Source organism: Cryptomeria japonica, chromosome 2 (genome assembly GCF_030272615.1).
Source record: "Cryptomeria japonica chromosome 2, Sugi_1.0, whole genome shotgun sequence".
Lineage (NCBI taxonomy): Eukaryota > Viridiplantae > Streptophyta > Pinopsida > Cupressales > Cupressaceae > Cryptomeria > Cryptomeria japonica.
Window position 1 is genome coordinate 17,171,349 of NC_081406.1, and position 72,089 is coordinate 17,243,437.

Below are 72,089 nucleotides of genomic sequence, written 5' to 3' on the forward strand. Positions count from 1 at the left end.
TTTGGTTATATATTCTGAAGTATAAGCTACCAAGGTTGAATCTGTTGAATATATTGAACAAGTTAAGTTTGTATGATTCACCCGCCCCTCTCATCTTATTAACTAGTGGCATCAGAGCTTTACAGATTACAATGAAACCTTTGCACCAGTAGCTAGAATTGAGGTAGTCAGATTATTCTTGGCTTTTGCAGCACACAAGAACTACAAAGTATATCAAATGGATATTAAATGTGCATTTCTGAATGGAGATCTTGAAGAAGAAGTTTATATTGAGCAACCTGATGGATTTTCTTTAACATCTAACAAAGACATGGTTTGCAGGTTAAGGAAAGCTTTGTATGGGTTGAAGAAAGCTCTAAGAGCTTGGTATGCTAGATTGGATAAATATCTTTTGAAGATTGGTTTTTCTAAAGGTAATGCTAACAACAACTTATACTATAAAGTGACTAATGATGACATCTTGGTTAGAGAAGTTTTTGTCGATGATATAATCTTTGGAGGAGAAGATGGATTATGTAAAGACTTTTCTATTGAAATGCAACAAGAATTTGAAATGTCTATGATTGGAGAGATAAAATTCTTTATAGGATTGCAGATTTCGCGGACTGATAAAGCTATATTCTTGAGTCAATCTAAGTAATTGAAGGAGTTACTAATGAAATTTGTGATGGAGAACTCTAAACCGGTAAGCACACTTATGACTACAAATGACAAATTATCACTAAGGGATGAATATACACCTATTAATCTGACTAGGTACAAATCTACGATAGGAGGTCTATTGTATTTGACACAAACAAGACCTGATATTATGAATGCAGTATGTATTGTTTCAAGATTTCAGAGTAATCCTAAAGAAAATCATGAATCAACAGTAAAAAGAATTTTCTGGTACTTACAAGGCACTACAAATCTTGGCCTATAGTATCCTAGAGATGAAAACTTTGAATTAAGTGCATACACAGATGCAAATTGGGTAGGAGATGTAGATGACACAAAAAACACCACCGGTAGAGCATTTTTTCTTGGAAGCAGATTAATTTCTTGGTTAAGTAAGAAACAAAGTTGCACATCCTTATCAATAGTTGAATCAAAATATGTTGCAGTAGCAACCAACTGTACATAGGTATTATGGCTTAAGCAAATGTTGAAGGACATAAAGGTAAAATGCAAAGAGCCTATAACTATCTATTGTGATAATACAACAACAATTGATATATTTAAGAATCTGGTACTACATTCTAAAACTAAACATGTCTCTAATGAATTGAATTTTCTGAAAGATAATATTGAAGCAAAAGAAATCAAACTGGTTTATATGAATACTAAAGAATAGATTGCGGATATTTTCACTAAGCCTTTGCCTAAGGAAACTTTTGAATATCTTAGAGATCAGCTTGGGGTCATACCCCCACCGGTAGAGACTTAGACAGGTGATGTTTGTCATCAACTGATAGAATTAACAGGGAAATCTTTCACTCTGGCTTTGATGAGGAGAGATACTTCTCAGGGGGAGTAGTTGGTATACTGAATAAGTTGGTATTTTGTATTTGAACCTAGTTTTTGTATTACTTTGGCATTTGATGTCAAAGGGGGAGAGATTGATATGGAAAAACATATGTTACTCCTAGGAGGAGAGACTTTATCCCTTGGGGAGAGATTATTATTTTGGGAGAGATTGATTACTCTTTGTACCTGAATTTTGATTTCTGGTTTTGATCTCTTTTGGGAGATTGTTGGTTTTTGGTATTTGGCATTTTTGTTTTTCCATCTTGTGTTGCCATCAATGCCAAAGGGGGAGATTGTTGGTATTTTGGATATGTTGATATGGTTTTGTCATTGATGTCAACACTTATCAACTCTGGCACTTGGAGAATTGGCAATGTTCACTGGCAAGCTAGTGACTTTATCAGTCACCGACAGGATATATTGTTCACCAGCACTTGGAATGACATGGAAAACACTTGGTTATGTCGAAGACATCATTTGGACACTTTGTCTTGGAGATTTGTTCATTGGTGTATTCATGTTTGCATATTTGTTGTTACCAACAAATAGGTCCAAGATAAGCACCGACAGGCTTATCTATTCCAGATCAGCATGACACGCTATGGAGATGAATTATTAATGTTGTAAATGCATTAAGTCGACATGTTGAATCAGATATTGCATCAGTTATTGTTTTACTTTTAAATTGTTTTTATTGTAATATCTTTTGTAAATCCGACCTATACATTTTGGTCCTAGGCTTAAGTATATATGTAAGATCTTATTTGTAAGATTGATATGCGATTGGGAAAAAGATTTGTAATAATGTATATGTGAGAATAAGTAGAGCAATACATACAAACATCATTTGAAAGTTGAAGGAAGGTTTTTGTGAAGACATATCAGAACTGAACTGGTACTGAATCTAGCATATGAAGATGCTATTTTGAGAAGTACATCATTATTTGATTTAACCATCCAATTGTAGTTAGTGTGACTCCCATTTGTGTTTGAGCAGTGAGCTCTAGGCGCTTGGCCTTTTTGCATGTGCAAACCCCCTATTGTATATACATACTATCTGCAATAGTATTGTACATTAGGAAATAGGAAATCATCGCAAACGAATATATCAAAATATTAATCATTAGCTCAATCACAAAAGCTCATTGCAATGATCTATCCTAAAACACATTCAATAGAGACATGAAAACAAAGCATACAAAACTAATGATTGTGCAAACCAGATGCAGACTTGAATGCTCCTTCATGCGGCTCCATTGTTCTTATTTCCTCTTCAAATGGTTTGGTTGTGGATCTCACCTACAAGTGCACATACATAATTGAAAGCAAGATTGACATTGATTATTGATCAAGAGTACTAGAAGCGTAAATTCGATAGTCTGATTACCAATTAAGAATCAAGGGGTTTGATTGAAGAAAATCATCCAATTTATAGACAAATTGGAGAGATGACAAGATTAGCATGATTCAATTCAAATGGAAATTGCAAATCAATATGACAAATTATGACAAATTATGCACTTTCTATGCAAAATTTGTTGATTGATAATTTATGACAAATTATGACAACTTCTATGTCAAAATTGATTGATTGTCAATTATGACAAATTTATGACAAATTGACATGTCATTTCCATGAATTTAGGAGAGAAATAGGAGGAAAATGAAATTAGGAATTTAGAAAATAGGAAATTGATGAAAATTAGAAATTAGGTAAATTAATTAATAATTTGTCATTTATTAATTAATTCACAAAAGAGGAATAATTAGCCAATTAAATGAACATTTAATTGTAATGAGAAGGCTTAGGATAAATAAGTAATTTATTCATCCTAAAGGAAGAAAATGATAAGCAAGGTTAAATGATGAAATCACGAAACCCTAAAGAGATGAATTAGCAATGCAAGAACGACAATTAGGTCTTGACAAAGGATAGTTGATATCGATTCGATCATGATTTTGAATTGATAAATGACCAGTGTTGATAAATGATTTGATTGAGATTGGTTGACAAAAATTAATGACAAATTGACCAAATTGACATGATTGAAAAGGACAAGGATCGATGATAAATCGATCGCAATATGACAAGATTGACAAGGACAAAGATCAACCAAAATCATGACTGAAGGTTGTTGCTGACAAGACCAAATTCGAAGGCGAGATGATAGAAGAATGACTCGATGCTCGCAAATGATAAAAACCAAGTGCATGACATAGGAGAAATGTTAATGCGATGCAAAAACCTAAAATGAGGCAATGCGTAAATGTTAAAGTATGACCCTGCAAGCGTTGACCATTTTTAGGTGTCTACATTTTGCCCCTCTTTGAGACAATGCGATTTTAAGCGTTGTTTCAAAGAACAATAATGAAAATGCCTCGGACGCTGACAATGACATATGAAAATGCCCCAAACAATAACAATGATATATGCATGCCCCCTCAAGGAATTGGCCGGAAACATGCAGAAAAGAGGCCAATTGATCGATAAAAATGATAGAAAAGGATAGGTTCGAACGGACTGCCAAGACTGACGGAAGAAATGTTAGTGAGAAGAAATTAGACAGAGGACAGTGAGAGATGAAGAAAAACTTGCTTTCAGTAATGCACTTTGTAGGTGAGAACCTTTATTTTAATGTAGCAAAATGGATGCTTAGCATCATGGCATGGAAGGTCAGAGCTGAAATGCAACCCTTTTTGCGAAAGACAGACATATCATAGACAAACAACAATCACAATCAAAAAAGAAAAGGATCAAGATCCATCCCGATCACTCTAAATCACTCAGGGACATCATCGAGCAACATAGGAACATGATTGAAGCCAAAGATAAATCAGTAAAAAGATAAGATGCACAAATTCCAACAAATCAAACAAACATCTTGATCTTCATTGTCAAAAGTTGAAAGTGCTGATAGGATGATCATGCTGTCTGGTTTCAAGACATGTGGTACCCCGTCTAAGACAGGACACAGTCTGGTTTCGAGTATACCACACCCTGTATAAGACCCATGATAGTAGAGACAAGGACAAATGATTTTGAGGTTGATTGATATGACAATTTTTGATCAGTTTGAATGTTTGAGTGAAAAAGTTCATCTGTTTAAGCGTGATTTCATTAAAGCGCAGCGTTGGATTGATTGTCATTGGATGTATGCTCAGTGATTTGTTGATGCTCAAAGTGGATTTATTTTTATTGCAAAATGTTTGTTTTTGTATTTTTGTTTTGCTTTTTGAGTTTTACAAAAAAAATTTGTGTTCATTTTTTCAGGACTTTATTTGATTTTTTTTTGTTTTTATTTCAGGACATTTTTCGATTTTTTTTTATTTTTTCAGGACATTTTTTTATTTTTTTAAATTTTTTTAGGACATTTTTCAAATTTTTATGATTATTTCAAGACATTTTATGATTTTTATGATTTTGCCCCTAGTGTCTAGCAAGGCAAGGAATATGACAGGTGAATAAATAGGCTTTCTGAAATGATGGTGGATAGAGGGAAGACAAAGGCCTTTTATTATGGAGACAATGCGGATGCAATTTTCAAGGGCTATTGCACGATAGGATAAGAGACTGGATATGACAATGTAAAGCAGTGACATGTCAAGAGGCTTTTGAAACTATGTTTTGCATTTCGCGTCCTTATGTCAAATCAAGATCAAGGAATGAAAAAGAGTGTATGGATAGTGATAAGATATGGATAGGATAAGCAAGACCAAGAATGGATAAGGGACATGGACTGAAGGTCGGGATAGGACATGGGATAGTGGCGGAAAGTTGCAATAAGCTAGGGAATATGGATGAAAGGTTGTAATAAGCAAATGGATAAAGACCAAAAGCTATGATGGACTAAAAGCTGCAAACAAGATGCATGATGCTCATGAAGATTGTCAGCCTTGTCAAGATCAAAGGTGGAAAGGGAAACTGGACATGAGGGACAATAGGATATGAAGGGTAATGACATGGTATGATAGGATAGTGAAGGGCAATAGGATATGATAGGATAAAACCTGCCCCCAAGTGTGGTGTGCAAGAAGTTCATAGATTATGCATGACGCCTGTTTGCCAGGTTTTCATCACGGTACTTGCCCAAGGTGCCTGTTTGCCAGGTTTTCACCAGTGGACGAAATATTTTTGCTTTACTTTTTTTTCTTTTTTTCTTTTTTTGTCTTTTTTTTTTTTTGTATTTTGACTTTTTCAATAGAAGATGGACACATGATAGGGGATGGAAGAAGGACTCAAGCGTCTTTTTTTTTGGATAGTAGCCTTGAAAAAAATGGACCATGACCTTTAAAAAGTATGCTCAAAGACGTTGGTAGGATAAGGACATGGAAAATAAGATGAAACTAAGGCAAGGATTTATGCAAAGGATTGGATCAAAGGGATCGAAGGATGGAAAATATGCATTGGCTAATGGATAGGGTATTGGAAGAATTGGGCTTGAGCAGATGGAAATGAAGGCAAGATCGACATTGGCACACACCTTGAGGGGTGATGGACTGATGGAGGAAAGACATATTTTGGATATTGAGATTTTGATGGAGGAATAGCTTGGGATTTTGGGACATAAGGGCCCAAAATGGATGAAGGAGGTGATGGAGAAATAGACTTGGAAGGTTTGGATGGAGGAATAGCAATTTTGGATGCCAATTTTGATGTTTCTTTAGGATTTTGTGCTTCAAGGAGCCGTTTAGGGATCCACATGGTTTTTGATTTTTCATGCTTTTGTGGTTCCTTGGAGTGCATTGCTTGCACAAGAGATTTAGGAACCCATATATATTTTGACTTTGCTTTATTTTGCTCAGTGGGCCTCTGTGGCCTTTTGGATATATTTTTTTCTTTATAGATCATTTTGTTCTTTGCTTTGACATGTCGATTATATTGGACATGTTGATCCTTGAATACATGTGGATTGCTAGACTTATGACTTTTATACTTGGCATCCAAATTGCTTGGAGGGGGAAAGGAATGCATGGATGGATATGAATGAAGTGGAGTTCTTTTGGATGATTGGAAGGTTCTCAAAGATGTGTGCCTTTGCTGACCTTGCATAGAGGACAAAGGGATATAAGGACCTAAGATGGATGGAAGGTATGATGGGGAAGGGATATGTTTTGATTTTGAAGGAGGGATACCAACGTCTTGAGAGTGAGTTGTGTAGACATGACCCTTAACATTTTCTTTGACATGAAGGGATTCTTGCTTATGGAGATCTACTCCTTTGCCTTTATGAATATCTTGACTTGTAGGATACTCTTTTCTTTGGGAAGAAGATGCGAGTCCATTATGAGGTGGATATGATATGAGAGAAATAATGAGATCTTGAAGCGGATCGGATTGCACCAAAGTAGAAGAACCCATTATGCATGTCGAGGGTTCATGAACATCTTGCACTGACACATTAGAATCATGAGGGGGATTAGGATCATGAGGGGGACTAGGATTGTGTAGTGGACATGGTTCAATGATAGGCTCTTCAAGAGATGGAATGGGAGAAATAATGGGATCATCAAAAGAAATGCGATCTTGGGGTGTATATGGAGCATTAAGACAAGGAGATGGAGGAACAAGTGGATCTTGTGGAGGATCTGAATGAATAATTTGATCTTGACAAGGAGGAAGATCATTGGATTCCTCTTTAAAGGTGCTTTGCTCTTGACTTTTAATGGGATCATCATAAAGGATGGAAGGGATATCTTGATCTTTCTTAGGAAGTGGAATGTCAGTGGGATTTGAAAGGACATTGTGTTCATGAAAGGGAAGGGAATCGTTTGGGATTTGATGGACTGGGATATCTTGATCTTGCCCGGGGAATGGAGTGTCAATAGGATTTTGGATAGGATGGACAAGAATAGGGGAATCATTGTGAGTGTCTAGGGAAATGGGATCCTGGTCAACAATTGGATGGGATGATAAGGTTTCAGGATCTTGATCTTGATCTATTTTAGGACTCATTTCTTCATGCTCTGAATTGTCCTCTTGACATGGGGTTAGACTTTGGATATGCATGGAGGATTCTGACAAGGAATTAATGATTTGGCATGAAGGGGATGCACTTTGAACATTTATGATGGATTCTGGCAAGGAATCAATGCTTGAACATGAGGAAGAGGGACTTCGAATGGGGTCCTCTAAGATAGGTAATGGAAATAAAGTGCATGGTGGCATTGGGTCTTGTATTTCTGAAACATGACAAGGATGTGCATCATGAATTGGATTATCTTGGCAATCAATTATGGATAGCTCTTGGATAATTTCATCCTTGGGTGTATTGTTTGATGAGGACAATATGGAAGGTTCTTGTGAAACTTCTAAAGGTGTAGGGATAGATGCCACTGGAGAGTCAATTTGTTTATGGGGGGATGAGGCATTGCTAGACATAAGTGTATTATCTTGATCTTCTTCAAAGAACTCACTTGGTCGTTTCCTTAAGATCATTGCAATAAAGCCACCTTTCTTTCGAGGTTTTGACATGATTGGACCTGGAATTTGAACTTGTTTTTGATTTGATGTCATGTTTTGATTTTGAACTAGATGTTGATCAGATTGGTTGGACATGTTCAAAATTTGGCTTGGTGTGGGCTGCAACCATTGTTTTTGAATGTTTGGTTGGAGTTGTTGATATTCCACCATTGGTTGAACCATTTGTGGACATTGTATAGTTGGTTGGACATATTGTTGAAATTGGCCCATTGGTTGTGTTGGTTGTATATGTTGAACCATTGGTTGTATTGGTTGAAAATCTGATTGATAGTAAACACCTTCTTGTTCTTGTTGTGAAGGCACATAATGTTGTTGTCTCTTTTCTTGAAATTGTTTCATCATCTCTATTTGGGAGAGGAGAGCTAGTATGTCTGAGCGTTCAAGAAGAGATCTTACATCAATTGGCTCAATATTTGGATTTCGACCTGGAAGTTTTCGAAACATTTTGGACATTTGTGATCTATTCTTCGCAATGTTTTTCACTCTTTGTTCCAAAATCTCATTTTCTTGAGCTAGTTTCTCCTCTAGTTTTTGTATTTGGACATTTACATCATCATGATAAGTTTGATCAATGTTGCTTTGTTGTTGGGTTGGATATAATTGTGATTGCATTGTCGGTTGATATGTCAAACTTTGTTGCATCATTGGTGCTTGGAACCTTGTTTCAATAGACATGTCACTATGCAAATGCAATATTTTTTGGAATTTTTCAAGGATAATATATGATATGCAACTAAATGCAAACTAAATAGATGAAAATGCAATCTATGGCAAGAATGCAATCTATATTTTTGGTTGTTTTTCAAGATTTTGACAAACTTCTTGGAATGCAAATCTAAAAGAGACCCTTAGGAAATTGAAATGATGTCTAGACTTCAAAGGACAAAAGGACCAAGGTGACAAAAGGACAAAATGACAAAGTCTCCCCTATATGCTTGGATACTAAGCTAGGTTTGACCAAATGACAATAATGACAAAAGGAGAAAAAGTTTGATAAGGTCTAGACTTCCTAACAATGACTTAGGGTTTATCAAAGATTTTGATTACTCAAGTATGACAAGACCTAGTTTGAGACTATATGCAAAAGGACAATTTCTATGACATGATAATGACTTAAGCTTAATGAAGAGCCTTAGGGTATGCAAATATGAATGTATGATAATGGTATGACTTTAATGCAAGAGGACACATGTAAATGGATGACCCCTATTGAAAGGAGTATGACTTAGGTGAAATCTAACCTTGGCACTTGACAATGACTTTGCAAAATGCAGCCTAGGATGAACCTAAATGTAAGTGACATAGATGTTGAGACAAGTTTTTGAACAATGTTGGATAACCATGTTTTAGGAAGATGATCTTTGAATCTTGTTGAATTTTTGTTGGATGAAATGCTCTTGTGTTTAACCTTGTTTTGAATCAATTTGCCTTGTTTTTGAAATGATATGCAATTCAACTTTTGACAAGTAAAGAAGACAAGATATTTTAACATAGACTCAAGACAATCATGCTCATTCCCACATTTCTTATGGTAGGCAAGGACATTAGGTACTTGAGAGGTAGACTCATTATGGGATTCAAGGAGAATACATAGATGCTTGACCCCACGGGCTTCCCTCCATGGCACTCACTTCTCAGGGCAGCCAAGCATCAGTCCCCATGGAAATCTCCCCATGGCGAACTTAGTATCTCTTCCAAGTATTCAAATTTGTCCTTCTCAAGCAACTAGAAGGGTTTTTGGCCTCTAAAAACAAGGTATGTAGTAAGGATTTCTGTTAAGCGTTACTCCTTGATGTCACGCAAGCGTGATTGAGACATTAAGCCCATCAAGATACCAAACAAATGTAGTCGCGCAAGCACGATTTAGACCAAGAGGCCCTCCTTAGATGTTGATATGAGAAAGAGTCCAAGGGTCATCACTTCCCAAGTAACTGCAATTCCCACGTAACACTTCCTTCAAAGCTTTCGCCCATCAGGTATTTTTTTATAGTGAGTTAGAATGCCAAGGTATTCTAGCCGTACTCACTTTGGGTCATTCCCTTCTCATGATTATCACTTGCTTGCAAAATCAAAGTGGTCGGGAAGGCAGGCCCTCTAAGGGAGACACTCAATCAAAGACATGAGCATGGTATCGAAGATCTGGATTTCTGATCACCCTAAGAAGGATGAGAGCATACTCTCCTACTCCAATGTGACACTCAACAATCAAAGCACAAACATGTTCATTCCAACCTATTTAAAAATCACTAAGTGCCTAATTAAAAATCACAAACACAAAAGTTTGGTTGTTTCTCCAAGGCAACCTGCAAAACCCAAGTTAGAGGTTTGATTTGTTATCTTTGACTATCGATTCTGCATAACACATGTTAGTAGTTTGATTTATTGTCTTTGCCATGCGTATGCCAATATTTTGCATAGATAATTAGTACCAAAATCCAAAGCACAGAAAACAGAATGCAAAAACACAACAAATTTCAAGTAAACATTGCATTTTTTACCTCTATTCTAGACTTTACATAGGCGCAGAACCCATGACACAGGCGCAGAATGTCTGACACAAGCATAGAATGTCCCCTACACAAGTGCAGAATGCTCAACACAGGCACAAGTTGTCTTACACAGGCGCAGAAGTCTCCAGAATACCCTGCACGGCCCTGTTTTTGGGTTTTTGACCTGCAAATCAACTTCAAAGCACTCAAAAACACAGTAAAGGGGTTAGATGGTTAGTGTTCACGTCGGGTTCACCAATTAATGTAGGTTAGGAAATAGGAAATCATCGCAAACAAATATATCAAAATATTAATCATTAGCTCAATCACAAAAGCTCATTGCAATGATCTATCCTAAAACACATTCAATAGAGACATGAAAACAAAGCATACAAAACTAATGATTGTGCAAACCAGATGCAGACTTGAATGCTCCTTCATGCGGCTCCATTGTTCTTATTTCCTCTTCAAATGGTTTGGTTGTGGATCTCACCTACAAGTGCACATACATAATTGAAAGCAAGATTGACATTGATTATTGATCAAGAGTACTAGAAGCGTAAATTCGATAGTTTGATTACCAATTAAGAATCAAGGGGTTTGATTGAAGAAAATCATCCAATTTATAGACAAATTGGAGGGATGACAAGATTAGCATGATTCAATTCAAATGGAAATTGCAAATCAATATGACAAATTTTGACAAATTATGCACTTTCTATGCAAAATTTGTTGATTGATAATTTATGACAAATTATGACAACTTCTATGTCAAAATTGATTGATTGTCAATTATGACAAATTTATGACAAATTGACATGTCATTTCCATGAATTTAGGAGAGAAATAGGAGGAAAATGAAATTAGGAATTTAGAAAATAGGAAATTGATGAAAATTAGAAATTAGGTAAATTAATTAATAATTTGTCATTTATTAATTAATTCACAAAAGAGGAATAATTAGCCAATTAAATGAACATTTAATTGTAATGAGAAGACTTAGGATAAATAAGTAATTTATTAATCCTAAAGGAAGAAAATGATAAGCAAGGTTAAATGATGAAATCACGAAACCCTAAAGAGATGAATTAGCAATGCAAGAACGACAATTAGGTCTTGACAAAGGATAGTTGATATCGATTCGATCATGATTTTGAATTGATAAATGACCAGTGTTGATAAATGATTTGATTGAGATTGGTTGACAAAAATTAATGACAAATTGACCAAATTGACATGATTGAAAAGGACAAGGATCGATGATAAATCGATCGCAATATGACAAGATTGACAAGGACAAAGATCGACCAAAATCATGACTGAAGGTTGTTGCTGACAAGACCAAATTCGAAGGCGAGATGATAGAAGAATGACTCAATGCTTGCAAATGATAAAAACCAAGTGCGTGACATAGGAGAAATGTTAATGCGACGCAAAAACCTAAAATGAGGCAATGCGCAAATGTTAAAGTATGACCCTGCAAGCGTTGACCATTTTTAGGTGTCTACAAGTATCATCTAATTGTGGGTAAGGTTTCCCATCATGGTTTTTCCCCTTACAGAGTTTCCACCTACAAATATTGGTGTTATGTGTTGTGGATGCTATTGTCTTTTTGTTTTATGCATTAATCTTTACCAGTACTGCAATTAGCTGATAAACTGTCTACCGACATTAAGTTTTGTTTACCGTTATTAAGCATTAAGTTTGGTTAAGTTGTTTTGGTTTAAATTTATTTGACAACTGATTCACCCCCCCCCCCTCTCAGTTGTCTCTAGGACCTAACAATAACCTCGTTGGAGGATTTGGGAATCCAAACTAATGGATCGCCTTGTTAGAGCATTTGTACAATGAATCTTGTTAGAGCTTACCCGGTTAGGGGATTTGATTATGTTGTAATGATTAGAAAACAACAAGAAAGGTTTGATCTATTCTGAGTAGCACACGAATTGCTTGATCAGATCATTCTAAGTACATTCAACACTTCTCTTCATCTTAACACTTATCGCTCTTCAATGAAAGCTTTCACTCTTTATGCATATCAGTATTCACATAAAATCTTCTTCTATATCAGTTCACTCTCTTAAATGACTCACTAAGATGTCTTTAAGTAGACATACAAATCTTATGTCGGTCATAGAAAATCAAAACACAATTTCCTAGGTGTAGTGTATCCAGACAAGTAAACATAACTCATCACAAAAATGACCGTCAAGAAAATGGTGCTGGTAACTCATCACAAAATCAGATACTAGTTAGAATAGTCAATACCAGTTGGAACAAAACATGTGAACTGTTGTCTTGGAATATTCCATTTGATCTCCATCTTCATTTTGATGCTGACTTAATGTAGCCACAGGTTATCTCTTAAGCACATACTGATTGACACAAAGTACTGGTTAGAGATAGATCTTAAACATACCAGTTAACAGTGTAAAGAAATGAAGTTACAATGGTATTCAATGTAATCATATGTGTGTGTGAGAGTGTTTCATCAATGACAACAAGTGATGAATACATTACAATCATTATAAAGCCAACAAAGTTGATCCCTCATTTTTTTGGCTACTATGAGGATGTTAAGGCATATAGGTTGTTTGATCCTGATTCCAGAGAGGTCCTATTTCAATGGGATGTTCAGTTTGATGAGCACCTTCCCACAATGGATACCCAATCTCCAGTGTCTACTCCTTTGCCTACTCCTCCCACTGCATCTATTCAAGATTATTTTGAGGATGATTCTGATGATGTTGTTGATGATCCACCATCCCCACCTCCACCTTCTCCACCTCAAATGCCCAAGTTGGTTTGCTTTATTGTTGAGGCAGTAGGATCTATGGCCGGTGATCCTTCAGATACTCATTGCACCCATTCTCATATTGTGGGTTCTACTCTTTTGAGTCATGCCATTTCTGATGATCCTCAAAAGTTTTAAGAGGCTATAGGACACCCTAAGTGGTATTGTGCTATGGAGGAGGAATATTCTTCTTCGATGAGGAATAATACTCTGGATCTTTGTCCTCTTCCTAAGGGAAGAAAGATGGTTAGGTGTCGCTGGTTGTATCACACTAAGTATGTTACTGATGGTTCAATTGATAAGTACAAAGTATGTCTTGTTGTGAAGGGTTTCTCGCAGGTTGAGGGTATTAATTACTCCAAGACATTTTCCCCTGTCGCCAAGATGAACTCTATTCGCTTTTTACGATCTCTTGCAGCTTCTAGGGGATGGCCCATTTTTTCGATGGATATGAAGAGTACTTTCTTGCATGGGGACCTACAAGAGGAAATCTATATGGAGCAACCTCAAGGATTTGTGCAGGACAGTTCTTTGGTTTATAGACTTTGACATTCCTTGTATGATCTCAAATAGGCCCCTTGGGCTTGCTATGAGAAGATGGACTCTTTCTTACTCTCCACTGGTTTCACCTACAGTCATTTCGATCACATAGTGTACATTCAACTTCTTGAGGGTGAGATCCTGATTCTTATGCTGTATGTTGATGATCTCCTCATCAAAGGTAGCTCATCCTCTATGATTCAACATATTTAGTGAGCTTTGATGGACCAGTTTGAGATGACAGATCTCGGTCTTCTGTACTATTTTCTTGGTCTTCAGGTGATTCAGTCTTCTGGTGGGATCTACATTTACCAGCAGAAGTATGCTCTTGACATGCTTTAGCACTTTGGCATGCTTGATTGCAAGCCTACTCCCACTCCTTTTTAGTCAGGGGTTGTTTTGATTACTACTTGCCCCACTCCTTCATTAGATTCTACACTTTACCAGCAATTGGTTGGCAGTTTGTTGTACCTGACACACACTCGTCCTGATCTTACCTTTGCGGTTGGCCTTGTCTCTCAATTCTCCCATGATCCCCATGAGAGTCATTGGCAAGTTGCCAAATGTATTTTGTGGTATATTCAGGGCTCTATTTCTCATGGCATTCACTACACATCAAGGGAACCTCACATTGTTGGCTACACTGACTCAGATTGGGTTGGTGATGTCACTGATAGAAAGTCTACTAGCTTTTTTTTCTATCTTGGCTCTAGTCCTATCACATGGTCTTGCAAGAAGCATACTTCTCATGCATTATCATCTACAGAGGTTGAGTACTGAGTTGCTATGCTTGCTAGTCAGGAGATCTTATGGCTTCGACAGTTGATGACTAAGTTTGTTTTTCCTTTTGATAGTCCCATTATTCTTTGGTGTGACAATCAGAGTGCTATTCATATTTCTCACAACCTGGTAGAGCATCAGCAGATGAAGAAAATTGAGCTTCACATGCATTTTATCTTCTAGTTGATTCGGGATGATTTTCTCATTCTAGAGTACATTCCCACTATCAAGCAGGTTGCATACATCTTCACGAAACCTTTTGCATCGTCGTGCTATCTTTAGTTGCACTCTATGCTTGGGGTTAAGGAAGTTGTCCTTGGGGGGTCTTTATGAGGCCTTCCTTCTTATTTCTTTCAACATGTTCTTTTATCCCTTTTTGGAGAGGAGTTTTTTTCCATTGGGTTTTCTCCTTTTTCTCTGTTTCATAGAGATTTCATTGTATTTGGGTACCTGACCAGGCCTTGTTATTGGGACCCATCTTTCCTGCTTTCAATAGTTGTTCTAGGTTTTAGCTTCTCCCTAAGTCTAGCTTAAGGGGGGTGTTAGAGTAATCAGGTCTTTACTTGATTAATTAAACAACATTTGTTTAATTATTTAAGTCCCCTTTATCTCTTTTACACTTAAGCTAACATTAGGTGCATAATAATTAATTCTTTTATTAATTATTATGTGCAAGCCTAGGTTTTCCCTTTTAGGGTTTCTTGACCTATTAGAGGTTAATTTTTTTTTCTTTGTATTATTATCACATTACACATTTTTGGTGAATATTGAGCTCTCATCTTTTTGAGCATATTTTCTGTGTATTTGTTTTTCCTTTGTTGCTTCCTTGCTTCTCCTTGTAATAGGTTTATTCAGCTTGTAGAGATCATTTGAGCTCCTGTGGTGCTGTATTTCTCAACACTCACATCTTACATGCACACACACACACACACACACACACACACACACACACATCTTATGTGTATATCTTATATATAAATAAAATGTATATCTTATATTTATATATTTATTTATATTAATAAATATATATTTTTTAATATAAATAAATATATATTATATTTATATATATTTTTATATGTATATATATATATATGTATATGTGTGTATATATAAATATACATCTTTAAAATAATATATATTTAAGTTACACCAAGTTATGGGTACCTAAGATCATGTTCCCACACCATGATGCTAGTCATAATTAATTATTTTAATTTTCATAAAAAACTTTCAGCCATAATCCTAATGGGTTGTGCAAAGAATCACATCCATTAGATTATTTTAATCTCTACTGTTGGATCTTAGGACTTCAAAGGAAAACCCTAACATATATTAAGCTGGAAAGTAACCCTATTCTCTCATTTGAACATTTTCTCAAGCTTTCTAACCCTAGCCTCCTCCATTGAAGCTATTGTTGTAGGTTTCTCAAAAGTGCTTCATCAAACAAGCTATGGAATCAAAGCTCTAATTTTTTTCTTATATTGTTTGTAGATTTGTAGGTTGGGAAGGAGTGGTGGCCATATGCATTTTGTGGGATATACAAATCTCCATTTATTTGTTTTGTGTTTGTACCAATTTTATTTTGAGATTTTTTTCCTTTCCCTCTAGTTTTCTTAGAACCCTAGATCTAATTTTTCTCTTATATTGTTGGCAGATATCTAGTTTGGGAAGGAGTGGCAGCCATATGCATTTTTTGGGAGATCAAAATCTTCATTTTATTTGTTTTGGGTTCACGCCAATTTTCTTTTGAGATATTTTTTATTTCCCTCTTGTTTCTCAAAAAAACCCTAGACCTAATGTCATTTTTTTTTTGTTTGTAGGTGCAGATTTGGAAAAAGTGGTGACCATTTGATATATGGAAAATTTATTATTTGCAAAATTTTTATTTTGATATTTATCATATTTTTAACTTTTTTAATTTGGTTTTGGGAGGGTGTGGGGAGTCAAGGCTCTACCTACAACCCCCCCGTGGGCATGATTGTGGATTACCACAACTGTGGAGGACACAACTGTGGCATCCACACCCATGAAACCCACAACTCTAGGTCTCCATAGCTGTGGAACCCATGACCTGTGGTTTCCCACAGAGTCATGGGGCTTCCATGGCCTGTGGATGCCACAACCATGGAACCCACGACTATGGGCCTCCACAGCTGTAAAACCCATGGCCTGTGGTTTTTGACAGAGCCGTGGGGTTTCCACAGCCTATGGTTTCCTTTCTAGTCAAATACATCTTGGAGATATAATCTCTAGTTAGAGACATCCCGAAAAAGCTAAAAGACATGTCACCAAAATATAAAATTAAAAGAAAACCAAGAGTTGACACCAACAAACAATGAAATCTTCAAGTTATTTGTGTTTCTTTCCACATATGTTAACATGTTTGATTTGGTCATAATATTGTCATCCTAATAAATGACAGATCATGCTCAAAACCATGTTGCTACCAAAGTATGCTGAAAGATTTGATTTGTTAAAAGCCCACTGCTACTTGTGTCTCATCTGAAACTAATTGAATCCATGAAATTGATACTTTATTGAGAATAAGAACACAAATTTATCATGGATTGGTGATGCAAAGGACTTTATTACACATTGTGCATGAAAAGAAGGAGGAACAAAAAGACGATGCTCCTCAAAACATGCAATGTTCAAGGTACCACTTCCATCACTAGATTTAGGATTTTTACCAGTTGCAGATTGGACCTGATTTATTATGGAAGGAAAGGGAAAAAAGAGAGGTTTATTTTGAATGGCTAACCAATCTTAGGTACATTAATAACAAGCCATGATGGGAATGGGTAAGTTTATTATGGGTGGATAAACTGTCAGTGGGTGCAAAGTGAAAGGATAAAATTGAATCATAAAGGAGAGAGGAGCAATGTCTCTACACATGGCACCGGTAACCCGGTTTTCACCATGGTACTTGCCCAGGGTGCCACCAAAGTGATTTTCAGCATTGGACAAATTTATTTCTTTTTAATTTTTTCCATTTCTCAAATTTTTTGTGTCACAAGGCCCCTGTTTGCCAAGTTTTCACCAAGTAATGATTTTTTTTTGTATTTTTGACATTGGGATATTATGAAGAACTATGTGTAAAACCTATGAAGGTGCATGCTATTGATAGGATTCTCCAAAGGTTCTCCATCTATTATTGAGAGCTGATATGCACATGATCCATAGACTATTGTGATGACGTAAGGACCAAGCCAATTGGGCTCGAATTTTCCTTTCTTTTCTCGGTCCTGCTGATTTTTAGGATTCTCTCTCAGTACTAAGTCACATACCTCAAATGTACGAGGCTTTACCTTATGATTGTAGCTACGACTCATTCTCTATTGATAAGCCTTAAGATGATTAAAAGCAGTTTGTCATCGCTCATAGAATAGTTCTAGTTCCTGTAAGCGTGAGACCCTATTATCTTCATCATTGATTATATCGTGCAAAGAGACTCATAAGAATCGTAGCTTGACCTCAATAGGCAAGATATCTTTGACACCATAGACAAGTGAATAAGGGGTGGCTCCAGTAGGTGTATGAACAATTGTGTGATAAGCCCAAAATGTGGGGTTAAGCTGGATCTGCCAATTTTGGCTAGCATCATTGACTGTCTTTTTGAGGATTCTGAGAATGGTTTTATTAGATGCCTCAACTTGACCATTACCTTGGGGATAGTATGGAGTGGAGAAGTTGTGTCTAATATGAGAGCAATCACAAAGTTCACGAACATCCTAATTCTTGAAGGGATGTTTGTTATCTATGATGATGATAAAAGAGGGACACCATACTGACAAATGATGTAATTGAGGATAAGTCGCAATCTATTTCCCTATGACTTGGGTGAGAGGAATGACTACAATCCATTTTGTGAAGTATTATGTGGCAGTGATAATCAATTTATGGCCATTGGAAGGAGGGTGGATTTTTCCAATGAGATCAAGTCCCCACTGACAAAAGGGCCAAGGAGTCGCGATCAGTTGAATTTCTTGAGCTAGCGCATGAATAAGGTCTCCATTAATCTGACATTGCTTGCATTTCTTGACAAACTGATATGAGTCTTTTTTCATAGTGGGCCAATAGTATCCAGTCTTGCTAAGTTTCTTGGCTCAGGTCAAACCACTAGAATGGGCACCACATATACCTTCATGAACTTCTCATAATTCAATCTGAGCTTTGTCACTTTCTAAACATCTAAGAAGAGTTCCATCTAGACCTCGACGGTAAAGGGTATCGGTTAAAATGATGTAGTGAGAATATTGGCAGATGAAAGTGTGGTGTCGATTATTGGAAATGTCAGGGGGAAGGGTATTTTTGTGAAGGTATGTAAAAATGGCACCGTACCAAGGCGAATCGGTACCAATGACACATATTATCTCGACATAAGTGATCTCATACGAGGGAACCAAAAGGTTATCCACCAAGAACTCATAGTGGATCTCGTTCTATGGTAGATAAATCAATGAAGCAATAGTAGCCATGGCATCTGCATCTTGATTATTTTCCCTTGGAATTTGCTCAAAGATTATCTCTGTGAAGTACTATTTGAAATCATCTACCATTTTCTTATAGGGCAATAATTTTTCATCTTTTGTCTTGTAGTCATCATTTGGTTGATGAATTACAAGTTGAGAGTCCCCAAAAACATGAAGTTCCTGAATCTTCCACTAAATCACAATTTGTAAACCTATTGTTAAGACCTCATATTCTGCTATGTTATTGGTGCAAGGAAATGACAACCAATATGATTTAGGAATGGAATCCCCTCGAGGTGTGATAAAGAGGATGCCAACTCCTGCTCCATGCTACGTGTATGAACCATCAAAGTATGATTGTCAAGGCTTTGTGTGTGCTACTGTCAAAATGGATTCATCCAGAAACTCTAAAGTCATAGGAGTATCATCAATCATGGGTGCATCTACTAATTGATCCGCAATAACTTGTCCTTTGATTGCTTTTCTATCGACATATTCAATGTCAAATTCATTTACAATCATAACCCATTTAGATAATGTGCCAGTGAGTGTTGCCTTATGGAGAAGATATTTTAGTGGATCTATTCTTGCAATGAGTTTAGTTTTATGAGTTAGCATGTAATGTCATAATTTCTACAAGGCAAAAACCATAACAAGACATGCACGCTCAATCGTTGTGTAGTGAATCTCATAGCCAACCATAGTATGATTGATGTAATATACTGCTCTTTCTTTAGTATCATTGTCCTGTTGTGTGAAGAGTGCCTCTAGTGCTATTTTCGTAGCTGATATGTAGAGTAATAGGGGTTTTCCTATAATTGGGGACATCAAAACTAGTGTATTTAGGAGATAATATTTGAGTATATAAAAATCCTATTGACATTTATCATCCCACTTAAGTTTGATGTTTTTGTGGAGTAGATGTTGAAAAGGATGACATTTATCTGCAAGTTGAGAAATGAATCTTTATATAGATTGGAGTCTTCCCTATAAAGACTGAAGTTGACCGATATTCTTTTGTGGTGGCATTTCTAATATAGCTCTGATTCTTTCTGGATCGACTTCAATTCCTCTCTTTGAGACAATGTATCCAAGGAGTTTCCTGAATGTTACTCCAAAGACACACTTCTTAGGATTTAATCTCTTTGTATTTTTCTAACCGATCGAAAATCACTGAAAGGATGTTCAAATGTGTTTCTCTTTCTAACGATTTATCTAGGAGGTCTTCCATATAATCTTCCATAGTACCATGCATAAGATCATAGAAAATGATAGTCATAGCTCTTTGGTATGTGGCACGTATGTTCTTTAGTCCGAAGAGCAAGACATTCCAGCAAAATTTTCCCCAAGGAAAAGTAAATGTTGTTTTATGTTGATCTTTAGGTGTGATTTTTATCTTGTTGTAGCTAGAAAATCCATCTATCAAAGATAACATTATATGACCAGCTGTAAGATCCACTATCAAGCCAATATTTGGCAACAAAAAGTCATCTTTAGGAAAAGATTTGTTGATGTCTTTGAAATCCGTACATATTTTGATGCTGCGATCTAGCTTGTTGATGGGTACTAAATTAGAGATCCACTCCAGGTAATCAATTGGTCTTATGAATCCAACATCCAAAAGCTTCTCAAGCTCTACCTTTACTAATAATGCCACTTGTGGATGCATTTTCCTTAACTTCTTTTTCATTGGCTTTGCTCTTGGTGTAACTACCAAATGGTGCATAACTAGATAAGGATCTAGTCTAGGCATATCCACATATGACCATGCAAAATTGATTTGTCATTCTGTGAAGAAACTTATGAACTTTGACCTATCTTTTTTTGTCAAGGATTGTGCTAAGAATATGTTGTGCAAAATCTCTTTTGTGACAATGTTTGTTTTGATAGTTTCCTCCACCAACATGGGTGATTTCTCTTCATATGTTGCCATCGAGAGAATATCAAGCCTTCCATCTTCTGGAACCTCAGAGAGGTTTTCACCCTCAAATACATCCTTTCTTGTTACTTTTTTAGAGTTAGACAATGCCATAGTGGGGTTTTCAGCATAAGACCCATGATTTGTTTTTATTTTTATATTTTTGCAACTAGAAGGCCCAACACCCTCACTGAAGTATGGAACGCTATTGAGTTCTATAGTGTACCTTACTTTATGGTCCCCAAGCGGAAGATCATCTCGTAGGCCCAAGTGGTCTATGAAAGAATCATCATTTCAAATATGTCTAGTTGTAAAGGTTCTTTTTGGTCTCAATCAATGAGTTGTGGGTGAACAAGGGGAAGACCATCGATGTTTTCAAAGTCGGTAGGAGTAAGGGTAAAGACACAATTGTCTTTAGGTATGTCAAGGTAGTTGTTGAGGTCATCGCTAGCACTCTCCACATTTGTCTCAATCATAAACAAATCCGAATTGACATCACTAGAAGTGCATTTAGCAACAGGAGTCCTCACTCTTTGTGATTTCGACCGAGAACCTAAAAATGGAGACTGTTTGGGATCCTCAGAAGTTTTTTCTTTGTCATCCTCTTCTTGTGATGTAGACTCTTAAGTATTTAGACCAACCTTGAATTTTCTATTGAACTCTTCTTCCTTTGTGGGTTCACCTTGTCTCTGAATGTTTCAGTAAGCTCATAATCACTAGATGATTTCTCTGAACCCCATTCCCATTCATTAAAGTCCATGGAATAGCATTTTTATTCTTGTTGGTCATTAGAATCTATGATTTGAAATGGTCTTTTAGATTTGTGAGTACCTAATCTAAAAGGTATAAAAACAAATTCTTTGGAGCGCTGATTTTTAAATGTCAATTCTAGTTGCAAAGGTTGAGTGATACCTTCTTTTCTTAAGCCAAGAGGGCTCTTACCATCATATCCAAACTTTTGCAAGAACTTGAATACTTTACCATACTTTTCACATGGTATCTTGATGTGATCTTGTGTATCCTCTTCAAGTTCTTTATAAAACATTTTGTATAAGTCCTCTTCTTCCATCTCACCCCACTTTTGGAATATAGTAGGATCCCATTTTAGTGTAATGATAATACCTTTTTAGAAGGATGTAGTCATCCATACTCTTTTGGAGAATCCATTACTTGTCTTAGGTACTGTAAAGTGGATAGTTGGGTCCTAGCGACTCCCCACCTAGGAGAGAGAAAGGAATCCACTTGGGAAGAACTTTACATTAAAAAGAGGGGTTGAATCCACTAGATCCAAATCCGAGGGAAACATGGATGTGAATTCTGAGTGGATTGTAAGTGGTTGAAGTGTGATTTACTCTCTTTTGTAAATGATAAATTTGACTTGTTGACTATGCAGAAAAGAGAGAAGAAATGAGTGAAATGAGGAGCTACTAGTTCGGGATCACGTTGTAACTTCGGATCTGAGCTAATTAGACTGACACAGATCTGCCCTACAAATTTGGAGAAAATTCATCAGGACCATGGTAGGAATGTACATGGTCCGCCACAAAATCCATGAAACAAAAAGGGTTCTTCCATCTCTGCAAATGAAGCTAAAACTTGCAATTACAACCGCGCACCTACAACCTACATAGAAAAGAGAATAAAGGGGGGTTGTGGATAGGGGTTTGCCTTAGTCAAACCTTGGTTGAGGAATCAACCTAGAAAGAAAGTAATTGCAAATGCTTGAATGTAAATAATGGAGATGTATACCTTTTAGATCTACAACTTGTTGATGATGATTTCTTTGGTTCTTGAATGTAACCACAAATGTTGTATGAAATGGCATGTAACATGATAAAACCCTAAAAGGGGCACATGATAGAAAATGAATGTTGTAATGTTGCTCCAATGGATGAATGAAGATGACTTGAATTCTTGAATGCTTGATGATGACCTTGAAATCTTATATCTTATTCTTATTCTCTCTATTTTTCCTTTCATTTTTCATCCATACTTTAATGAGGGTATTGAATTCCCTTTTATACATGCCTCAAGGATTAATTTTCAACCACCGAAGGCCGACAAAGAGGAATAAAAAACCCCAAAGACAAGAGATGCATAGGAGATCGGGCAACCCGCACATAGGACCACCCTAAGAGGTGGGGATAGGGGTACCAAACCCATGTCCTACCCTTTTTTGGGGCCTAGATAGGGTCTAGAGCAAATATAGGGCATAAAGGAGGAAGAGAGAAGGGTTGGAAATGCAAAAATAGGTCCCGATTAGGGAAGTAGATGGCATTGCCAAGGTGAGGACCCCAAATGCGGTAAAAATTATAGGGGTCACAATTTTATGATGCTACATTTAGCCCCCACTTTAGCGGGAGTATGGCTTACACCACTACTTTTGGTAAAGTAGAAGAAAAGAGAGATGAAGATGACAGATGCAGAGCAATACCACAAAGAGTATAAGACACCACTAATATTTGAGGAGCGAAAAGACCCCAATCTTAGGGTCTTAACTCATGCAAACATATGCAAGAGCACAAAAAATAACAACAAAGCATAAAAAGACACACAACAAGAACAAGATACGAGATGAAAAAATAACTAGCTAAAGAGATCTTGAGCTCAGATGTCTCAACAACTAATTAGGACACAAAGACCAATGCCATCACATAAACATGAGATGTCACATAAAAGATCAAAGATAACATCATCCATGAACTATCAATAGTAAAATTATGAGTTCATGAGAGGAAGAAGAGAGAGACCATGAATACACACTTTGGTGATCCATGAGAAGAAAGGCGAAGAAGAAAGAAACCATGGATAGCTCACCCCTAAAAATAGGTGATCCATGGAGAGAAGGACATGGAAAATATCGCCCCTATAGCTTTCCTAGGTGATCCATGTAAAGAGAGAGATTGAGAACACTTTTGGTTCCACTCAACCTCATGTGCATGTGTGCAAGTGAGGTTTGAAGTGCCTCATAGGAGTCTATGCCCGAGTATGCTACAACTTGTATAGAATGTATAGTACAAGTGTCAAGAAACGTGATATCTCTCTCTAAGAGACCATGTTCTAGTTCCAAGAATAATCACCCCGCATAAGAGAAAAATAGTGTTATCTCACTCTAAGAGACCATGCTCTAGTTCCGAGAATGACCCACTACACAAGAGAAAAGTGACGACATATTTATCTAAGAGGTTTCCCCCTAGTTGCAAGAATTTCCCACTGTACAAGACAAGAAGAAGTGAAGACATCTCTCTCTAAGAGACCATGCTCTGGTTATGAGAATGACCCACTATACAAAAAGTGATGACATCTTCCTCTAAGAGGTCTCCCTCTGGTTCCAAGAATGTCCCACTCTTCAATTCATGAGAGAAGTATGGTACAAAGGAGCAGTGTGGGTACCCCCCCCTTAAGATGTCAACATAGTTTAATGTTGATATCTTAAGGAAAGTAGAATAGGGATACCTACCTTCATCACAAAGAAGATATCCACCATGCAACAATGTCATAAATTCAAGCAAAAGAGAGGGAATACTCTTTAAGAAAGGATAAGATAGTTGAAAAGAGATATCTTGTTGTAAGTGTAAAGGTGATCCTTGGAGAAGAAGAGATCTTTTTTCAAAAAGGAATCTACCCCCAAGAGGTGTTGTCTTAGACAAATATAACATCTTCTAGAACAAGAAAATGAAAGAACAAGAATGCAATCCTTCCTCCTATTTCTAGGTGAAAGGGATTCTTGATGAGAGATGAATCACATTTAGCCCCCAGAGGGATGGTTGGATATGTCATAAATGTACATTACCAAGTGTAAAAGAGGTCGTAGTCAAGGATTAACACTTCTTGTATAAGAGAGAATCCTTAAGCCAATAACCAACAATTATGCACAAGGAATGACATCAAGTAACATAACTCACACCATCCACTTAATAGGGAAAAGTGGAGCCCTAGAGAAAGAGAGGGAAGGATCATTGCCCCCCAAGCTAATGGGACAATGAGAAGAAATTACACAATCTACTAGAGAGAGATTAAACATAAGCAAATGTAAAATGAACTTACATGAAGGCATGCAAGAAAAGACATTAGTAAATGTAAAATACACATCTCAAGAAGTGGTAATCTTTGAAAGGAAGAGAGAAAAAAAATCATACATTACCAAGGGGGATTAGTCATAAAAACATACCATTGTAAGAAATGATAATCACATATGAAAAATGCAGCCCCTAAAGGAAATAATGATACAAGGGAAAGGAGCAAAAATTATTGCTCCTCAAGTGAGGAGAACAAGGAGAAAATATTACACATGTTTTGATGGTGACTAGTTTCAAGTGACATGTTGTCAAAGTGGAAAAAAATCCTCTCAAGGAAAGGATACATACCTCCCAAGATATCATTCCATGCTAAGGGGCATATCATACTTGCGAATAATCGCAGCCATAGAAGAGGTAAGATTTCCAAGAGAATAAAGGAAAGAGAAGAAGTGCAGTACTCATTGAAGATGCCCCTCTCCAAGAAAAGAGGAAAACCAAAGAACAATTATATGCTTACATAAAAATAGCCCTATGCAAGAAAAGAGAACTAATAATGAATAATGGACCAAGATAGAGATAAATGTATAGAAAGAAGAAGAGAAATAGACTTCATGTTGCTGCCCCAAAGTATATAAAACTGAAACAATACCACCACTAATGATAAAGAGCTCCCATTAAATGGGCTAATTATGCCATAGGGTGAAGAGCAACATGAAGGAAAAAGAAGTGCTAAGGCATGATGTTTTTACGAAGAAATATAGCTAGATCTTCTGGGAGACAAATGTGTGCAAGATCATATTGTAATTGAACAAATTTATTAAATGCATAACATTTTCCAATAGAATGTGAATATAAATCATGAAAAATGCAATATTCAATACCTTTCATTTGCTTAAGAATTTTGTTTTTATTTTGAGGGGGAAAGGAAATGTTCTTGTCATATTTCAACCTCCAATAGATTCTTGCAGCTAATCTATCAGGATGGTAAATATCATCTTCCCATGAAGAAGAGGGTTTGTTAGGAGAGGAAGTTTCTTTATCCACAATTCTAATTTTGCCACTTTCTATGCCATATTTTTGAAAATTGGGGCAATCATCAGCATTATGGTCATGGGTTTGATGAAATGAACAAAAAGGATGCTTTGAAGAAGACCCGTTCTTGCGGGCTCTCTTGATTTTTTGTTTTTGAAGGTAATCTTGAAAGTTTTGAAGTCTAAGGAATTCATCCATAGAAAGAGGGGTACCACTTCCTAGGCCTCTTGTAGTAGTTTGTGTAGGAGGATTTATAGGGAAATGAATTCCATGCTCAAATTTCCCAATTCATTTTCCTTTAAAACCTTGTTTTGTAATTATATGAAAGCCGCGACTATAAGAATGTTGCAACTGACTAGATGGAGGAACAAGATCATGAATTTATTTGAAATCTGATGTGTAAGGAGGTAGAAAAGGATTTGTAGATGAAGGAGGAGTATCGTGTGGAATGATAATCTCTTTGCCTTTATCAAGCTTATCCTTTTTGGAAGATTGGGGAAGAACATCCTCATCATCTAAAAGCTCATTTTTAGTGACTTCTATGCAAGGATAAAGGTCATGGATAAAATGCATGACATCATCCTCTCTACATAGACTTTGATGTTGAAAATAGGTCCTTGGAGAATAAGGAGGATCTAAAGATGTAAGAATGTTGATGTTTTCATATTGCCCCCCTTTCTCAAGGGTATGTGTAGAAGAAGAAGATGGATCCATATTACATTCCAATGCTTGCTCTCTTGTAAGAACATCATTGGGTAAAGAATTAGATCTCATGTCTTTCACACAAGATATGCTAGGAGAGATACAAGGATTAGGGTCTTTAGGTTTAGGATCTACAAAAGCTTTAAGGTGATTAACATAGGAAATGCATGTTGTTAACAACATCATCATAATGCAACATAAATGATACACGAAATCTTTGAGATCTAATAATTTGGAAATCCTAACAACCCAATATGACCAAGTGCTATGAAGAAAGAGAAGCACCAGTAAAGGGAAGAAACTCTTATCTGACACATGATAAATATATGCAAAAATTAATGTAATCACATGTGAAAGAGAAAATAAATTCAATTTATTAATTGCCATTAAAAGTCTCTTAATTGAAATATAAATTTGCTAGAAAAGCAGATCTAAAATTAGGACCTTTTTATGAAAATTAATGTTAAGATGTGAATTTGATGAAATTTGAATTTGTGTTCGATCTTAGAGAGTGTTAAATTTGATAAAGTACGCTGATTTTATGGATTTGATTAGAAAAATATAGTCAATTCCGTGTCCCAAAATTTTGGGGAAAAGGTTGAGGACCATGGTGGGAACATACACGGTCCAACCAACTTTTTTCTAAATTTTTAGGGATGATAGAGATTATGATTTTAATGCATAATCAAAAAAATAATTGATATGGAGATGTCTAGATCGGTCAAATTTATAGTCAAAGGTTGAAAATGAAAAGATCTTAAAACTTAGGGATTTTATGATTTAACCATTGTATTTTTAGAATAAAGAGACAGATTTGAATTGCAATTTTAAAATAGAAATTAGATCTATAACAAGCAATTAAGATTTTACACCTCACAAGCTTAATTTTATCAAAATAAAAAAATAGAGTTTTTATGCAATTAACCTCTAAAATTTGCAAATAGATCAAACTTGAAAATGAAAATTTGAAATTCAAATTGCAATTAATCAGATCTAATAATGAGAAATTAGAATTAATGTGTAAGACGTCAGGTTCACCAAAATGTAAAGTGGAAAATTGGATCCTAGTGACTCCCCACCTAGGAGAGAGAAAGGAAGCCACTAGGATGATTTTCACTTGGGAAGAACTTTACATTCAAAAGAGGGGTTCAATCCACTAGATCCAAATCTGAGGGAAACAAGGATGTGAATTCTGAGTGGATTGAAAGTGGTTGAAGTGTGATTTACCCTCTTTTGTAAATGATAAAGTTGACTTGTTGACTATGTGGAAAAGAGAGAAGAAATGAGTGAAATGAGGAGCTACCAGTTTGGGATCACGTTGTAACTTTGGATTTGAGCTAATTAAACTGAAGTGGATCAGCCTTGCAAATTTGGAGAAAATTGGTCAGGACTGTGGCGGGAATGTACATGGTCTGCCACAAAATCCGCGAAATGAAAAGGGTTCTTTTGTCTCTGCAAATGAAGCCCAAACCTATAATTACAGTTGTGCACCTACAACCTACACACATAAAAGAGAGGAAAGGGGGGTTGTGGATATGGGTTTGCCTCAATCAAAGCCCGGTTGAGGAATCAACCTAGAAAGAAAGTAATTACAAACGATTGAATGTAAACAATGGAGATGTGTACCTTGTAGATCTGCAACTTGTCGATGATGATTGATTTGCTTCTTGAATATAACCACAAATGTTGTATGAAATGGCATGTAACATAACAAAACCCTAACACACATACATGCTTGCAAATGAATTTTGTAATGTTTTTCTAATCGATGAATGAAGAAGACTTGAATGCTTGTATGCTTTATGATGACCTTGAAATCTTGTATCTTCTCCTTATGCTCTCTATTTGTCCTTTCATTTTTTCATCCATCCTTGAATGAGGGTATTGAATTCCCTTTTATACATGCCTCAAGGATTAATTTTCAACCATCAAAGGCTGACAAAGAGGAATAACAAACCCCGAAGACAAGAAATGCATAGGAGATCGGACAACCCGCACATAGGACCACTCTAAGAGATGGGGATAGGGGCACCACGCCCCTATCCGAGGGGATAGGGGTACCATGCCATTGTCCTAGGGGGGACAGGGGTGCCATACCCATGTCTTGCCCTATTTTGGGGCCCAAACAGGGTCTAGAGCAGATACAAGACATAAAGGAGGAAGAGAGAAGGGTTGGAAATGCAGAAATAGGTCTCGGTTAGGGAAGGAGATGTCGATGCCAAGGTGAGGACCCCAAATGTGGTTAAAATTGCAAGGGTCACAATTTTATGATACTACACATACATAGTTTGATTTAGAGTGTACTCACCCATGCCTTTGTCTTGATATTTCCCTTTAAGCTCACCTTGTTTGGACGTTGATGGTTTTAATGATTCAGGAGCAACATATGCGGATGATAGAGTTGCTTCCCTATTGATTGGTATTATTGTTTCCAATTTTGACCATAGGTTATTGCAATATATGAATGGATTTAGGTCACCATTAATGGTCACTTCAATTCCATTGTGTGGGAACTTGATAAATTGATGATATGTAGAAGGAACAACTCTCATTTCATGGATCCTTGGGCATCCCAAGAGTATATTTTATATGAGCTCTAAATCAAGGACTTGACATACCACATCCTTTGTAACTGGCCTAACTCTGAGAGGTAAGGTGACTATGCCCTTGGATGAGCACTCTTTGTCATCATATGATTTTATGGTGATTTCATGTGTTGAATTCACAACCTTTTTAGAATATCCCAATTGTTTAATAGTGTTCAATGTCCAAATATTCAGACCCGCTTCTCAATCTATCAAGGCTCTTTTTATTCAATTTTTATAGATAAAGGCTTCAATATGTAGAGGTGCATAATGAGGTTGGATTATAGATGCATTATCGGCTTCTGTGAATGTAAGACTATGCAGAATAGAAAGGTATCCCACCATTGCTTGAAACTGGTCCACATTCAGATCAGTGGGTACAGAGGTCTCTCTCAAAGTACTATCAAGGATGGCCTTATGTGCAGGAGATATGCATAAAAGCTCAAGGATGGAAATGAGGGTGGGTGTCTTCCATAATTGATCTACAAGGTTATACTCATTCTTTATGGATGAAGAAGTGGTGGTCTTAGGTGGAACTCCTTGCAAGGTTAATTTACCTCGACGGGTTGTGACATTACATTCGAAGGTTTCATTTTTGGAAGATGAGGAAGATGGTGATGCAACCATAACCAGTAAAACCCTCAAAGAGAATCACCCAGATTATGTAGCAAGAGTAGCACAATGAAAGCAATAAGAAAATATAGCAATATTATAGAAACAAATCATATTATTGCCTCAGAACTTCCAGAAACCAACCGATTATCATCATACAATCATCATGGAACATCTAGTAGTTAACCAGTTACATGTAGGCTTCACGCCAGATAGAATCCAACCAAGACTCTAAGAATCAACCAAACCATGAAATGTGAATCTTAATCCTTATTCTCAATTCTACTTCCTCTGCCCCTACAAATGATTACATAATATCATATTTATACCCATCGAAACATATTTGGGTCAGCCTCATAAGATTAAATTTACCAATGCAAGAAAATGAAACGTGTAACTAGGTTGGCCCTAAAAATTAAAGAAATCTTTCCAGAAAATAACAACAAAGAGGTGCAGTTCAGCAGGAAGGTCCACCACATGCCAAAGAACATTAGATAAGACTCTAAATAGATCCACACACCAAGAATCACATCGGTAATAAAGGAAAACCAACTGGTAAGCACAAGAACTGTCCTAGAACCTAGAAATAGTTAATCGGGAGTGATAAATAATTGGAAAAGAACCCAAATGAACTAAAAACATGGAATTACACACATGAAGTAGCCTGGAAATTGAAAATAAGATCTGCCACAAAAAGAAAGAAACTACTAGTACTAACCAGTAAGAACACATAAAACTGCACAATGAACTAAACAAGAACAAAATTGAAATGAAATATTTTTGGTTGATGCAAGACTACTCATCGACCGGGGATGCTCTTGCATCAGACACCCTTGTTAGGAAATGATGTTCCATGAGAGGCAACTCATGAACATCTAAAAAGATTTGGGATAAAGACCCCATGCTCATTTTTAATCCAAACATCTTCTTTATCTGCCAACCTCTTCTTTAGCTCCTCCGGTGTCTCAACCGGCTTCTCTAACCCTTGAATCTCTTTGTTTCTCTTCCTTTGCTTCAAATCTGTACATTGTCTCTATTCACTGCCTTCTTTCTTTTGCAACTTTGATTTGTTTCTACCACAAGACTTCATCTTATTTGTCACCATAAGATCTCTCTCATCCAGTTCTATCTATCCATCAGGTTTATCTGTCAAATACTTCTACAAACTCATGTCACCCTTTGGTATAACCTCTACAACTGGTTCTATCAGATCTTTTTGTAAACCTTCTGGTATAACCTCTTAAACTGGTTTCTCAGTATTGCAACTTTTCTCATGACTCAGATTCTTCACCTCCTTCTCTTTCTCCTTCAAAGAAATCAATGTGAACTTCTGCCCATCTTTCTCAATAGTGACTAGGTTTCTTCTACATTCATAAATAACTCCTCTATCAAACTACCAAGGTCTTCCCAACAAGACATGACAAGCACTCATAGATACGACACCACACAAAAATTCATCTCTAAAAGTCCAAATATTGAAATTCACCAAAAATTGTTCCTTTACTTCTATCTTTTGATCATGTTGTAACCAACTCACCTCATGAGGACAAGGATGCTCAAGCCTTTTCAATCCAAGCTTCACTACCATCTCTTTAGATACCAATTTTTTAGTACTTCCACTATCTACAATAACCTTGCAACACTTACCACCTGATTTGCACATAGTCCAGAAAAGACACTTCCTCTGAGTAGATCCGAAATCCTTCTTCTAAACATAAGGGATTCTCCTTTCTCTGGTGCACAGTTAGATCTAGTACCTTTACCTTTCAGTTCCTCATTTTCCACACAACTTCTTGCCATTCTCTTCTTACATTCATAAAATCTATGTCTGGTTTCTCCACACTTGAAACATTTACCAGGAAATTCTCTATCGGTACTACCAATGCCTTTCCTTTGTATTTTTTATTACGGTTCTTTCTTCCACTTAGGTTTTGATTCATCTTCCTCAATCGGTTTCTTCATACTATCACTCATTCATCCTTTGAATTTCTCCTTCCCTCTATTTGGCTATCTTCTTCTCATCTTCTCCTCAGCCTTTAAAGCATACTGGTAAGCTTCCTCAACTGTGGAAACCCTCAACATACTCATCTCATCCTGAATGTTAAATGCAAGTCCATTTAAGTACCTCGCCACCTTTTCTCCGTCCATCTCTCTATGTCCAGATCTAATCATCACCTTGTAAAATTCCTCAGTGTATTCTTTCACATTCATGTTTCTCTATTTCAGGTTTTGCAACTTCTTGAACAATTCCAACTCATAGTCTCTTGGTATGAACTTGGCCTTCAATCTTGCAACCATCTATCTCCTCCTGTTGATCTTCAATTCACCATTCTCCACTCTATCTTTCTGCAATTTTTTCCACCATAACGAAGCATGCCCTTTCAACTTAGTCTATGTCAACCAGACTCTCTACGGTTCCTTGACATCTTCAAACTCAAAATAGTCCTCCAACTCTTCGATCCAATCAATCAGATCCTCCAGGCTTAGTGTTATAGAAAAGTTGGAAACTTCAACTTTATGAACTTTACTCACTTGCGCCACTTCTCTCAGGAATCTTTCCTCTCTTTCATCTTCTGGTCCTTCAGCTTCTTCAAGCTCTTCACTAACTTCTTTATATTCATTCTCTGATTCAGGGTTCCTCCACAAACTAGCCAAAGTGTTCCGCATTTCATTCCTTAGTTAATTCTTGAAGTCCTCCATCATTTTCTCTACCCTCCGGGGGTTTGTCCTTTTGGGTGGCATCTCCTCTTCCACTCTGGTAAATTGCCTCAACTTGACAATCTGACTACCAATTTCAATTGCCTCATCTCGATGATCTATTGAACACACATGCAACCTGCCTCCAATTGACGATCTGTCCACCCAAAGGAATGCCTCAATGTTTGCAAATAACTCTTCCACTAATCAGTTCATAACCAGCTTTGATACTACTTGATGTAGCCATAACCGGTAAAACCCTCAAAGAGAATCAACCGACTTATGCAGCAAGAGTAACACAATGAAAGCAACAAGAAAATATAGCAAGATTACATAAACATATCATATTATTACCTTGGAGCTTCCAACAACCAACCAGTTATCATCATACAATCATCATGGAACATCCAATAGTAAACTGGCTACATGCAAGCTTCAATCTAGATACAAGCCAACCAGGACTCTAAGAATCAACCGGATCACAAAATGCGAATCTCAATCCTTATTCTCAATTCTACTTCCTCTGCCCCTACAAATGATTACATAATATCATATTTATACCCACCGAAACATATCTGGGTCGGTCTCATAAGATTACATTTACTAATGCAGGAAAATGAAATGTGTAACTAGGTCAACCCTAAGAATTAAAGAAATATTTCCAGAAAATAGCAACCAAGAGGTGCCATTCAGAAGGAAGGTCAGCCACATGCCAAAGAACATCAGACAAGACCCAAAATAGATCCACACACCAAGAATCATGTCAGTAATGAAGGAAAACCAACAGGTAAGAACAAGAATTGTCCCAGAACCCATAAACAGTCATCCGAGAGCGATAATTGACTAGAAAAGAACCCAAATGAACTGAAAAAAATGGAATTAACCACATGAACCATCTTGGAAACTGAAAAATAAGATCTGCCATGGAAAGCGAGCAACTGTCAGTACCAACTAGTAAGAACACATAAAACTGCACAATGAACTAAACAAGAACATAACTAAAAGGAAATATTTTTGGTTGATACAAGATTGCTCATCAACCAGGGATGCTCTTGCATCAGATGTTCCAATGCCTTTTAAAATAACTTTAGTCATTTGGGTAGAACTTTTTGGAGTTTTGTCCTTTATAATGATAGTAGAAACATGATTGTCAATTGAAATGTGATTAATAGTAGAATCATAATCATGGGGCATCTTGGTATAATTACCTTGATTGTCTGTAGTTTTAGCTTTTCCTTTATCATATTTAGGAAATGCCTTCTTAAACATAGCATGCTCTTCATTGGAGGTGTGACCATCAACTTCTATGTCGCCTCTATCAATAAGATCTTGTATGATATTCTTAAATTTGGGACAATTTCTAGTTAGATGCCCTTTACTTTTGTGATACTCACAATATTCATCATTATTCCACCAATTTAGTTTTACTTTTGGCTCATATGGTGGGTTATTTGGCAGTGTTATGAGCTTTTTTTCCACTAACTTCTTAAATGCTATTTCAATCAGTTCTCCCAATGGAGTGTATTTTCTTCGAGCTTTTTATTGCCTTTGATTGTTCACTTGATTGTTCGTATTAGAGAAACTTGCACCAGGGAAATTTATCTTAGGTTTCACAACATTTGCATCTACTACCCCATCATTGACTATGTTCTTATTCTTGTTCCAAAAGAGGGGTTTGTCTTTCCCATTTGATTCCTCTTTGTTCTCTTTGAATATCTTAATGATACCTTGTTTGATAAGGACTTTTTTTGTTGCCATTCCTTTCTCAATGACCTCCTTGAAGGTCGACAAACAAGATTTTCTTAGCTCATATCCGATATCCTTGTTGACGTTTTGACTGAAAATTTCTACCATTTTTTTTTGGGATATCACAAGAGCATCGACTAGCAAGACCTCTTCATCATTGCAAAAATAAAGATAAAGATTCCCCATTTTTCTGTTTAGTATTGCATAAGGTAGCCACTGACACATCTATTTCAATGTTTTATGAAAAGTGTTGTATAAATGCCTCTGCTAGATCACTCCATGAATTAATTCTAGGTGGAAGTTGGGAGAACCATTCCATTGCTTGCTCACCTAATCTTTATGGAAACAATCTCATCAAGTATGTTTCTTCTCCTACTACCTCAATGAAAGCTGTAAAAAACTATCTTATCTGTGCCTTAGGATCCCCTTTGCCTTTGTACTTGTCAAACTTTGATGTCACAAAATGTTGAGGGAATGGAGGCATTGGAATGATTCTATCAAATGGGTAAGGACATATATCTTTCATTGTGTACAATATTCATGTCCGCCATTTTCTTTCGCAAATCCTTGATTTGTTGTTGCAAGTGATTCTTGGGTGGTGTCTTTTCTCTTTGAGATAGTCCCATGCTTGAGCCACCAGGCAGAGGAGGAGGGATATAATGCATGTATGGATGGTATTGATCATAACTATGTTTGTATGGAGGACGAACATAGTTATAGCTTGTATATGGACCACTTGGTATGGTGTTTTAATGAGGAGCACTGGGTCTACATTGATACATGTCACGACCATGAAGATGGGAGGTATCATAAGAGTGATCTTGAGTATTGCCTCATGCCATGATTTTGAATATTTGCTTGAGTGCAATTATATGCAGTGGTATGATCTTGGTTATCATCATGGTCATGCATAGTGGTAGTTCTTCTCCATGGGAAATGACGACTGTAGGGTTGTTCATGAGAGGTTCTATCATAACTGGCATGAGAATGAGTGTATATTTTTGGAATTTTAGGTTTTTGAAATAGGGAGGATGGTGACTCAAGCACGCGATGTTCTCTCTTATTACCACCATTATTAGGTCTTTTTTATCTTGTATTAACTTGATTTATTTCATTTGCATCATCCTCCAAAATTTATGACATATCAAAATCATGGGTAGTCTTGTTCCACTTTATGCCATAACTTGTAGGAAGTATTGTCTACCCCTTTTCATGATTTCTTGAACCAATTTATTAAAATGGGGATCCATGATAGTTTCCTCAACTTCTACAAAATCCACAAATACATTGTCATTGTCATTATCATTTCCATTGTTGTTGTCATTGTTGTCATTGTCATTGTTGTCATTGTCATTGTCTGGTATATTACTATGATTTTCAAATGGATTGTAAATTCATCTTCATCAAAATCATAGGTACTCATGTTTAAAGACCTTAAAGCTTCCTTAGCTACCCTTCTAGACCTTTGTGAACAGGTTTCAACCATGGACTAAAGTCTTAACCAAAATGAAAGGTAAGATGAAAATGAAAAGAGTATGGAAGGCCAAGAGGTGTATGAAGTGTAGATGAATCTAGGGTAAACTTGCAATGACCAAGAGTGTAATACCAAAGTATGTATGTTTTTTAGAGTAAGGTGTGGCATCCAAAGAGATGATAGATCTCTTGATGAGGTAAGCTGACCTTGACTCAAGAAGACCAAATGAAACCCTAAGATGATAGATCTTGATACGGGAATCACCTAGTGTTTTGTTGTAGTAAGTTTGCAAAGTGTGAGGAGGACAAGCAAAGTAACCTTCTGACTCAAATTTTGAAAATATGTATGAGAGCAAAGAAAGTGAAGGAAAATGATTGACTATGTGTGACCAAGATAGGTTGACTGAAGAATGAAGCCCTATAAGAAGAAGCCTTAGAAGTTTTTGAATCTGAAAACTGAAGTCCTTTTTCTCTTGGAAAATCTTTTGTAATTTCTTAGTTCTGAACACAGACGCAGTTTAAGTAAACCTAGACATGATTTTTCAGAAATAACATGTTATAGTAGACACATACATGTTTTCTGGAAATTCTAACAATGACAAATTTTGTAAAACACAAATGCAATGCTATCCGACACAAACGTGGTTTCCAACCAAAAACTTGATTAGATCTGATACAGATGTTGTTTATGAAAATGTGACAATTTCTTGCTAATATTCTACTGTAGGACACAAACCCAATTTTGTACCGCATAGACACAATTTAAGAACACAGATGCATTTTCTTATACGTTGTGCAATTTTGTCCGATTGTGAAGTCATTCAATATGACCAAATCTCAATGTTTTTGATGCTTTTCATGGCAAGAGGACACAGTAATAGTGAAGACTCAATGTTTGAAAGTGTTTTTTCCACAGGATTAAAAATGTTTTCAAATGTGAAATATAATGTGAAATGTTTTTTCCATACACTTGAAAACTTGGTAGACATAATGTTTCTTTGTTTTGCTTAAATTTTTTTGAGTTTTTTGATCATGCAAGTACAAATCCTAGGGATGGATAGGACAATAGTTGTTGAATCTCACTTGTGGGGTTACCCCAAGCTATGCAATTCAGAGTGGATACTTAGATGATTGACCCCGTTGGCTCCACCCTCAACACTCACTTCTCCAGAGAAACCAAGAACCAGTCCTCACGAAAACTCCCCATGGCTCTTTGTATCTCTACTAAGAACCATAAGAATGCGAGATGCTTCAGAGGTGTGACCTCCTGTACCAACAACTAGAAGGTTTTTGGCTTCTAACATAGAAGGTGTCTAGTAAAGGCATTCACTCAGGTCACTATAATCAATAGCGTGTTACACTCTGTTAAATGGAAACCCTCTCAGCCTATAGAGGTTACACTCTATAGAGTTTATGTTGAGTCATAACGCCATTATAGCAGCATGTAACAACCGTTGCTTACAACTTTCATCACAAACACTTTTATTTATAGTGGCTTGGAAGAGCTTGGCTTTAGCCCATTACCTTATGGGCTACTCGGGAGGCAGGCCCTCTAAAAGGTAAAATACAAAGAGCCTATTTCACAAGACACAAAAGACACTTGTTAATTTTAGAGCACCAATTGAAGTATTAAGCTAGACTAAGGAAGACAAAGAAAACAATTTTAAAATAAAATCTTTGCCTATGGTCCTACACCAAACTTGTAGTAGTTTTGAAATAATACCCCTCCTACAAGCACACAAGTTAGGTAAATTTTAAAAACAACAAAAGACTTTGAAATAGGGGCCTTCAACAAGACATTTTTCTCCTTTTTAAACAGTTGCACCACTTTGTTAGTTAGATCAAAAGAGGTTAGATCCAAAAACCAAATCTAAAAACCCTAAATGAAAGCAAAAATACAAAACTGAAAAACATAGATGCAAATGTGGAAAAAGATCACAGATGCAAAATGATAGAACATAGATGTAATTTTTAGATCTGAGACTTGCAAAACAAATAACAAAACATAGATGCATCAGAAACTTGCACAGATGCAAAAACAGAACTCACAAACGCGATTCCAGAAACCTGCAACCTACAAAAACTGACTGAAAACCTTGCAAAACAAAAACACGACAAAAGGCAACACATATGAAGAAAGAAATTAAAAACACGATTAGATGTGTCACATACACGACTACAAGATAACAAATCTATAAAAACAACATGAAATTAGAAATGCAGAAAAGAGAAGTCGCAGACATGAAAAGAAAACACAGACGCGGTTAGATCCATCGTAGACACAGAAAAATGCAGAATCATCGTAATGTCAAACCTGCAACTTTTAAAAACAAGATGTCAAAATAAAAAGGGACAAGGGTCCCACAGGGTGTGCCAAAATTAATACAATAAAAATGGATTAGTGGAAACGACAATATTGAAAGACTAATAAGGATCAACCACAAAACCCTAGCCTAACAATGAAAATGATCCACCATATACAAATGAAGATACCTAAGACCTTGCAAATAAAAAAAATAAACCAAGAGGATAAGACACAAGAAAAATAACTCCATGATCCACAAGTCATGGAGATCAATCACTACCCAATCCAACTTCGCTCATCACACTGCCAGACTAACCAGTAAGGACATATCAACTGAGCCAATACCAGAATCCACATCATTGAAAACAAATCCAAATGCCACGAAACTCGAACATGACAAAGATCACAAACACAAGGGAATAAACCCAAAACCACAACACTAAACTCTCAAACAAGGAGAAATGCCAAGATCTCAAGCAATTCCACTACAAACTACCTCAACCAGTAAGAACTACACCGGTCCTCCTACATCATATACCATTCACATGTCTAGTAGGTTTCAATCTCCATTGCTTCCTATCTCCATTGATCTTGTTTGATGTATTTTCTCTCAGATTTTATGTGTGCATAAGAGCTCAACAAAGAACGAAAATGTAGTTGATAGTGTGATTGTAAGAAGACTTGATTACATAAGAGGTTTTGAAAATTAGATGATTAGGGTAGATAATGAAGGAGAGTATCCTCTTATATGGAGAACACTGTAAGAAATGGAGGGATAAGATTAAGAGGTGTAAAGATAAATGGTCGGCTAGGATTAAAGGGTAGGTAGAGGAAATAATTAAATGATAGAGGGGGTAGGCAAGGGAAGAATTAAGAGATGAGTGACATGTGTCATTGAAGGAAAAAGATAATGAAATAATTAAATAAATAAAGATTTATTTAATTAATAGAGGAAGTGGGATCAATTAAATAAATAAAACATTTATTTAATTTAGGAAAAGGACAATTTTAAATAAATAAAATTATTTATTTAAATGAGGAAAGGATTAGAAGAGGATTAATGAATTAATTAAATAAATAAAATAATTAGTTAATTAGACAAGACAATTTTAGGTTAAGTTTTCATTTAAGCACGAAATAGTGTGAAATTCTCCCCAAAGCTTCTAGTTGGCTAGATAAGCATTCTGATAAAGTTACGTCACAAGATCATAGCTAGTTTTGAAGATATTAAATTTTCCATTTTGGAGAGGTCCAATGAAAGGTTTAAATTTGATTTTGAGGACTTTAGAGGCCCCGAAATGCCTTGAAAAGTGAGTGTAAATGATGTAGCAATTTATGAGGCAATAGAGCACTTCGCGAGCTTTTCGATGCTTCAAACGGTTCATCAATAGGACACATGGTTCACAAGTTATGGCCTCTGAAAGTTTGTACTCCTAAAATAGGAAATATAAAATACATCAGACACATAAATGAGCTGTAAAAGGGATAGACATGTCATAGGGTATCTATAAGGGAGATAAGGTCGGCTACACCTTATTTGGTGGTTTTAGCCCATGGTTTTGTAATATCATTTGACGATTTCTTGTATTGTATCTCCTATATATGAGGTGCATGAGATAGAGGTTGTGTGTAAGAGTCTTATGGCTATTGAGTTACCTTTGAATCTCTTATTAGTGGTACTCCTATGAAGAGATTTCTCTGGAAGTATATTGTAATCTATTTTTGATTAATGAATAATATATTGGTCGGCTTTTGGAGTGTGGGTTTTTTCTCTCAAAAGGGTTTTCCCCACGTAAATCACTGTGTTATGGTTTGAATTTTATTATATACATTTCTATTTTCTGTAACTATTGTGATGATTTGTAAAATTTTTTGCATTACCCTCCTCTCAAGGTTAGTGTAGGAATTTGTTCCACTACTTAACTTCCTTACAAATCACATGAACATGCAGACCGCTGCAAATGGTAATGAACCATCTACATACAATATACCAGAAACCCTTTAATCTGCATTATCTCATGTGCAGTACACAGGCTAAACCAACTCATTTGACCAAACTGCAACATTGGAATACATAGAAGAATATATTGACATCAAAGACAAGACATCAACCAATATCCAAGATCACCAAGAGTTTTCCCTTGCTTACTCAATGCTTCAAGGTCTTGGGATCCCAAAGTAGTGAAATTCATTTTTAATCTCTTCGGTACCCCAAAGACTCGGGATCCTAAAATAATGCTTAAATTTTTCTTTTGACTTTGGAACCCCAGAGCTCCGAGATTATAGAGTCCATTATTTTCTTTCAAGTAAATCTCCTAAGGCACTAATTATGTATGTTCCTTTGTCCAACTCAAAGAATTCTTATGGAAACATTAGCCATCCCTAGCAAGAAGATTTGAAGTGAAGTCAGGATTGAAAAGAACCCAGTCACAATGAATTACTAGTACCAAGGTCATATGTTGGTCTCTAAGCTCAAAAATAATGTCCAATGGAACACGGATACAAAGATAGGGAAGATTGAACTAGACACAATTAAAAAGGAGATGAACCAACAAAATCTCAAGGCAACCTATAGAAGAATCAATAGTTTTGGGCTCATGGAAGCGACAATCTTTCCTCAAGCAATACAATATCTAAAATTGATACTCACAATAGCCTAACACTATGACAAGGACACCAGAAAATGCATGGATACGAAAGGAAAAGTAGTGGTTGATCTCTCAGTTGAAATACTTGCTATGACTTTCAGTATTCCTGAATATGAAGAAGTTCTCGAAACAACCAAAGATGAAGCCATCCAAATTTTCAACCAGAATGTTGTAGACAACAGACACCACATAAATGAGGTGTGTCTTAGAAAACCAACGAAATCAAGGCTAAAAGCTACTGACAATATCCTAAGAGTTGATTTTAAGGATGCACCAATGGACCTAATCATCCTGCTTAGCCGACCCTTTGGTAAAGAAGACTACAAACATTATCATTTATGGATGTTCCAGTATATTCACACCATTCTTATAGGGAAGGAATACTTTGACTGGGTACAAATTGTGTTTGATAATATTCATGAGTAAATGTGTGATGTAATTAAAAATACAAAGCTCCTCATGACTTCATATGTAATTTGGGTGGTGGCTAGGAGAAGAATTTACCTTGGATTGAACATTAACGATAGAATAGGGGAAGCGCTAAAAGGAAAGAGAGTTTGGGAAGTTTACACATGACTACCCATCCAACAAGCCAAGAACAACATCAAAAGGATCAATGATGCCTTCATCTATGTAGTAATTTATAGATTGATAGGAGATGTGGGATATCAGTTGTCTCCTGAGGCAATGGATATGATACAAGAATGGGGAACATGGTTCATCTAGAAGAAACGCTCCACATATATCTGATTGAGTGGATTTATAGGTAATCCTCTTCTTCTCCCCCACTATTGTAGTAATAGGATTATCATTCTTGAGTATGCAAGGCTGGTTGTGGGGCTTCAATCTCTTATGACCCTAAAACATAAAACAGGGGTCACATTCCAAATTGTTCTTGAGAATTATAAATGCCACAACATACAAATGATAAAGACAACCATCCATGAGTTGCAAGATATCTCTCAAGGGATTTATGTATGCCCAACCAAGATTTGATCCATTCAGCAATCTCAAATCAATGATGCCAATATCATATGAGGGGCATGTGCCAATGCTAGAGGATTTCTAGGTAGGGATGTATGACAACTTTGAGGCTAGGAAAAGAGGACTTCATAGGTTGATGGTTGCCCAGGTAAAATAATTCAATGTGGAAACAAATATTCCTAATGAGATCAAGGATGATGGAGAAATTATCGATCCAACCTATGATGAGACAATGGTAGACAAAAGACCTCTCTCCTTGATCAGATGGTCAGAAACAAAAAAATGTGGATATTGATAATGTCTTTGAGAAGGTGGTTGAGAGAACAAGGTGGCTTGGTCTTAGGATCCATCCTAGAATTTCAAAAGAAAAGAAGAAAGGGAAGGACATGGGAATCCTTAGTAAAAAACTAACAAGGAGTACATGAGGAGAACAAGGTCCGAGTCTTAGAAGAACACTCCAATGGATCAGGAAGATTTCACACTCGCTACTGGCAAAGAATAATTGATGAAGCAACTAAATGCCAAGATGTAGTCACAACTCCTCAAGACAATGGCTGAAGATGGCATCATGACCGAGTTACTTGCCATGCCGCAAGCCTCCATTTCACCCATCATTCTTGCAATTAATACCATTCTAGGGGAAGGAACACCTCAAGCACAACATGTCGAGGAATCCATCCCTTCCACTCAAGCTCCTCCAGCAACCACTGTACCAGTGCACGAGAGGATGATTATTCACAATGTTGATTATGATTCAAAAGAAGATGATAAAACCATCTCTACTGTGGTTCATAAGAAAAAGGAGGACACAATGCAAAACCAGGCCACAACTAATCCTAGCCTAAATGAAGCAGTGTTGGAACAAGTACCTATTTCCTCTTAGAGTGAGCAACCTACTCAAGAACCAACCATTGATCCCAAATATCAATAGGAGGAAACAACCCAAACATAGGTACTTGATGTACATATAGAAACGATGGAGGTTAACAAGAAAGATGAGCAAGATGAATGGCTTGTGCTTACCCCACAGGACCAAGAGTTACCTCTTAAACAATGGGAGAGAAAAGCACAAAAAATGCAAGATGATGCAAATAAAGAATTCTTAGAGCAAGGAGTAGGTGAAAAACTACAAGAATTCACAAATAAATTATTGGCCATATGATGGAATTGATTATTTGTTGCATTGGTGTTTTGTCATTGATGTCAACACTTGCTATTATGGTTGTTTACCAGCTTCTGATAGAAGGATTAAATTGGAAGATAATCAGTTGATTGCCACCAATATGATATGGATGATGGAATAAGCTTGTATGGATGGTTCATGTGCTTCTGAAGTATGTTTTAGTAAGTTGGTATTGACTTGATGATCGGATCCTATATTATTTTCTAGTAAGCTTTCTTTATTAGTCCGGTAAGGGTTTCATCGAAAGAGCTTTATTGAAGATCTTTGATGTAATACATAAGTGGTGTTGGTGCAACTTCTAGAAGGGACTCAGGATGCTAATGGTGATTGTGTTCATGCCTCAATTGATTGATGTCATTGCTTTGGCATGTGTGGATCTAATTTAGGTCTAGTGCTATCTAGGTTATGGACTAGTTTGCATGAAACATGTTGGTGGATCCTCGGATGCGCTTCCGGGATGTTTTATTGATTGGATGATATTTTTTTGGCCTTAGGCCAACATGTGTTATGATTTTATTTCAGGATTATGTAATGGATCTATTGTATTATCATGTGTTTAGCCAACCTAATTGGTTATGTCCCAGGTTGGTATACATATATGTAAGATCTCATTGTAGATCAGGTGTGGATATATGGGAATGAGTAAGCAGCAAATAATGTAATAATAATAATTTGTGCAGAGGATTTAGTCAATCATAGGTGATCGAGTTGGGTTTATGTAAGAGGTTTTAGACCTCTAGTATTGAGCTTAACTGGAACTGCAATATGGCATGTTTGATACTATCACCAACAGTTCTTCTTTCTAGATTGTAGTCCAAATATCTTGAGGTGGTTGACATCTCTGTAGTCAGTGAGACTCCATTGTGATGAGCAGTACTCTCTAGGCAGTGTGCCTTCCTATATGTGCAGGCCCCTATTGTAATCATATACTTGTTGCAGAAGTATCATCTGACTATGGGTAGGGTATCCCACCATGGGTTTTCCTCATTGAGATTTTCCATGTACAAATCATGGTGTTATGGTTGCATGGTATTGATTCTCTGGTTTTCATTTATGCTTTTATTCTTAATCAGTTATACCAGTATAAGGTTTTAAGTGCTTTAATTAACATAATCTATTAACAACTGTTTCAACCCCCCCCTCTCAATTGTTCACCGGTTATCCTAACAATTGGTATCAGAGCCTGGTCCTCTTTTTGTAGAAGCTTAACTACTTGAGGAAGATCCTATGGCAAATAATAGTTCAACTCATGTTTTCTGGAAGGAAAACCCTAGGCTTGATAGAACAAACTATGGAGTATGGAAGATTCAACTGGAGACTCATTTAAGATGCAATGGAAAGGAAATTTTGGAAATAACTCAGAATGGTTACACTCCTCATAATCTGACATCTAATAGTCTTGCACCAGAAGACTTGGATAATAATATTGAGAATGATTGTAGAGCTAGAGAAGCCCTCTTAAGTGCCTTATCATATCAACAAATCATGGGACTGTTAGACAAATCATTAGAAAAATCTATGTGGCACAAGTTGGAGACTCTAAATGAAGGTGATCCTACTGTTAAAATTGCAAAACTTGAATGTTACCGGGTAAGATATGAAAGATTGAAGATGGAGGAAGATGAAAGAATTTTTGCATTCATGGAAAGGGTAAATGAAATTGTATTGGGAATTCAATGCTATGGTGGATCTATGAGCAAGGAAGAGATTGTTTCAAAAGTGTTAAGGGTTTTGCCACCGGCATATGATATGAAGATAACTGCAATTAATGAGCTAAGAACCATGCCTAATTCTTCTATCAATAGAGATACTCTTGTTGGGAAGATATTTTCTTTTCAGTTTGAGGAATTTGGTCCTCCTGGAGCTACAAAGATTGATACTACATTTAAGGAATCTACATCATTAACCGACAAGCAAGATTGGAAAGTGTTGTATGCAAAGGAATTGGAAGAGATTAGGAAAGAAGATGAAGAGCTTGAGGAACTTGAAGCCCTATTTCCTAGAAGGATACCTAGATTTCCATCAAGAAGTAAGTATGAAGGTAAATCTCCTTTCAAATGTTTTGCATGTAATAAGATAGGTCATTTTTCATCTAGATATCTTGAAAGGAATTCAAAATTGGAAGAAAGAGAAAGAAGATATTTTAAGCCTAACCTTGAATATCAGATCAAGCATAAGTATAGGAAATACAAAAACAAATCATGCTACTATGCTGATGAGGAAGGAGTAACTGATGACTCAGAATAAGAACTGACAAGAGATTCAACTAGTAGATCTGGCAATGGAAAAGACTACGTATTTTATGTTATGAAGGAAGATGATCCAAAACTAGTTATCAAAATTGAAGAAAAGGCCCTTGTAGAAAAAGTTGAAGACACAGATGAATGGGTAATAGACAGTGGACGTTCTCATAATATGACAGGTGATAAAGTAAAGTTTCTAACCCTACAAAAATTTGATGGTGGTCAAGTTAGATTTGGTAATAACAAGGCATGCATGATCAAAGGAAGAGGAACCATTTCATTGGATGGTAAGAAAACACTGATAATGTCTATTATATTGAAGGTCTGAAGCATAATCTTTTGAGTGTAGGATAGTTGGTAGACATAGGATTTCAATTGCAATTCAAGGATGGAAAGTGCAAAATCATTAGCAAGTCAAGATTGGAGATTCCAACCGGTACACAGACAAAAGGTAACATCTTTCATTTGAACTCTAGTGAAAAGACATGTTTGATTGCACATATTGATGAAATTTTGCTATGGCATAAGAGGTTGTGTCATGTAAATTTTGATTATATTGTAAAGATTAGTTCAACTAAGGCAGATAGAGGTTTACCTAAGATTGTGAAGCCTCATAATCCGGTATGTAAAGAATGTCAAATGGGTAAGAAAATCAAAACTTCTTTTAGAAGCATACCTGATAAATCTAATGATGTTCTTGATTTGATTCATACTGACCTATGTGATCCTGCTAATACAAGAAGCTTTCAAGGAGATAGATATTTCATGTTAATCATTGATGACTATTCTAGAAGGATGTGGGCTGCTTTTCTAAGGGAGAAATTTGAAGCCTTTGAGAAATTCAAGATCTTTAAAGCTATGGTTGAGATAGAGACATGAATAAAAATCAAGTGTTTGAGAACAAATCAAGGTGGTGAATTCACATCCGATGAGTTCAACATCTATTGTGAGAAAAATGGCACTAGGAGACAATTATTTGCACCTGAGACACCTCACCAGAATGACATTGTGGAAAGAAAGAACATAACAATTTTGGATGCAGCCAGAAGCATGATGATGGAAGCTAATTTGCCTCATATCTACTGGAGAGAAGTAGTAAGTACATCAGTTTATACATTCAACAGAGTTCATATCAAGGGAGATACTGATAAGACACCTTATGAACTATGGTTTGGTCATTCACCTACTCTTAAATATTTTAGAATCTTTGGAAGTAAGTGTTATATCAAAAGAGACAATTCCATTGGAAATTTTGACCCTAGATGTGATGAAGGAATATTTCTTGGTTATTCAACTAAAATAAAAGCTTATAGATGTTATAACAAAAGATTGCAAAGAATTGTGGAGAGTACTAATGTAAAAGTGGATAAGCAGTACAAAGATCAAGCTAAATCTTATGATAGAGAACTTGCAGTGGAAATGATCATAACTGAATTGGTAGTTCCTGTACTAGAACATAATACTAAACCAGTTACCCCGACATCATCAGAAAAATCAACTATAACTGAAGAGCAACACAAAGAACCTGAAAATCAAAAAACACCAAGGTATGTAAGACTAAATCATTCTAAAAATCAGATCATTGGAGAAAAAAACATGAGAGTTATGACAAGGAGAGGATTGGAAAATCAAGAGGTAGTTTAATTTCTTAGATTGAACCAGCATCAATAAGTGAAGCTTGTAAAGATGAATGTTGGATGAAAGCTATGGAAGATGAATTAGATCAGACAGAAAAGAACAATACTTGGACTTTAGTTCCTCGACCTAAAAATAAGAATGTTATTGGAACTAAATGAGGATGGAAAAGTTATAAGAAACAAGGCTAGACTGGTTTGTGAAGGATATTCTCAGAATGAAGGAATTGATTATGGTGAAACTTTTGTATCGGTAGGTAGAATTGAAGCTGTTAGACTATTTCTTGCTTATGCGGCCTATAAGAACTACAAGGTCTATTAGATGGATGTTAAGTGTGCATTTCTGAATGGAGAACATGAAGAGGAAGTCTTTATTGAGCAACCAAATGAATTTTTACTAACAGATGGCAAAAATATGGTTTGCAGATTAAGGAAAGCCCTATATGGATTAAAACAGGCTCCTAGAGCTTGGTATGCAAGGTTGGATAAGTATCTTTTCAAGCTTGATTATATAAAAGGTAATGCTAACAATAACCTATATTATAATATCACTAATGATGATATTCTGATTATTGAAGTACTTGTTGAAGATATCATTTTTGGAGGTGAAGAAAAATTGTGCATGGAATTTTCTCATAATATGCAGAGTGAATTTGAAATGTCTATGACTGGAGAAATAAGATTTTTTCTAGGCTTGTAGATTACTCAGACTAACAAAGGCATCTTTATTTGTCAAACTAAATATCTAAGGGAATTGTTGAAGAAATTTGGTATGGAAAATTCTAAACTGGTTAGTACTCCTATGGTTACAAGTGAAAGATTGTCACCTAAGGATGTATCCCCTTCAGTAAATTCTACAAGATATAAATCCATGATTGGTGGTTTTCTATATTTAACTCAGACTAAACCAAATATAATGAATGCAGTCAGTATTGTATCAAGATTTCAAAGTAATCCAAGAGAAAATCATGAAAGTGCAATAAAAAGGATATTCTGGTATTTGCAAGCAACACCTGAATATGGTTTATGGTACCCTAAAGATGATGAGTTTACTTTATGTGCATATACAGATGCAGATTGGGCAAGTGATGTTGATGGCTGGAAGAACACATCTGGTTGAGAATTCTTCCTTTGGAAGAAGTTGGTTTCATGAATCAACAAGAAGCAATCATGCATTTCCTTATTTGTTACTGAAGTTGAATATGTTGCAGCCGCAACCAATTGTACTCAAGTTCTATGGATGAAGTAGATGTTGAAGGATATACAAGTGATTTGTAATGATCCAGTAGTTATCAATTGTGATAACTTTGCAACTATTGACATATCAAAGAATCTGTTATTTCACTCCAAGACTAAACACATTTCAATCAAGTATAACTTTTTGAAGGAAAAGGTGGAAGCAAAAGAAGTTAGATTGGTTTATCTGAACACCAAAGAATAGATAGCAAATATCTTCACTAAACCTTTGTCTCGGGAATCATCTGAGTATTTTAGAGACAGATTGGGGGTTTCTACCCCTTCGATAGAGACTTAATTGATGTAGATGTGCATCAGTCCAGCATGCATTATCAAAGCTATCTTTTACTTTGTATTGATGAAACAATGCTACTACTCAGGGGGAGTAGTCAGCCTTGAGATTTAGAGTTTTCATATTCTGATTGATTCTTTGGCATTGTTGTCAAAGGGGGAGGAATATATGTGAAAAACCATTGCTACTTATTGATTGCACTCCTTAGAGGGATTTTGGTGGTATTTGGTCCTTTTGTTTCAGATTTGGTTCAGAACTTCATTGCTACATCATTTTATGGGAGATTGTTGGCGGTCTTCCATTGGGGGAGACGTGTTTGGCATTTTCTTGGCACTTGGATGTTTTTCACATCTAGTGTTGCCATTAATACAAAAGGGGGAGATTGTTGGCCATATGATGGAATTGATTATGTGTTGCATTGATGTTTTGTCATTGATGTCAACACTTGTTGTTATGGTTGTTTACCGGCTTCTGATAGAAGGATTGGATTGGGAACATAATCAATTGATTGCCACCAGTATGATCTGGATGATGGAATAAGTTTGTATGGATGGTTCATTTTCTTTTGAAGTATGTTTCAGTCAATTGGTATTGAATTGATGATCGGATGCCATCTTATGTTCTAGTAAGCTTTCTTTATTGGTCTGGTAAGGGTTTCACCGACAGAGCTTTATTGAAGATCTTTGATGTAATGCATAAGTGGTGTTAGTGCAGCTTCTAGAAGGGATTCAGGATGCTGATGGTGATTGTATTCATGCCTTGACTGATTGGTGTCATTGTTTTGGTGTTTTTGGATCTAATTTAGGTCCAGTGCTATCTATCTTATGCACTGTTTTGTATGAAACATGTTGGTGGATCCTCAGATGCGCTTCCGAGATGTTTTATTGACTAGATGATATTTGTTTGGCTTTACGCCGACATGTGTTATGATTTTATTTTAGGAGTATGTAATGTATCTATTGTATTATCATTTATGTGGCCGACCTAATTGGTTAGGTCTCGGGTTGGTATAAATATATGTAAGATCTCATTGTAGATCAGGTGTGGATATACAGAAATGAGCAAGGAGTGAATAATGTAATAATCATTTGTGCATAAGATTTGGTCAATCATAGGTGATCGAGTTGGGTTTATGTAAGAGGTTTTAGACCTCCAGTATTGAGCTTAACCAGAACTGTAATTTGGCATATTTGATGCTATTACCAACAGTTCTTCTTTCTGGATTGTAGTCCAAATATATTGAGGTAGTTGACATCTCTGTAGTCACTAAGACTCCATTGTGATGAGCAGTGAGCTCTAGGAAGTGTGCCCTCTTGCATGTGTAGACCCCTATTGTAATCATATACTTGCTACAAAAGTATCATCTGACTGTGGGTAGGGTTTCCCACCATGGTTTTGCCTATTTGAGATTTTTCACATACAAATCATAGTGTTATGTGTTATGGCTACATGGTATTGATTCTCTGATTTTCATTTATTCTTTAATGCTTAATTAGTTATACCAGTATAAGGTTTTAAGTGCTTTAATTTACATAAACTGTTAACAACTGATTCACCCTCCCCCTCTTAGTTGTTCAATGGTTATTCTAACAACAACAACAACAACAAATCTATGAATATGTGTTGCAAGAAAACCTAGCACAACAAGTTGCACAACCACCACTGCTCCATGAGACACACACAAAACAACAACATAAAAAACAAAAATAAGAGGATCAAGAGCTGCATGAAGGTGAGGAAGGACAAAAGCACCAGTTGGAATCCCATACAGTAGCTGCTCAAGTTACCACAAAAGGTGAGAAATTGGAATCCAACATGCCACAATGGTTAAATTTTAACTTTTAAAAGAAGAAGAAGACCATTCTCCATAGTATAACCTTGCAAGAAGCAATTGTCGAGTCCCCCAGGGGAACTAAAAGGGATAAAAATTTCAACCATCTTTCAAGGAATGACTCAGGAGATGTAATAGCTAGTGTAGCCACATCAGTACAAGTTAAGAAGGTGAACAACAAACATCCCCAAGATACCAGGTCTCCCAAGTAAACCTTAGTAAGAAGAATAAATGGGGGCAGATGGCTTCTCTAGACACTGTCACCAACACAATAAAAATAAGGATAGAAAAGAGCATAGATCCAAGGGAGGTTAAGGCACAACTACAACAATATAAGAAATTGCTCATCGAAATGTCTAAGCCATTGGATTCAAGGTCTACCAATGCCCTACCTTCCACTTAAGCACTCCCACAAGAAGAAGTATAAGTATTGTATGTGTAGTCACACAAATCTGTCCAACTTAATTAAATGAATATTTACTATTTATTTGATTAAAAATATACTAGCCATGAGTTAATTAAATTAATATTTAATTAATTCATCTTCAAACATTCTCCTATTAATTAAATAAATTATTCAATTTATTTTAATTAATTCATTAAACCAAATTCACAATCAATTAAATGAATAAAATCTATTTATTTAATTAAATCCCCCTTTTCCCTCTTTTAAAAAATTAAATAAAACATTTATTTAAATCATTTGTCCCCCCCACTTGCATTTTCCTACAAATGCAACTTGCACACACAAATTAAAATAAATTAATTTTATTTTAATAAAATCCTATTTTCCCTCACCCACCAAATCCAATTGCATTCCTAAACCCCCTTCTAGATTCTTCTAACCCCTTCCTAATTAGCCTAATCCATCCCCTAATTATTGTCACATTCCTAAGCAACATGGAGTCACTTCTCAAAGACTTCAAAGTCTTTGAAAAGCATTTAATGCTTTGTGTGTTCAACAATTTAACCTCCAAAGTCTTCCAAACCACTAATGGCTCTTACATGACCATTTATGGCTCTTACATAACCATTTATGGTTATTTCAACTTGCACTCATGTGTCTCCTCAAGCATTTATTGCTTTGACCATGTTTATCCCTCTTGCCTTTGCACAAGAGTTTATCCATTGGATAAAAGATTTATTCTTTAAATAAAGAGTTTATTCATTCAACTAACCTTGACCCTAACTCCCAAGGTCATGTCAAGCATTTAATGCTTATTCCCTCTCCTCTCAACCTATCTCACATTGACACTTGTCATCCTAGGATTGGGTTGAAAGCCCTCACATGGATTTAAAACCATCCAATCCTGACCCTTGTTGAGATTACTCAATCTCAACCATCCATTTTTCCATTTTTCCTATAAATAGAGCCCATTTCTTCATACACCAAATCCTGAAAACTTGTATTCATTTAAGCTATAGTGAATTCTAGAGAGCATTTAGTATAAACCACTAATATCTTGTCATCTTGGATAAAATAAATCATTTTAGCATCAATAGCATTTAGTATTAGCTTTTTTTATTCACATTTAGAGCAAAATACTTCAATCTCAATCCTCCATAAGCATCCATAGTGCAAAAAGCTACTGAGAGATACACTATTTTGGAACTTGGAGAGGAGAGGAACAAAGGAGAAGAAACCAAGAGCATGTTAGGAGGCATTTGGAGATGCCTCATCATAGTTATCTTCTTAGTTAGATATTTTGTCATGCTTTTGATATCTCTTTTGATATGCCTATTTAGATTAGTTTTTGATTGATTAACACTAAAGGTTTCTTGTGTGTTGTGTTTTATTTATCATTGACTAACCTTCCCTTTTTGTAGAGCATCATTTGGTGAACCTGACGTGAATCCAAACACCCAGAAAATCATTTATTTTTGACCAATAACATGTTTGAATGTTTAAATTGTCACATAGTTTGCACTTTAGCGCTATTGATCATGTTGTAGAACTATTGAAACTTGTTGTTCTAGCACTATTGTTCTTACAATAGTGCTATTGTATCAAGTTTAGCGCTATCGACATTGTTTGAGTGCTTTTGACCCTGTTTTGGTGCTATCGATCATGTTTGAGCGCTTTTGCCTTCCCTATCATTTTTCTTCTTTTAGCGCATTTGTGTTAAATAGCACTTCTGTTTAAACATAGACTAGCGCTATTGTAACAAAACGTTGTAAAAAAGGCCTTGTAATAAAAAATCTAAAATATTTTAGGCTTGTGGAAGCCCCCCTTAGGTATGGATTTTACTAACTAGTTATTGTTTGTGCAGGTTTAAAAACTCACCTCTTTAAAATCAAAAACTTTATTTTGGTGTTTTAAGAATTGAACAAACAAACTTTCTCTTGCTTTCTAGTTAGGATCACTTGTTTTTGGTGCCTTAAAATTGAACAAAACAAAATTTGTTTTCTTGAAAGTTAGGAAACACACTTTATTTGGTGCTTAAAATCAACAAGGCAAATTTCTTTCTTGCATCAAAATAAAGAATTTACAATCCACACTTCAATTTTTGGTGCACATAAAATACACAATCAACTTGTTTAAAACTTTTGCAAAGCAATTTTCCTTCATGCATACGTGCTTCAATTTCAGTTGACCAGGATTTTCAAAATTCTAGTTTACTCAAACCTTTGCATTTGAAGTTAAAAAGAACACCATGAATGTTGGAGCAACATCTCCCAATAGTTAGATCACATTGCAATGGCAAGTTAAAAAGAACAAGTGTTTTCATGCCTGGCACACTTGTGCAAAAAGTTGGTGGAGTGGTCCTACTTCTAACACACACTATCCTCTCCCTTGGCTTTCGTGGTCCTAGGTGCAAGAGAAAAGTGTTAGTAACACTCAAAATTTTTATCTTTTTAAGAGAGGCCTGCCAAGAGACACATCACTCTTGGGAATGACCTCATGCGGTAAATCCTTCGAGCTGCTATAGAAATCAGGTGAGAGCGAAAGCTGTAGCCTTGGGTATAGCTGTTCCTACAGTGTAACTGGCCGAAAGGACAAATGGGCCCCACCACTAGTTACAAGGCTCTTAAGTGAGTCACTGCAGAATGAACTTATGTCCAAAAACATCAAACATGACTAAACACCTTTAAGTAGTAGCCCACCCATTCTATTGATTAAGGATATTTGCGATATAATTTAGTGCAAGAGCATAGATGGTTTTGCTCCCAAGATACTCACCATACATATTTCCTTGAGTAGAAACATAGCTTTTTGAAAAGTCACTTGTGGCTTGATAAAAGTGGTGACTCCCCCATCATAGGGATCATCTATTTGTTATGCTTGTGCAAGACTTAGTATATCACATCCTTACCTGCCACAATGGGATTCATAAGGTATGTAGTACCAAAGTCGAAGAAATATCAAGATGTGGGCTAATTTTATCACAACTGGCCATTTGACCTTAGGGATAAAAAGTGTTTGAAGTGTTTTCGTTTTAGTCAAGACCAAGTGCAAATTGAGCTGACTTCAGGCTTTGGAAATACACCTAAAAAACACTTAAAGGAAAGAGTCATACAAAGTCCAAAAATTGGGTTGATCTAGACCCATACTCATTTATGCCTTTTGAGGCAACATTCTCGTGTTTGTGTGCTTGCTTTGTTTTCTTGTCAAAAGAAACATCATAAAAATAAAAAATCAATTCCAAAACAAAGTATTCATCCAACCAAACATCTTTCAAAGCAACCACAAAAGATCAAAAACAAAGAGAAAAGTATCAAACTTTATGACCATTCTTCATATCTTGCGAAAGAAGAAACGTCATCAAAATATCAACTTGAAAAGAAGACCATTGAGCTCAAAGGCTTTGATCAAAAGGAGGAAATTCTTCTATCTTAATAGACAAATCTTTGTCTCCCATAGAGTTTTTCTACATCACATGCGTCTCTACCTTCAAGGCAAAACAAACGAATTTGATTCAGAGAAATTGAACCACAGAGCTTTTATGCAATATAGAGCTTTGAGTTATCACAAAAACCAAGGAGGTAAGATTAATCCCAACTTTTTCCCAAACATCTGTATCACATACAACATAGCTTGAGAAATACCACCAACAGCCGAAAGGGAAGAGGTAGAGTTTGTTCCATTTGTGACACAAAGCTTTTATTGAAGTTAAAACATTTTCATCCATTATCTCACTCATACATCATCACTTCATCATCAATCCATTCCAACTCTCAAAACATTAAGAGGTTCTTGTCCCAAGTTCTCTATTTAGATATTGTTTGAATCAAATGCATCACATCATTTTTTTGATTGTTTCTACATCTAGGATAAGCTCATCCTAAGAGACACATCTATGCAGGTTAAAACTAGTTCATGAGTGAATCCTCTCATTACTAGGTAGTTAAATCTGTAACACATCTCAGATTTCTCTACACCTTATCACATCCAACCTTATCAAAAACAAACAAGCAATTCAAAAAAAGGAATTTTGGTTACATCTACCTTAAAAGTGCTAGAGATCCACATGCAACACAATTCACCAACCATCAATCTTTCATTTCATCAACAACTCATCATCATTTTCACTCAACTTCAACAAAAACTGGTAAACAAAATGGCTCACACCTGATCACACTCAAGGCAACGAGAAGCAGAAATTGAAGAAGAAGAGGAGGAAAATCTCAGTGAGTTCCAAGAAGCACTTGGAGGAAATGTGAATGATGAAAACCCAAGTACTCCCACTCCTGCAACAATAGAAAGGGCCCAGCATAACCCTCTCTTTAATAGACTTTTTGATGAAATACTCAAGAGTAATGCAGATGCTCACTTTTTAAAGCTCGCTCAAGAAGGAGCAAAACTCCCCTCTGACTTTGATCTTGCCCAATTAAGACAAGCATTGGAATGACAAAGTCGCCATGAAGAGGAAAGAGGTAGAGATCCCATCAGATATAACATTCCTCAAGGTAACCCACCACCTCCTCTTCCAAATGAAATGGAGATGTTGCGGCAACAAGTTGAGAATCTCGCCCAACAACTTCATAGTGGTGTCAAAACTAACCAATTCTCACTCAATGACATCTGTCCCTATCCTTTTGATAGGAATCTTTATATGCCACCCTTTCCACGAGGATTTGAAACACCCAAATTCAAAAAATATAGAGGAAAGGGAGATCCTCATGATCATGTCAGAGAATTTCATTCTGCTTGCCTCGAAGTGGCATATGAAGACACATACCTAATGCTCCTTTTTCCCAAAAGCTTGGGCGAAACAACCACATCATGGTTTTCTCGACTACCAGGTGGCATTAGAATATTTGAGGAACTATCCAAAAGTTCCTAGCTCATTACTCTCATAACACTGAATGCGACATCACCATGGCTGATTTGTGCAACACTAAACAAAAACCAGGTGAACTATTCTTAGTATTCCTGCAACGATGGCGTCAAATTTCTAGCAAATGTTCTCTTCAGTTACCTGAACTAGAACTAGTGGAAATATTCATTTCCAACTTAAATGAAGAAATGGAATTTCACTTGGATGTCAAAGACATAGACTCTTTTAATGACATGATCACCAAGGGTTTGAAATGTGAACATGCCCTCATCAAGAAAGGACTTATCAAAATCTATAATGAACCAAAGGATAGTCCTCGCCCATGCATCAATAGTGATAAACCAAGCTTCTGGAACAAAAATAAGAATATAGTCAATGATGGGGTTGTGGATGCCAGGACTATAAAAAGTGCACAACCTGTGGTTCGGTTTGTAGGACAGAATCCTCCACCTCAGAATAACACAAATGTTCCTTCAAATCAAGGTCGCATCACATCTCATGATGAACCTAGACCTCGTCAGCAAAAACAAAAATGAACATACACTCCCTTAGGGGAACACATTGAAATAGTATTGTGACAACTCATTTCTCAAAATTTGGTCACTCTACCTAAAACATCAAACTATGAGCCTCAGGTCAAACCTGCATGGTGGAGAGATACTGAACACTATGATTTCTAGCAAGGGCGAGGACACAAGACAAGTAATTATCACTGATTGAAAGATCTTATTCAGGATCTTATTGACCAAGGTGAAATTAAAATCGAAGGACATGACCCAAAAACAAAAAACAATGATCATTTGATGTTCAAAAATCCACTTCCATGTGAGGCACTGATACCACAGATTATATGCAGGCTGCATATAATTACACTGTAAACCATCAAAAATCCCAACTCCAATTGCAATGTTGTTACACGTCGTGGCAAGGCTACCATAAAGGCAGCTCCACAAGGCACCACCTCCATACCAAAGCAGTACAATCTTGTGGAACAATTAGACAAAACACTTGCACTTATCTCCATTTTAGAGATATTGCACCTATCACCATCTCATAAAACAATCTTGGATCAAGCGCTCCAAGAGGCGTCAATCCATGCAAACCTGAATACAGACCAATTTCAAGCCATGGTTGGAAGTCTAAAGTCATCACCTTATCTCACTTTTTTTGAAAGTGACAACTCTTCCTTCCAGCAACCTCATAACACTTCACTACACATTGAAGGCTTTATCAACCAACACAGGATCAAGCGAGTCTTGATCGATAATGGAGTAGGCTTAAATATTTGTACACTACAGTTAGTCACAACATTGGGATATTCCATTGAATCCGTGGATCCTCACAAAAAGATCACAATCAAAGCCTATGACGATGCAGAATGTTCCTCCAAAGGAGATGTGGTACTACCAATCTGAGTGGGCCTTGTGGTAAAGCACATCATCTGTCAAGTTTTGGAACTTCCTTTTCCATACAATCTATTGTTAGGAAGACCTTGGATACATGCCATGCAAGCCGTTCCATCTACCTACCATCAATGTATCAAGTTCCCACATAACGGTGTAGAGATCACAATCTTGGGCGAAGCAAATCCCTTTGCATATTGCCATAATATTAGCCATCAACCAGAGATTACCATTCCTAATAATAGAGAAGCCATTTCCTCCACATCATATATAAGTCCCACCTCTCTTGCCAGTTCCAACACCACTATACCAAAGAAAGAAAAGCTTAAGATGAAAATAGCAGAGGAAGGTCCTGGGGAATACAACTTGAGTCAACTCTTTTGTGTGGGACAAATGCCCACTTCTCCTAGAACACATGGTAAACCACAATAGTTACTCCAGCAACCACTAATCATGCCAGCATGTGCTTTGACACCTTTCATCCTTGGAAAGAGTCAAGAAGAAGAAACCCAAGATGAGGACTTAGCGGAATGGATCTATAAAGATCCCATCACCACTGATATACTGCAAGTTAAGCTTCCCACAGATCAATATGGCAAAGGTCTCCTCATTATGCAAAGAATGGGGTATGATGGTCAGAGTGCTTTAGGCTATTGCAAAGAAGGATGACATGAACCTCTGCTGCTGGAATTAAAGCCCAAAGGTAATACAGGCCTAGGCTTTGAAAAAGAGATCTTTCCTAAACTCAAATTCAAAGGAAAACCCAGCAAACCATTATGTCAGCCTATTATAAAGAGGACACCTTTCATTATCAAAGCAGAATCAAACACCATTGCAACTGCCCCACCAAGGCTTAAAATCCCAGCACAACCATCTACGATGCCAAACATCCCACCAATCAAACCAGTAATCCCATCAGCAGTAGCAATAACATGAATAGCACCATTAACAACAACCACTATATCAGAACCCATAGTAGTATCTACAACATCCACAATTCTAGCAGAAACAGCCGAATCAACAACATCAGTACTTCCTATGTCAAAGTTAGCAATCTCCATAAATTTTTTGGTAGCACCGATCACTACAAAGGTACATCAACCGATCACACCTGCAGTGTTTAACTCAAAGGATATTCCAGTATGGTACAGTAACTGGATCCTAGAAAGTGACTCAGAGACTGACTCACATGAGTGGGAATTTGATTTTGTTTAGCTTAATACTTCAAATGAGGAAGACACATCACTACCTCCACCCCGCAAAGACATCCCTGTTTATGGAGAGGCACAGATAAAGACTTCTTGGGTTCCTGAGCTAGAAACTTCTTACACAGAACCTACGTCACATCCTATGCCTAATTCTAACAGGGAGAGTACCATCAACAACCTTCACCACAATGTCTTAACCCTCTTCGATACATCTAACACACGTAACCTAATCGATGAAGTAATGCCCATTATCCACCCTGAACTCATCGAATGGAACCAACCAAATCCCCCATGTCTTGACTTCTTCCAAAATGATGAGGCCATCATTGACTTTTTGGAATTAAGGGATAACCTACCAAGTGGGGATCACAAAGTTGGATTCACCATAGAACTAAATAGCGTAGCATACTTCGGGGCAGATGTCAAACCTTTCAGCTGCAAAAATATAACAATAAAACATGGATCTTCCAGTGAAAACCACACCATGGCACTATTTGATTCAACAAAAGTAAAAAGAAAGAGCATATCCAACGGTGAAAACCTCTCTAAGGTGCCTGAGGATGAAGGGTTTGACATTCTCCCTACTAGTACACAACAGGAACGATCAATGATTCTCATCGAGGAAACCAAAGAATACAATGTGGGAACTCCTGAAAATCCCCACCTCATACATCTGGGATCTCTTCTCACTCTAGAAGAACAGCCTAAATTTATAGAGTTCTTTCAAAAGCGTCAGATCAACTTTGCATGGTCATATGCAGATATGCCTGGGCTTGATCCTGATTTAGTCATGCATCACCTCACTGTAGCAGAAGCTTCATAAAATGCATCCTCAGATTGCAATGCTAGTCAAAACAGAACTCAAGAAACTCCTAGATGTTGGTTTCATTAGACCAATTGATTATGCAGATTGGATCTCCAACATTGCGCCTGTCGGTAAACCAAAAGGGGGCATCTGCATTTGTATTGACTTCAGAGATCTGAATAAAGCATGTCCTAAGGATGACTTCCCCCTACCAAATATCGACATCATAGTAGATCTGACAATAGGACATGCCATGCTTTCACTCATGGATGGCTTTTCAAGATACAATCAGATAAAGATCGCACCAGAGGATCAACATAAGACAACCTTCACATGTCCATCGGGCACATATTGCTGGAATGTAATGCCTTTCGGTCTAAAGAATACAGGAGCGACCTATCAATGAGCAATGACCACTATCTTCCATGACATGATGCATACTATGATGGAAGATTATGTTGATGACTTACTAGCAAAATCACTCACCAGAGAAGGGCATCTCAACATATTAGATAAAATCTTTGATAGATTGGAACAATATCATGTTCGACTCAACCCAAAGAAATGTGTCTTTGGAGTAACCTCCGGGAAGCTTCTAGGATACATTGTCTCAAGCAAAGGTATTGAGGGCGACCTAGCAAAGGTAAAAGCAATCATGGACATGCCACCACCAAAGAACATCAGTCAGCTAAGGACATTACAAGGATGGCTACAATCCATCCGAAGATTCATTGCACAACTGGCAGATAAGTGTCATCCTTTTACACACCTGCTACACAAGAACATCCACTTTCAATGGGATGCTAGATGCCAGCAAGCATTCTAGATGCTCAAAGACTATCTCATGAATACACCATTGTTGATCCCACCAGATCCAAGTAGACTATTATTACTCTATATCTCAGTAACAAGTACAGCATTGGGTGTACTACTGGCACAACATAATGCTGAAGGGAAAGAATGTGTTGTTTACTACATCTCTCGCACATTGGTTGGCTATGAACTCAATTACACACCTATTGAGCAAGCTTGCCTAGAAGTAATCTTGGCAGCCACTAAAATGAGGCACTATATGTTAACACACAAAGTACAACTCATTGCAAAGATTGATCCACTAAAGTATTTACTCAGCAAAGTAGCATTGATAGGCCGCTTGGCCAAATGGGTGATAATTCTAAGTGAATTTGACATTGAGTATATAGACCATAAAGCTATCAAAGGTCAAGTTATTGCAGATTAGTTGGCCGATGCACCACTCATAGGTGATCATCCTCTCATTTCCAATTTTCCATATGAAGAGATATTCATGAACACAACAACACAACCATGGAAACTATACTTTGATGCTTCATACACTAGGCATGGCTCAGAGGCAGGCATTCTATTTATCACACCTCAAGGTGACAACATCCTGAAGTCTTATAGGCTCACATTTCCATGCACTAACAACATAGCAGAGTATGAGGCCTTGATCAGGGGACTCAGGCTAGCCGTACAATGGAAATTACAAGAACTACAAGTATATGGTGACTCACAACTGGTCATTCGACAAGCAACAGATGAATATCAGACCAAGGATGATAAACTCATGCCATATAAGCACATGGTGGACAATCTAAAGGCATCGTTTACTACAATTACCTTTGAGCAGATACCAAGAGATCAGAATCGAGTTGCTGATGCTATGGCTACCATCGCACCTCTCCTAGATCTTCCACAAAATTCAACACGCTATGAGTTCTTGGTAGAACAACTTTGGATCCCCGCTTATGATATCCCCAAATCCGAGATGATATGTCACCTTGTCGGTTATGAATCCCCATGGTACGATGAGTTCTACACCTATCTCCGCGATCACACCCTTCCTCCCAACCAATCGAATAACCAATGTAAAACCTTCATTCACCAAACTGGTCGATACACCATTATTGCTGAAACCCTATACCGGCGTAGTCTTGATGGTACTCTTCTTCGATGTCTAGAATAAGATGAGATAACAAAGGCCTTGGAAGAGGTACATGAAGGAATTTGTGGGACTCACTCAAGTGGTCCGTCACTTGCCAAGAAACTCCTGCACAATGGATACTATTGGCCATCTATGGAAAAAGACTCATATTACTTTGTCAGAAAGTGCAAGAAATGCCAAGTTCATGGCGACTTGATACATGTATCGGCACAAGAATTACAACCCATCACAACACCATGGCCTTTTTGTCAATGGGGTCTTGAACTTGTGGGTAAAATCCATCCATCTTCATCTAATGGCCATAAATTCATTATTACCACCACCGAATACTTCACAAAGTGGATCGAAGCTGTTCCACTTACCCAAGTCACCGGCAAGTAGATCACCTCATTCATCCTCAATTACATCATCTATCGGTATGGTGTACCCATGTCCATCATCATAGATAATGGGCTTCCTTTCAAAAATCAAGATGTCCGTGAACTCTGTGAGAAGTTTCACATCCAACACCGCTTTTCCACCCCCTATTACCCATAAGGCAATGGTCAGGCCGAAGCATCAAACAAAAACATATTGAGAATCCTAAAGAAGATAGTCAATGATGCCGGCCATGATTGGCATGTTCAATTGAATCCAACACTATGGGCATATTGAACTAGCATTCAAACCCCTACAAGTGCAACTCCTTACTCACTGGTCTATGGTGCGGAAGCTATCCTTCCTATTGAGGTCTAGATACCATCTCTACGCGTTTCCTTGCATAATCTTATAGATGACGAAGCCTATAGAGTATCCCATCTTTAGGACTTAGAGTTACTTGATGAGAAGCAACAAGCTACATACAACCATCTTAAAACCTATCAGTTGCGCATGAGCAGAAGCTACAATCACCGAGTTAGACCTCGTACATTTGAGGTAGGTGATCTTGTTCTCCGAGAGAATCCTTGCAACCAACCAAATAGAGAACATCAGGGAAAGTTTGAATCAAATTGGCTAGGTCCATATGTTATCACTATTGTATTTGGGTCTGGGGCATATTCGTTGGCTACTTCAGAAGGAGAACTGCTCGCAGATCCAATCAACAACATGCACCTCAAACAATTTTATACCTAAGTTGTACAGACCATCAGGCTCCCCTGCATAACAGAAAAATAATCCAAAAACATTCAAATAAATGTCCTAAAGAAAATATAAAAACATCAAAATAGTAAAGAAAAATCATGCATCCAAATGGTGAACAAACACTTCTGTGGCACCCTGGGTAAGTGCGATGGTGAAAACCTAGCAAACAGGCACCACTCGTAAAGGCTATGGCTCCATTATCTTTCAGGCTCGTTGTGATCACATTCATTACATACACACATCCATCCATCCAAACCATGGCTTGTTATTTGATCTGCAATAAGAGAAAGTACTTCATGCGTCTTGCATCCCGATTTTTCATAGTCATGTCAACTTGGGGGCTGTTGTCCTCAAAATTTGATTCCCTTCAATGTCCTTAGAATAATATGATCTAAACTGGGTGCAGAGAAGACATCAAAGATAAGGAAATTCCAGAGACAACATATGACAAGGTTTGATTAGACCTTCTACACATCGGGCTTCCTTGGAGCCCAGGTGGGTATACCTTTGTGAATTAACTTCACACTTTCAAACAATAAACCCACAGCAAACCAGTCCAGAAAACCAGTGGATTTGTTCACCTTGAAATCAACTGAAAACAAAGAATGGAAACTATACTTAACTTCAGCATTTTTGATAAACAAAGTATGCAATAAACAACCTCGATTAATACCAGTGCCTTATCCAAGGTTACAGAGTCACCTAAACTCAAATAAAACTCCTGAAACAATATATCTTTATGCTTCCTGTCGGCTTGGTTTCCACTAATCCTTATATATGCCTGACACATACAAGAATTCAATCATTCTAGACTAAGCTATGATCCTCAAAATTCAAAGTTCCTTCCAAAGAATTTACTGGTATGAGTGATCCCGCATATTTAATTTCCCTCCTAAAGAGAAAAGCTAACAAACACTTATACTGAGATTGCTTTGCATTTCCATTCAAACTAAACAACCCTGGATTATTTAGAATAAAGACAGTAAATAAATTTGTGAACAAACTTGAAGACAACACAAAGCTTTACTCAAAACCGATGGCCTGTATATTGATATTCATTTCAAGAAATATTACAAGAAATTCTGATTCTCCATTAAACTTTGGAAAACTCAGATAAATTTCTGCAGCGTTTTCTTACAAAAAATTTGTGATCCCCCTCCCTCTAGTCCTGGTATCCATTTATAACATGGATGCACAAAGCTTCGAACTTCTCGAGGAGAGTTTGTTACAATTATTTCAAAAATTGAAGAGATTACAATTTTTGCGTAAAAGCAGTTATGCGCTCTTTTCAGCCTCTGCAGTTTGTTCAACAGGCTGTTCGGTTGCAACCTCTTCTATCTTTACAGGGGTGCTCTCCAACTGCTCTGGATCATGGGTGGAATATTTAACTTCCCACTCATTATATGTCTCTTCTGTCGGCCATGAAAAATTAATCACATCATCTTTAATTTTAGTCAACCTTTTCCAAGAATTTCTCAGTTTGTTGACTTCTGAATTAAGAAAACGATAATGTGATTTAATTTTTTCTATTTCTTGTATTGTTATAACAAAGAAAGAGGTATCATCAAGATCAATGATTCCCTTAACCCTTGCTGACAATTTGACTTCTATCTCTTTAAGCCATATTTGCTTGTCTTTCAACTGATCCGGATTGGCAAAAATTCCTGGGAGCAACTCAAAAACTTGATCAGTGTATTCCTTCTTGCATAAATTGACCTTTCTATCCACATTATCTACATCTGCTACCAATTGTATTAAAACTTTAGCGACATCAGAAGTGGTTTTGATAATGGGATTGGCTCTTGCTTCATCACAGGATACACACATGAACTCTAGATCTTGCTCCCTAGGCCTCCATTTGTCAAAAATGGGTGTCAAAATGGCCTTATCTCTCCTCCATTCATTCCATATCTCCATAACTTTTCCCACATTGTTGTAAAGCAATGAGGAATTTATCGTATCTACAAAACTGGAGATTGTGGCCCTTACCTTTTCCTCATATTTCTCTGCATACAAAGCCTGAGCTTGTTTCAGGTTTTCTAGTTCTTGAGGAGGAATCTCAATCATTTGGGAGCTAGAAGGTGCTGGAGATGGTGGAAATTCGATGATAGGGCTTGTAGGTGGAGGTCTTGCAGGAGAGAAGGAAATCATCAATGTTGAAGGCTCACCTTGTTGGTGCTGTCCCATCAACTGGCTTTGTAATCTAGCAATGATGCTATCTTTACCTTTCACCTCCTCCTTGGCATTTTTATAGGCCTTCAAAACTATTTCCAACTTAATTTGGAGGGCCTTCTTTTCTTTGGCTTCCTTCTCAGCCACTACAACACTGAATTTTGCAGTTTCTAACACAGTGCTAGCAGCCTCTACTACCCCTGTACTCTGCACTCTTTTTACCATCAATCCACCAAGGTGACTTGACCCTAGGGTGTCTTTGCCTTTCTTGCCCTCATTTCTCTTGAGGGACCACAAAACTAGTGCAGCATTATCCTTACTGAATGTAACCCCTTCCATGGGTTTAGTTTCTTTTCTTACTGCATCTAGCACCAGAGCATCAACAATATCCCACTCTGGTAAGATGAGCACTCCAGCTTGTGCTACTAGATCTCTTCCCTATTCAGGAGTGATGGTTTTGAATTCTTCCATCATCTCCTATTTTATTTCTTCCTCCACTGAGGCTGGGTCTTTATCAGGCTGCTCGGCCTTCCTTGTCTCACATCTAGCATTATATCTATTTATATGTTGTTTCCAAATGAACTGCATGAATGCTTCTGATGTGACAAAGTTGTCATTAGCTAAAAAGGCACTACTTGCCTTTTTTATCTTAGGATCCCACTCCTGGCCTTTAAGTTTAGTAGAGGTGATGTCCATTTTAGCATCAATGGGCTCTTCTGGCATCCCCTCCTCCACTTCATCATAGGTGTATGCGATTTCACCCAAGCTACCCAACTGCAAGAGGTATTCGGTTGCTACTTGTTCATCTCCTATATGGATAGGAGATTGGGATGGGGAATACAAAGGTGTATCTAAATGCACTTCCTTCCCCACCCTTTGCTTCTTTGGGCTATCCTGGATGTCAATGACATCTTGTACCTTCCTCTTTCCTTTGGATGTGGAGGGCTCCCCTGTTGTAGGCACTAGCATACTGTAACCTGATTTCTTGTGCAATGTGTAATCACCAGGAGGAATTGCTTTGGTGGAAGCTGACTTGCTCAGGATCATTCTATCCTTTTCAGGGTTACTCTTAATCATAGCTTTCCTCTTCTCCTTCAGTGTTTGCATCACATCTTCAAAACAAACAATCAAAATTTTTATTTTTTCTTCCAATGGGAAGAAGCTAGACAATGGGTCATAGCTAGCATCAAATTGATGCACAAAATCCAAGGCTTTCTTATAAGCCACCCACTTTTCTTTCCTTAATTCCTGCTCATCTAAATCAAATTCATTTCTGATGAGATCTTCAGGAAATTGGAATTGACGAGGCCTACCTCTGCATGCTACCTTCTTCCTAAACATACCATTGAAGAAGTCCTCTGGATCAGCACACCTGGACACTGCAGTGGATAAATGGTAAGGTTTGAGGAAATCCTCAAAGCAATTCCAGCCTCCCTTTGTAATTACGAATTGGTGGGCTATGGTAGCTACAGGGAAAATAGTCCCTTTACCTCTGCCTGTTAAATCTGCCTCTTGTAGGCCACCAATTTGTCTAAGGATCTTAGCTATTCCCACTTTGAGAGGGACCTGGTAAGGTAACAAAAATGGAGTACCCCTGAAACCAAAAACTCTGAAAACCATGGAGACTGGATATAAATACATGTCGCCCCAGTTATGAACAATTTTGATGTTCTCTGCAAATTCTTTTGGCCTTATGAATTCCATAAGATCCTTGGGGACTCTTGGGTTATCAAAGCAAAGGAGAGTCCTTATTTTAGATGCAAAATATTTATCAAACTTTAGGAAACTAGCATCCTCTCTGTCCCATGACAACATAGTACTCCATAATTGTACTGGCATTTTCTCTCCTTCCTTCTCTTTAACCAGGTCTAGTCCACTGGCGAAATAATCACCACCTTTGAAGAGAAAAAGGTGTATTAAGAGTGAATACCATCCGAAAGGTCTATCCACCTTTCCATTTTTTATTCCTATCAACCCTCCATGGATAGCATCGGCAATGAAAGAAGCATAATTGAATGTGATAGCAAGAGAAGGATTCAAAATCTGAACAATCATTAGCAAGTAATGATTTGGCATATTTGCTTCAGCATCGTCTCCTAGAACTTGGCAAAGTGCCCAATACATTCCTTTAGCCCTCAAGGTAAACATACTCAATGAAAAAGGCTCTTGTGTGTTGGGCCCTACAACTGCTAACCCTCCTATTTTCAGAAAAAGTTCTTTAAGAGGCCCATTCCTGAGATGACTCCTCTGTGCACTGTACACTTGGGCTAATGATGTGAAATTTATGGGTTCTAGGAAGTTTGTGAACTCATTGAGCCCAAATGTTGTCCTTAATTCTTCCGCATTAATTTCCACAAGGGTTTTCCCATTTACATCCCGGATGCATCTTGTGACTGGATCATAATTCAATGCCATTTCGGTTAGCAGGTCTATATCCATGAATACCTCTGGGACTACTAATTTCCCAACATCTAGTTCCCAAATACTGTTTTGAGGAGCAGGAGAATTTCTCATTCCAAATCCGACTCTAAACAGTCCCAACCCGGACAGTCCAACCTATGGGTCTCTCAGCCAATTACCTTTGTCATACAATCCTTCTCCTATCTTCAGATGGGGAGCCTTGGGCACTAACTCTTTGGCTATTGATGCCTGGTTAGTTGACAACGTCAACTGTTCTAAAAAATCATCACATTCACTTCTTTCTAAATAATTAACCTTGCCGGAAAATTCCCTTTTAGGAGCCATTTGAAAACGCAAGAAAATGAATATCACTCTTAAACAATCCTGCAACATGAGAATGATTTTACTTAAAACACCACACAAGAATTGCTACTAAATATGAGAGAACCTGATGCTTGCTTGAAGGAATTTGCTCTGCAATTGAACCGCCTGCTCTGTATCTGAAAAAGATAACTCTGCGTCTGCTCTTCTGCAAAATCTTTTAAAAGATATCTTCACTTGGTTGTTAGGAAATCAAATACTTGTACTCAGGTCCTTAACTATAACATTGATTCTGCATGCTTCGGTCGTCCCTTCAAAATGGAATTCATACAAGAATTCGTATTTTTCGCTCCAACGGGTCATAACATTCCTGCAAGTGTTTCACTGTTACCTTTTCGTTACTGACGGCTTTGTCTTTAGTCTGGGTCCCGCTTTTCGATTGGCTACATAATACCACGTGGCACCCAACCATTGGCCTTAAAAATCCCTTCGCATTCCACTTGATACTGACCGCGTGTCTTTCTTTATACTGTGATGGGCTCACACTTTCTTCTTTGACCATGTCATCATCATGACATGTGGACGGCTCTCGTTAACTCTCGCTATTTCGTAGGCTTAAAGAGTGAGCATTTTACCCTTGCGAAATAGCGCGAGCCGTTGGATCATCCCTCAAGTTGATCACTAATTAATCTTTTGAAAAGGTTCTTAGGAATGGTGGGCCCGCAGACTCGTCACTAACACCTGGCATCTAGTCACCTACGGCGCTGATTTGTCGCTCTGTCATTCGCCAAAAGGAAACCATGAGGGGCCCCACTTTCATCTCAACAGGTCTATCTCTCACGTCATCATCATGACACGTGGATGGCTCTCGTTAACTCTCGCTATTTCGCGGGCTTAAAGGGTGAGCATTTTACCCTTGCGAAATAGCATCGACCGTCGGATCATCCTTGCAGTTGATCAGCATTTAATCCTTTGAAAAGGCTTTCAGTAATGGTGGGCCCGCGGACACGTCACGAACACATGGTATACTCATCACTTGCAGAGCTGATCTGTCATTTTCTCATTTGCCAGAAGGGAACCATAGGGACCCACATTTTCCTTTTAGACTGCATGTCATCATGACACGTGGATGGTCCTCGTTAATTCTTCCTATTTCGCGGGCCTAAAGGGTGAGCATTTTACCCTTGCGAAATAGCGTAGGCCGTTGGATCATTTCTCAAATTAATCGGCATTTAATCCTTTGAGAAGGCTCTCAGGAGAGGTGGGCCCGCAGACTCGTCATGGACACCTGGTGCCTTGTCACTTTCGGAGCTGACTTGTCACTCTGTCATTTGCCAGAAGGAAGCCACGGGGTCTCAATAGATTGTTAACAGCTGTACTTGCCAGGTCATCTCTAGGGCCCACTTCGAACCTTTAATCCTAACCCACCGACTGTGGTGACTTGTGCCACGTGCTACCTTTTAATACGCCAGAAGAAAGCCACAGGGCTCCAACCACCTTTGACAGCTACACCCTTTACTTCCTCTGTCATGACACATGGAGGGCCCTCGTTAATTCTCGCTATTTCGCAGGCCTAAAGGGTGAGCATTTTACCCTTGTGAAATAGCGCGGGCCATTGGATCATCTCTCAAATTGATCACTAATTACTGGGCCCGACAACTTTAGAAGAAAAGCATACAAGGCATAAAATTTTCAAATAATCAACGTAACCGCCTAGGCAAATAATAAGGGGGGACACTTCCTACGACCCCACGACCCATAACTTAAGTGAATAAAGTAACAGAAGATTAGAAACCAGAGGGTTTAACACAAAAGGATAAAATCTAAAAAAAATCAAAAACCCTTAAACCCCTAAGGTTTAGAACAAAGTTGAAGCACTTGGGATTACACCCTACTCGAAATTTTTTTCAATGAACCATAGCCAATTATGAGAAAAGAAGAACCCAATTTTAAACAGTGATAACAGCAGCTCTGACTGGGTATGGTTGATTGCGAGATCAACACAAGAAAACTCAGAAACTCTGGAGAAACAGACCAAAACACAGACCAAAACCAGGAAAACAGGAAAGAAAACAAAATATATACAAATAAAGGACCTACCGTGCATGGACATTAAGAGAAATAATGCTTCAGGAATTGTCCATGCACTGGAAATTCCTGCATTTCATCATTTATATTCTTCAAAAAATATGAATCCTTACCATTCAGGTCACAAACCACAAAAGGGCCAATCCATAGTGATTCAAATTTTTTATGCTTTCCTTTATCTTGTCCTTTTGCATTCCACTAAAGAACCATGTCATCAATTTGAAACTTCCTTAATGATGTCCTTTTATCAAAAAGATACTTTGACTGCAACTGGATCTTTTGATTTTTCTTATGGGTAGAAGTCCTAAGCTCCTCCATTTCTACAATTTGGATCATTTTGTTTTCCAGTGGTTCAGATATTTCCATGTCCTCATCCTGCAAAAACTTATACACTGGAAGAAGGTTATTTACTGGTAATCTGGCTTGGGTACCATAAACCAACTCAAAAGGTGACATTCCAATGGATTTTTTAACTGTTATTCTATCTGCCCACAGAGCTAACTTCAACTTTTGATCTCAAGATCTTTTATTTTCTTCTAAAATTTTCTTGATGATATTCAACAGGCTTTTATTGCTGGATTCTACCTGTCCATTCCCCTGAGGGTGATAAGGTGATGAGTATGACATGAGTATACCATGACTATTGCAAAAACCTACAAATTCTTCTGATCTGAAACACATAGCATTATCCATTACCAATTTCGCAGGTGTTCCAAATCTAGTCACAATACTATCCATCAGGAAATCAATGACAATTTTACTAGTAGCTCTTTTTGTAGGGATGGCTTCTATCCATTTGGTAAAATAATCAGTGGCCACTATAATCCATCCATGACCTCTTCCTGACTTCTCAACAATTTTTCCAATAAAATCAATGCCCCATTGGACAAAAGAAGCTTCTACAAAGACTGGATTTAGGGGTAAGGCTCCTTCATACTTAAGCTTAGAAGAAAATCTTTGACATGGATCACATCTTCAAACATATGCATGGGTATCTTTAAATAAGGTAGGCCAATAATACCCAGCCCGTATTATCTTACCAGCAGTAGTCTTAGCAGAATAGTGACCTCCACATACTCCATCATGCATTTCAATTAACACCTGTTTAGCTTGAAATTCATCCAAACACATTAGTAACTCTCCATCTCTTTTTCTCCAGAAAAGATCACCCTGAATGAGCACATACTTTTGGGACTTAAGCTTCAAAGTTCTCTTCTGATTGTGTGTCATTTCTTCTGGGAGTATGTTACCTTTCAATACTTGGATTATCTCTGTGTACCAAGGTTGTCTCTCAATACTAGTAACCAAAACATCTCTAACCTCAACATTGTGTATTTCTACATTCATGAGATTTGACTCAGTCATGAGCTTAGCCAAACCTAACCCTCTCACCAATTTAGTGATCCTTATCTCCAAATTGAACTCCTGAATTCTATTGATCCATCTACACTTCTTCCCAGTAACTTCAGACTGAGACAAAATATCTTTAACTGCAGCATGTGGAACATAAGCAATGATGTTTGCATTCACCAGATATGGCCTAAAAGCTTTAACAGCTTTAACTAAGGCATAAGCTTGTTTCTCCATGGTTTCATATTTTAGTTCTACCATCTGCAAAGATTTACTATAGAAGGCTATGGGATGTTCATATCCTTCATTGTCCTTTTGTAATAATACTGCAGCCACCGTGTGATATGAAGCAAAAGAAAATAGAGAAAAAGGCTTACCATAATCTAGGGATTTCAATACTGGTGCCTCCTAGATTGCCTTCTTAATCTCATCAAAAGCTTTTGAAGCTTCTTGATCCCAATGAAACTTTGTGTCCTTCTTGAGCAACTTGACAATAGGCTTCACTATCTCAACAAAGTTTGCAATGAATCTCCTCACAAAATTCACTTTGCCTAAAAAGGATTGGATACCTTTCACATTTTTAGGTTCAGACACTCTGTTAATTGCTTCAATTCTTTTAGGGTCTATTCTTACCCCTTCCTTGGAAACTATGTGTCCCAATAACTTTCCTTCAGTGACCCCAAAATGACATTTCTTGGGATTCAGTGATACACCAAATTCCAAGGCTTTATCGAACACCTTCTCTAGATGTCCATAATGATCATCAGCTCTCTTTGAGAAACAGGTTAGATCATCTTGGTAAACCACCATAATGATATTTATGAATTCCTTAAAAGCCACATCCATAGCTCTCTAAAATGTAGCTCCTGCATTTTTTAATCTAAATGGAATTCTCACATATACATAGGTTCCCCATGGAGTAGTGAAAGTTGTTTTAAACTGTTCAGACTCCTTTACGAGCACTTGATTGTATCCCGAGAAACCATCCATCATGGATAAAAGATCACATCTTGTCACTCTTTGTAGCATTGCTTCCATATTTGGGGATGAGTAATTATCTTTTAAGGAAGCAACATTAAGATTCCTAAAATCAACACACAATTCGATGTCTCCATTCTTCTTTCTTATTGGGACTAGATTAGAGACCCATGAAGAATGTCTTATTGGTTTGATAATCCCCCCTTCTCTCAATTTAGTCAACTCTTGTTGCATTTTAGTTTCTAATAAGGGGTTGATAGGTCTTTGTTTCTGTCTGAAAGGCTTAGCATCTGGAAGTAAGGGAACTTCATGCTGAAAAAGATCTTGTTTATATGCCTTTAGGTCTTCATAAGACCAAGCAAAGACATGCTTATACCTTTTCAATAAATTGATAAGGTTAGTCCTAACATGAGGGAGTAATTTCTTTCCAATATATATCAACTTGGGGAATGATTCTGTCCCCAGGTTTACCTCCTCCAATTCTTCTAAATTGGTGGTAGATTGCTGGTGTAAATGACTATCATTATAACTAAACATACTCTCTAGCTCCACCAACCCTTTAGGTATCTCGTTGGTTTCCAACTGGACAATTTCATTTCCAAACACTATCTCTCTATTATCCACCACTTCCACCAATGCATTGCAATCAATCTTTTGTCCATCATAATCATCAACACATTGGATGAACCTAAGAATATCTTCATCATCAACAAAAACTTGCCAATTATACACATTATCAGGGATGGCCGGCCTAGATTTTATTTCCACAGTGGAAATACCGGTTAGCATTGC